This window comes from Carex rostrata, chromosome 18 (assembly GCF_964058835.1).
Source record: "Carex rostrata chromosome 18, lpCarRost1.2, whole genome shotgun sequence".
NCBI classification, from domain to species: Eukaryota; Viridiplantae; Streptophyta; class Magnoliopsida; order Poales; family Cyperaceae; genus Carex; species Carex rostrata.
Genome location: NC_135935.1, coordinates 1086508 through 1158596, shown reverse-complemented (window position 1 = coordinate 1158596; position 72089 = coordinate 1086508). Strand labels below are relative to the sequence as shown.

At 32.2% G+C, this 72089-nt stretch overlaps 2 protein-coding genes and 1 long non-coding RNA gene across 4 annotated transcripts; 2 read left to right on the top strand and 1 right to left on the bottom strand.

Annotated features, from left to right (window-relative positions):
* Positions 1-16451: 16451 nt before the first annotated feature.
* On the top strand, positions 16452-30232 carry LOC144569833 (putative LRR receptor-like serine/threonine-protein kinase At1g56130). 2 transcript variants are annotated; one of them, XM_078320308.1, is made up of 25 exons: positions 16452-16651; positions 21208-21394; positions 21989-22060; positions 22524-22595; positions 22696-22767; positions 22875-22946; positions 23058-23129; positions 23211-23285; positions 23740-23811; positions 23932-24006; positions 24104-24175; positions 24272-24343; positions 24442-24507; positions 25002-25070; positions 25327-25371; positions 25490-25554; positions 25643-25750; positions 26279-26553; positions 27026-27227; positions 27504-27668; positions 27803-27921; positions 28023-28233; positions 28619-28850; positions 29285-29435; positions 29696-30232. In XM_078320308.1, exons 1-25 carry the CDS (start codon positions 16546-16548, stop codon positions 29993-29995), a joined length of 3027 nt encoding a protein of 1008 aa, XP_078176434.1. In that variant the 5' UTR covers positions 16452-16545; the 3' UTR covers positions 29996-30232. The 2 variants fall into 2 exon arrangements, with proteins under 2 accessions (XP_078176434.1, XP_078176435.1); XM_078320309.1 differs by lacking the exon at positions 21989-22060.
* Positions 30233-48995: 18763 nt separating this feature from the next.
* On the bottom strand, positions 48996-50408 carry LOC144569834 (uncharacterized). Its single transcript, XR_013516158.1, has 2 exons — positions 49946-50408; positions 48996-49568 (listed from the first exon to the last, which is right to left on the bottom strand). It is a non-coding gene; the product is annotated as an uncharacterized LOC144569834 (long non-coding RNA).
* Positions 50409-53731: 3323 nt separating this feature from the next.
* On the top strand, positions 53732-67455 carry LOC144569832 (putative LRR receptor-like serine/threonine-protein kinase At1g56130). The gene is made up of 25 exons (XM_078320307.1): positions 53732-53980; positions 55542-55728; positions 57926-57997; positions 58359-58430; positions 58537-58608; positions 58704-58775; positions 58860-58931; positions 59013-59081; positions 60130-60201; positions 60308-60382; positions 60481-60552; positions 60658-60729; positions 60823-60888; positions 61015-61083; positions 61260-61304; positions 61428-61492; positions 62137-62247; positions 62504-62778; positions 64204-64405; positions 64578-64736; positions 64882-65000; positions 65101-65311; positions 65752-65983; positions 66360-66510; positions 66813-67455. Exons 1-25 carry the CDS (start codon positions 53863-53865, stop codon positions 67182-67184), a joined length of 3102 nt encoding a protein of 1033 aa, XP_078176433.1. The 5' UTR covers positions 53732-53862; the 3' UTR covers positions 67185-67455.
* The last annotated feature ends 4634 nt before the right edge of the window (positions 67456-72089 follow it).

Genomic DNA, 72089 nt, shown 5'->3' with positions numbered 1-72089 from the left:
CATGAGCGTACATCTGAATGCTATAAAAAAACTAACATATTTTAAAGAAAGCTTCTCATCGATTGTACTGTGAAAGCAAGCCCAATAGGTTTTGTGTACAACTCAAATTTAATCTTGTAACAAATTTAAAAGTATATCAATATCAAAACACCAATTTTGTTTGTACATGCTGATAAAGCTTGCAGTTATAGCATCTCTTTGAGTGCGGAGTTTCGCAATTCTAGAAGGTATGGGGAAGCAGATCACCTGCCCCCTCAGTCACTGCCGGGTGGGGCCAGGTTTAGGATTTAAAGGTTTATGATTTAGGATTTAGGGGGTCCACCAACAGTGACTCTCAGGGGTGCAGACGATTCAATCCCAAGGTATGGAGAGCTTTTCTTTTTCTTTACGCTGGTACATTATTATTATTATTTTTTTTTGAGTTGGAGGGGTGGGTGGGTGGGTGTGTGTTCCGGATCTCCTAAAGTAACCCAAATTTTAGATTTTAGATCGAGACCATCCGATTCGAATCTGTCGCTCGAGATTGTTTCGGGTTTCGGATTTCTTGCTCAGGATATGTCAAGGATTCGAATCAGACAGTCCCGATCTAAAACCCAACAATTGAAAACTATATAGAAAATCATGTAAAAATACATAAGACCCCATCCCCTTTTACTGGATCCGAATCCACCTGATTATGCCTACGGGCGTTTCAATGATAAAAAAAAAAAAAAAAAAAATCCACCTGATTATATTTTTCATCTTAGTCTGTTACTGGAGGGCATGTAAATGTAAGAACAGGTCCTTTGATTGATGTTTGGCAATTGGCATCAGGGAATAATCTGCAATTGGTATCGAGAACGGGCCCTTGATAGTCCGTTCGGGCCCAACCATTTTCAAAGTGTCTCATGATGGAAAATGACAACTTGCTAGAGAACGTGACCTAATTATAGAAATGACTCATGCACGGTGTAAGAGAGGATTCTATAACAATAAAAAGCTTATTAGGAATATGTTTTGTATTCAAGCTATGTTATGAGTTGAGTCAAATTCAATTAGATAAACATAAACATATTTCAGATCAAAATGATAAACACCTTTTTTTTGGCAAAAGGCCCGTAGGCTAAAAATATATAGCGGATAGTGACCTTAATGGTCAGCAATAGCAATTATAATTTAAAAAAAAAAAAAAATTCAATCAAGTAGTAATATCTTTAAAAATGCTATAGTAAAACTATTGCGAGAAAATGGAAACTTATTAATATTCGGATTAACATTATCAAAATAAAATTTTGTAATCGATCCTAAACCATTGCAAAAAAAAATTATGCATTTGTTTTCACAAATTGCAGAGGGCGAGTTTAACCAGCAACCAAAGCACTCTCATGAATTAAACCCATGGGCCATGCATTTGTAACAAGCTGTGGCCCAAATATCTAGAACCAATAGCTGCTGCACTCATAAATCAGAGTGCGTATCCTCTGTAGGGGTGTAAACGGAGCCGGATTATCTGACGGATATCCGTTTCGAATCCGAATTAAATGGATCTGGATAATTATCAAATATTCGGATTCGGATACAGATAGTAAGTATAAAACGGAGCGGATATCCAAACTATTTGGAACGTGAGAGGACCCGCTAAGAACCCCATTTGCTGAGGCGGACCCGGACCTGCTAGGTGGACCCATTTGTTTATCAAGACTTAGCATTAAACCACTACATCACTTTGTCTTTTGTTACCATTCTTTTATTTTTTATATATAATATATCAATAGATCATCTCCAATTTCTTCAACATTATAATTAATTTCTATATTTAATTCCTTTTATTAATATTTGTATCTTAAAAGTTAATATATCTCAATTATTTGACAATTATTCGTCTTGTGTTCATATTCGAATCCGTATATGTAAATTATCCGCTTTGTATCTGTATTCGTTTTAGGCGGATTTGGTTTTGAATTTTGATATCCATTTATTATCCGTATCCGTATTTGTATCCGCTCATTATCCGACGGATGCGGATATGGTATCAGCATTATCCACTCCGTTTTCACCCCTAATCCTCTGTGATATCTCATTTATATATATTGTGTGACCGACGTGTCAGGTGCCTATTCGGGGATAGCGCAGGGGCACTAATATTTGAGCTTTGAGATTCATGCAGAATGTATTTGAACGGTTGAGATTTTCCAAAATACCATGCAATATATGAGATATCTCAGACCCGAAATTTTTAAATATACCATTATTCAAAAAATAATAAACCAAAACACTATTTTTCTATGAAAATTATAAAAATGACATGGCCGCATCCCCTAGAAGCGATCACTGTTTTGGTGGCCGCATCTATAGAAATCGGCCACTATTTTGGGCCGCCTTTATGGGTTGCTGCCATGGTTACTTCTAGGGGATGCGGCCACCCCTGCCCGCTTCTAAGGGATGTGGCCACCCAAAATAGTGGCCGATCAATGGTGATCATTTCTAGGGGATGCGCACCTGATCTCCGTGTGAATCAGGGAACAACTTGCAAGTGATCATCTCCAGAATGTATGCACGCAGGTGCTGATCAATGGTGGCCTGTTATTTATTCTAATTAGAACATTTTTTAGATAAAAGAAAACTTAAATTTTTCATAAATAAATATGATAAAATTTATACACCTGATCGACGTACGGTGACATCTCAATAGGAGTAGGTATAGGGGTTGCACCTCGACTGGAAGAAGGTGTATCTCTTGTAGATGCCATGCTGTATTTTCTATTTTGGTTTTATTAGAATTTACAATTATTTTGGTCAATGACTAATTATTTCGGTCCATAACTAATTATTTTGGTCAATAACTAATTTTTTTTGGATAATTACTAATTTTTTGGACAATTACTAATTATTTCGGTCCATAACTAATTATTTTGGTCAATAACTAAGTTTGGTACATATCTAAACCCTAAATTCTAAATCCTACTCCTAATTCTACACCTACTCCTACTCTTATTCCTAATCTAAACTAAAAATTAAAATTAGAAAAGAAGAAAAAAATTACCTGATTCGAAGAGATTGAGAACCAAATAGAATTGTGACCAAAAATTAGAAAAGAAGAAGAAAATTACCTGATTCACTATGTGCCAAATCTTCATGTTTTGATTCATAGTCTATTATACAAAATATATTTGAAATTTCACCAAATTTCTACCAATAAGGGAGAATTTCAAATATATTTTAATTATAATATTTAAATATATAATTAAATTATTAAATCATTAAGTGAGATATAGCTTATGAGTGTAATTTAAATATATAATTTAAGTTAATTTAAAAAGAAATAATCTCAACCAAAAAATCTTTCTCGATTTAACTGGATATGATACTAACACCTTGTTTGGATGGAGAGTAGAGGAAGGGAGGGAATGGAAAGAAACAAAAACTTTCCGTTGAATCGTGTTTGGTTGTTAAAATTATGTCGGAGGTGAAGGGTATAGGAGGTGAAAGGTTTAACCTTGTATCATTATAATTAATAGAATCGGTTTTCCTTCCAAATTGGGGTGTAACGGATGGAAAGAAATTTTGTTACAAATATTTTTAGAAAAAATAACACAAATGCATAATCCTATATTTTATATATATAATTCTCATACAAGATTTTTTTCTCAAACCTACAACAGTCACCGAATTTCTCATTAACCTCCTAAATTTTAGTCAATCAAACAAAAAATAAGACGGAAAGGAAAGTTACATTTATTTTCTCTCATTAATCATCCAAACACGAAGAGGTTAAATATGTTAATCTTCCTTTCTATTCCATTCCATTCCCTTCTATTCTTAACCTCCTATTCCTTCCTCTACTCTCCATCCAAACATGGTGTAAAGAAACAAAATCTAAACATTAATGAAGCGAGAATATGTTATTTGAGAAAATCATTCCGTACATTTGTGTTAATGGCAAAAATAATTCTGTGAATATTAGCTTTCTTAAAATTTTACAGCCCAATGTAGTAGAAGCACAAAATGTTTACAAGTTACAACCATGGTCTTTCTGACTCTTCTGACCCATTTTTTCACGGCCACTAAATCAATTATATGCTCCTAATCAAATGATTGACTTTCCCTTTTCTATTTATACCTCCAATGTAATTAAAAAAAAATATATTATTTAGGATTATAAAGACCGAAGCAGTAAGACTATCTATTTTGCGAAGGCATGTTTTAAGTGGTATTAAGTAAAGTCATGTTTTAAAAAAAAATTAAGTAATTTGATTTTTTTTTTTTTTTTAGTTTTTTTAGTTGTTTGAATGTATAAATTCAATCAAAAGTGAAAACTATAGAATTTCTACATTAAAAAATTAGACATCTTTTAGTCGAAGTTTAAAACTAGAATTGTTGCATGTATTAACAAAAATAATTCGAAATAATTACGGAGAAACCCGTACGTAAGTGATCATTTTGACCTGGCTGGTTTAAAGTTGATGAAACAACATTTTCTTGCATCCCAAGTTCCTTTGACCAACACAGGCCTTCCTAAATGTCAATTTCCTACAAATCTTTCCCCACTAAGCATTAACTCGATAGTCTCTCCGTACTAACTCCTTGACCTACCTCCGTTTGACCAATTTAATGTCGTTGTGTAGTATCTCCATAATTCTATCATTCTACGAGAAAAGGTTTCTGTCCACTGGATTTTATCCATCATTTGTCCACAACCTTATCCACTCTCATCTAACTGTTTTACAGTATACAAGATTCAATTGAAAATTTCCAGTATACGAGATTCAATTTTACAATATATATTTTACAGTATGCAAGATTCAATTGAAAATTCTACTGTATACAAGATTCAATTGAAAATTCTACTGTATACAAGATTCAATTTTACAGTTCTGCTGATTCAATTTTACAGTATACAAGATTCAATTGTAAATTTTACTATGTAGAAGATTCAATTTTACAGTATACAAGATTCAATTGAAAATTTTACTGTATACAAGATTCAATTTTACAGTATACAAGATTCAATTTTACAGTATACAAGATTCAATTTTACAGTATACAAGATTCAACCCAGTGCGGACGCTAATAATTAACTCTAACTGCCAATAACCGCTAATAACTAACTCTAACTGCCAATAACTTCCTATAACTGTAATTTCCGAAAGTACAGTTTGAAAGTACATTTTTTTTTGTCCTGTTGTGCAAGTTGCAATTTTTTTCTAACTATCATGAGACCAATTCAAATAGTTGCTAGATGTTCTGTGATTAACTGATATATTTTATGTGATATATTGTATAATTATACAGTATGTAGAAGTAATTTTACAGTATTCGTACAAGTCAAAGCTGTGGACAAATGATGGACAAAAAGCTATGGACAATTAGACGCTTCCTTCTATGAAATAGTCCGCAGGTATTCTTATAAATTTAATTATATTAAAGTTTTACCTTTTCGTATCCATGAAATGGCGGTGAATACTACAAGAATATGTGAGTATAAATTATTATTTTCAAAGATATTACTATTACCAATGAAATTAAGTATCCGCAAAAATATTAATTAACACTGATAAACATTTTATCTTCACAGCTGGGAGTGAATCTATGAAGGTCCATAAACCACTTGTATATTTTTTAATTTGAAATTTTTTAGTATTAGTATTAATTGTTTCATGTGCCAACTCATGTTATCATGGAGTGCCTATATATTATTTGTTCAGAAATACCTTTGCTTTGGGTGCATGAAATTAACTGGAGAACATAAATCGTAAACAAAAAAATGAGAAAAGTGAAGAAATTTTTGACAGTGGAACTCATTAATTTATTACATATGACATTTAACTTTTCAGACAATTTCAATTCAATTGAACTCATCAAAAGTCCAAATGTGTTTTCTAGACCACAAACGTAATTAAATAACATTTATCAATTAGACTCAATAGTAAAGAGAGAGGCATTTCATAGATATATGTGATCTTCATGCCTACCTTTTAGTTCAAGTATTCACTATGTGCCAGATCTTATAATGATCTATGTTTTGATTCGGTTTCAAATATTTTCTTTGCTTCTTAATTGTTAATTTATTTAATCATGTATGTAGAGTATTATTTGTTGTTTAATATTGGAATTTACAATTTAACCTTTTTTTATATTTGTATGCTTTTATTGTATTATAAAAGTGGATTATACGAATATAAATATTGTACTGATAAGTTAATGAGTTTAAACCCGATTAGTAATTTAACTTTGACAAAAATTCTGAATTAATCATTGCTCACAACTACTCACCAGATTCTTGTAGTATTCCTAATAAGAGTATGAACAAATACTGATGCAAAATTTTAGTTCGAGCAATGTAATATTTCAGATATCAGTTTGAAAGCAATAGATCATTTCAGACTTCCAGTGCCTAACGCATTTCTTACTTTTTTTTTAAACAATCTAACAAATTTCTTACTGAATCAGTTGCAGTGCTTAAATCTCGTACTTTTTTTATGCTCGAATGATCTGAAGTTCTGAACAATTAAAAAAAAGTAAGTTCGATTTTGGAGTTGCAGATGAGTTTCTTTCTTTGTTTTTTGTTTTATTTTTTGAGATCAAATTGGATTGAGCTGATTAAATTACCGTGCCATTTGAGTTTCATTTTAAGAAGAATTACCAGTATATATATTCATTGAAACATTGTTTAATTTTCAACCAAAACACTCAAATTTTTATTTCTCCATATTATATTAAATATTTCTTATTTTCGTTTCCACTTCATATAAAGTATTGTTTAGTTCTATTTAATAGTTTAAATACTTGTTTTTTCCAATTTTTAAATGGAACGTTCATTTGACTTGTAGCACTCCATCCCTTTCTCTAATATTATGTCTAGCGCTAACCGTTTTGTGATGGCACTGCAGAGTAGGTCCGATACTTATGGAACTACTTTAGATTTAATGGGCTTCAAGACCATTTGATCCGCTTTAATATATGTGTGATTCACTTTAATATTTGTGTGCACTCGTGTTAATTTTCATGCACACAGATCTTAAAGCAAATCAGATGATTATAGAGTCCATTGAACCCAAAAGTAGGTTCCATGGACATTGGATCTACTTCTTTCTCTTGTATTGAAATTGTATTTTTGCATGTTTTTCTATGATTTCAAATTGTCCACTGAAGTTTCCGCATTTGGTGGAAGGTATAATTACAGATAAATAAACGGATTATTGCAAATTAAATGGATATGTCTATTTAAAAATAAGGCAGAATATGTATTTCAACTATCAAATAGAACTAGATAATTAATTAAATTAAAAGTTTCAAATTTAAAACACATAAGAGGAAGTAAGAAAGTATTTTAATTTAAAAAAGAGATGAAATTTTTTATTGATAAGAAGTCAATTTAAAATGTTTCAATAGCCGATTTTTTTATTTATATCCAAAAAATAAATAAAATTTAAAAAAATATCCAAATCCCGACTGAAATTTGAAAATTACCCAAACCGGTTATCCAATAACCGGATTTGGAACAAATGTCTGGTCAATGGATTTCCGAACTCAACAAATGTAACCGGTTAATCACTAACCGGAAAGTTGTTGTTTTTTTTTTAACAAAAATTTCTAATTTTTTTATTTTTTGTATTAAAATATTAGAAATGTTGAGTATATTTCTTTGAAAATAGATGGAATACAATATAATTTGATTTATTAGAAAGACTACAACAAATAACCCGGATCAATATTTTTCAGGTCGGATTTTCGTTGATGTAAGAAAAATTAATATATTTCTTTGTGTTATTGAAAAAAAAAATGTTTAGATTCTGAGTTATTGAACCCAGTTCAAAAGTCACTTCTAGGTAATCCAGAAAATATTGTGATCTTTCTAGGACATTTAATTTATAAAAAGTTGTATCTATTTTTGACAAAAAACAAAAACTTTAATTTATTTAATAATTATTTTTCAAAAAGAATTCTCAAAATAGACCAAGTTTCAATTCAGATTTGGAGAATCGATTTTGGATTACCGACAGTTCAAAACGATTCGATTAATCGACTTTGAATTAACTTTCTGCTATTATACTAAGCAAGATAACAAGTCTAGCATTCATATTTTATGAAAGGGTATATAGGTTAGTTGTCATTTTCATTATTTTATTTCATTTTATTTTTCTTTCCTTCATCTTCCTTTTTTTATTTTTTTAGTTGTTCTCTTAATTTCTTCCCCATCGTGATCCGCAGTTCTCATTTCGGAACACCAACATTCTATAATAAATCAAGATTAATATAAAATAAAAACACCCTAATTGAGAAAGGGATGTAACACAGTTGGCTAGGAAGAAAGTCCTACAAATTATTGGTTACTCAAAGATCGAGAGTTCAATTTTCCCTCACAACTTCTCAACCTTTGCTAAAGTTTTAAAAAAAAACCCTAATTTTTTTCAAAAATAAAATATAGTTTCAAATATTATATATTTATATATGAGTATATGACTACAGAACATCTATTCATAATTTTCTCAAGACAGGCTGAACTCACAAACTATGAGCAACTAAGCCACATGTATAAATCAAGGTTCTAAATAGCGTTTATCGCGTCATAGTGGGAAGCCTACAAAAAAAGCTATAACGAATAGCGTTGCTATAGCGAAAGTTATGCTACATACCGTTTTCTTTTCTTTTAAAAAAAAAAAATTATATTTGTACTAAATATCAACATTATCTAAGTCTCATAGAACAATAAATAATATCAAATTGATTAAAAAATTATAATATTTATATTGAACCAATACAAAGTCCAAATTGCGACTCAAAATATCCATAGTAAACTAATATCATAAACTATCAATCTTTTTATATTCAAAATATATTCAGCATCATGACATAATCTATCTTTTTTTCTATTTAAATGTCAAAATAACCTAGACATCATGACATAATTAACTATCTTAATATATTCAAAATATTCAAACTACTGTATAGTAAGTATCATTTTGTTATTTCAAGAAATATCTTAATATATTTAATCTAAACTTTTATTTAAAACCCATATAAATTGAAAAGAAAAAAAAAACTCATGTTGCATAGCGCGTTGTAGCTTCCATATTTTGATTTCGTTTGATGAATCTCTCATTAAATATTTAATAGTTTAATATAAAGCTTAGTACATCAATTGCAAAAAAAAATACGGTTAAAATCCAATCTGAGCCTTTATTTAAAGCTCATATAAATTGAAAAAAAAAACAGCAAATGTTGCATAGCGGGCGCTATTTGCGCTACACGCTATGCGCTATAGCGGACTGCTATAGCGTCCGTAGCTCAAATAGCGCATTATTATGCCATAGCTTACAGTTTAGGGTCCAAAAACGCTATAGCGCACTATTTAATTAGAACACTGGTATAAACAGATTGAATCGTTCAATGTAATAGAAGTTCAAAGAAAGTATGAAAGGAAAGAGAGAAATAAGAATGGATTTAACAATTAGTGTTGGATTGATACATTTCTAATTTGATTGCGACCTATATATATATATATAGATGGTTAACCTTGCCAGTCGGCAGTCACTATCCAGTAGACCAGTATCCCCCGTATACTTGTCAGAAGAAATTAATCGGACAAAGATTTATGCTTTATATTCGTCTCCATTCAAGAGTTAAACCAGAGATGTCTATAACTCCTTGATCAGGTTTGCAGATTACACTGCTGATCAGCACTTAACAATAGCTATAAATTAATATAATAATAAGATATCTTAACTGAATTCTGAACACAGAGAAATTAATAAGTTATGATAAAAAGTTCCTGACAAATAATAAAACCGTTGTGCCACTTCTATTACCACAATCATAATATTTTTTTCTTCTGTTTACTTATTTATTTTTAGATGATCTTTGTACTCGATTTTATACAGAGACAAGGGGTTTCAGGATCTAAATTTGGAATAATGAACTTCTCCTCTTGTCCATGCACGGACTGCAGAGGAAAAATTCCAGGAGCCAATTCCGCTGCTCTACAAATAGGAGAGCAGGATCCTATTATCTCAAATTCAACCGTTCATCTGTGTTGAAATTCGTGCAACAGAAAAATCAATGGTTAGATTTTGAATAACAGAGTTCTGTTCTCCTATTTGGAGAGCAGCGGAGTGGCATCTGAAAATTCCAAGAGAGCTCAAATTTTGGTTACCATGTGAATGCGCGCTTCGTTTCTGAATGTCAACCGTCAAATATTATTAATCAAAGGATTAAGAAAGTGAAATTAGAGATACACACCAGACTCCAAATCTTTCGATGCTGATAATTAAGGACAATGAAGCACTCTGGGGCTGTGTAGACTGGGGGTGTTCATTGGATCAGGTTTAAACGTTTTTTTTTTTTCGGTTAAATGAATTGGTTCGGGTTATTTTTTAAAACCGGTTTAATAGTTTGATTCAGTTTAAAAATTTTAAAAACCAGTTAAATGAATTTTTTAAACGTTTGAATTTTTTAAAATCTTGTTTGATTCATCCGTCTAAATCAAACGTTTAAAAAATTCAAAAATTGTAACATAATGTATATTGTTTGGTTTGATTTAATACCGGTTAAACCGAATCAAACACAATTTCAAATCCATCTTTATAAATTTTAAAATATTTTATTTTTATGATTTATATCTTATTTCGGTACAACTGAACAAATCGAAATTTGCTTTAGTTTGTTCGGTTCACTTCTTATTTTATTTTGGTTCGGTTCGATTTGGTTCATCTTCTATTTTAGTTCGGTTCAACTAAAACCAAATAAAACTTTGATTTGCCTATTATAATTTGGTTTGAACCGAACTGAACTGATGAACACCCCTACGGACCAGTGTTGTAAATAATGGTATACGCTCGTCGGACGGACAGAGTACCGCCAAGCGATTAATTGAAAAAAAATAAAAAATAATCAACCATAATAAAAATAATTAATCAACTAATTAGAAAAATCCTTAACAATTTGATCGCTGTCAATGACTAATTGACCAATTAACCAGCTTAAACGGCCTTTTTTAACAACACTGCAACGGACTAGTTAGTTGCATTTATTTGACTTCTATGATAACTTTTGAATTTTGGTTGATGAAAGCAAGCTACACAGACTGTAACATTGCAAAACAATATAATTATTTTATAGTTTTAGTTAATTAGGTAATTAAAAAATTTAAATAGTTGAAACTTTGCCTTTTATCTTATTTTTACTTCATTAAATTGTAGCATATAATTATTTTTAGTTAGATGGAGTTTCCAACAATACACTAAACAAAATAAAATCTTATAGAATAATCAATACTTTTAAAAGTTGGTGACTTTAATATCTAAAATTTGTTATTCTTATAATCATTTTCTTTTAAAAACCATTGAAACATAATTTTTGTTAAATTAATCTGCAATTTAATTCTAGAATCAGACACTAATAAACAAGAAGCATAATAAGTGTGGCAAATATTTAAAATAGGAAGATGTTTGAATGCATGTAATTCAAAACTGTAAGCGCATTGTTAAATAACCGGTTACTGAGTTTTGTAGTTCATTATGTATTGTTTCTGTTTGTTTGTTTTTGTTGGCAACGTAGGTTGATCAGACGTGGATGAATGCGAGAGTGTCATGATTCTCTTGTCGCATCCCTAGCTCGGTCGTAGGAGCATGACAATTTTACGCCGTAACCACAAATGACGTAATTATTCGCGTGACGTGACTTATTGTGTTTAATTATCGTTTTCAAATTTAAATTAGTTAAAAAAATAATAACAAAATGTATAAAAAATAAGAAATTTTTATAAAATAAATTATAATTAAGAAATAATGTTGAAAAAGTGGTCACGCAACGTTGTGTGATCGAGCCAATTTGTATGATGTGATATGATTAAGATGATAAAAAACAACTACGTCATATGATCGACACACGTACACAATATTATGACGTAACATAACGTTATGTGATGTGATGTAATTAATAACCTTGTGACTAATTTCTCTTGTCTATGTAATCCAGGACCATTAAAGATTTCACAAATCTGTCCCCCTCAAGGGAAAAGAAAAAACACGATCCCACTCATTAAAAAAAATTCACATCCTCCCCCAAACGGGAGCGGGGGGTGTCCGATGCCCATCGGACCAGGTCCCGTCCGATGGGCAGTCTCAAACGTTGGATTGCATCAATTTTCGCACTAGCTTGATTAACGAAGCACCCTCAATCTAACTGGATCTATCAATTGTAGGCCCGATTAGCTCATTAAACCCACTAAGATTCATCTCTCCCTTCCGTCTCTTCACCTCCTCCCTCTCTCTCTCTTGTTGTTGTCGCCTGCTCTCCCTCTCCCTCGCACTGCGCATGCTTTGCGGCGTGGCGTGCTTTTGCTTCCTTGATCCTTCGCATGCTCTCTCTCCCGCGTGCTTTGCGTGCGCTCTCTCCCATGGATTCAGAATCGCAACTACTGCATCACCCGCCACTCGACCGCTGTGATTTTTTCTCAAGGTTTGTTTCAATGTTAGATTCAATTTGTACTTACGAACTATAAATTCACTTCGAATTTATAGAGACCAACCATAATAAATAATTTGTCTTGGGCTGTTGACATATATTTTGATTTGGATGAGCGATGCTATGAAATTACTTCAATTTCAGTTCTGATTTATAGCATGAAGTAGTATCTCATATTCTATACAAAATACATATGAATTCTAACCTTGATACCAGCCATCAAAAGCATGAAGTTGGTATAAATAAAAATATAAAAGTGACAAACCAGCCAGAAATTCATGCTTAAAATCAAAATACATGTTTTAATTTTCTCTTCTCAAGGTTAGTTTTAATTTTGTCATCACTTCAATTTGGATCAGTGATACTATGAAATTTATTGTCATAGAACTGAGATAAGAAAAAACAGTTAAGAGCCTCGCATCAAATGTATTAAGAATCTCTTAGGTCGTTTTGATGGCTGGTCAAGTTAAGATAGTTTGAGAATGAGTTGGATACATAAGAACACAGCTCTGAAGTTAACCTTATTTACTTTGATTTTATTTAATTTTGTTGGCATACTTGATTGATTTTATTTAATTTTATTAGATCTTCTAGATTTCATGGTTTCCAAAGGGCATGAGCCTGATGTCGTGACCTACAACACTCTTATGGTTGGTCTGTGCAAGAAAAGTGAAATTGAGAAGGCAATGATGTCATGATTTTCAAAGGGCTTGATACTGATGCCATGACCTATTGCCCACTTATTGAGGAGCTGTGCAAGGATGGTGAAATTGGATAGGCATTGGAATTTTGACTTTATATGATTTCTAAAGGTCTTGAGCCTGATGTCTCGTTATGATGGGGTCGTGCAAGTGATGTGAAATGAAGAAGGCAATTGGAAAGGCAGGGTGATAAAACTGCCATGTTGAGAGTGGAGAAAATAAATTTTTTTTTTTTGTTTTGGTGGAAATGCCCTTGGGCGTTTTATTTCATCAGGGCAGAATTACACCCTGCTTAAGCAGGTTACCAAAGGTACAGAGCCAAAGAAAAAGGGAAAAACAAGTGTTAAAGAAAGGTGCTAAGCCCTCTTTCTTATCTCTATTGTAAGACACATAAAGATTAGTTCTCCTGCTCTATTTGCCACTGAAGAGGCGAGAAGATGGGATAAGTATGTCCTGTGTATGAGAACTGCAGAACACGCGCCCAGTTAGCCAGTTGATGGGCCTCAAGGTTTTCTTCCCGCGGTATGAACACACAGTGGTATGATTGTTTAGGTCGAATAATTTGTTGAGAGTGGAGAAAATAATTGTTATTATATTATTATTGAATGTTGTTCCTTGATTGAAGGTTATAGGAGAAAAAAATTAAGAAATTTGTCATTGTATTATTAAATTGAGTGTTGCTCCTTGATTGAAGATTGATTATTTGAATCGTGTATTGTCATTGTCCTCACCTATTGGAGTCCATTCAAGCCTATTGGATTTCTTTATATCTTGAATTTACATATTTTGGATAATTGTTGTATATAATTTTTGTGGTAATTAATTATATGAGGATATCAATTTTATTTTCTACAGCTTCATGTCACTGTATCACTATGTCACTTATTAGAAGTATTTCAATGTTACTTATTTTCTTGTGCTGTTTTGGACTACATGTTACTTAATATTTCTTGTGTTGTTGTTGTTTGTATTGCTGTCTTCTTGCATTACAAGAAACATGTTACTCTAGTATTGATGATGCCAATCTGTATTTAATTGGATGAATGACATAAAGATCGCCATAATCATCAAAAAAAATGATTTTATGTAAAAAAATAAGAAAAAGGGATGTTTTATCAAATAATAACTTAGGCACAATTTTGGAAACATAATGCTTTGTCTCTTAACTTGTTGTATATATAAATTTAACTTTGAACTAACAAAATGAACAATCTGAATTTAATCTATAATAAATTTCAGGTTGTACAGAGTCTGCATACTAAGACATGATATATTCCAGTGTACCAGTGTAAAAAAAAAAAAAAAAAATTTGGCCCTTTGAGGAATTTTGCATAGAACACACCAAACTACAATTATTTTTCAAACAAGTCCTGAAAATCCAAATTCAGTGTACCAGTGACCAGAATGCACTGGTAACTGCTAGTACTAGTGTCAGAACAACAAAACCAAGATTCAGATTCTCACAAATAATTACTAATTTAAACAAGGGTTATAGTTAGGTATATGTTTTGGCATGTAGCAAAATCTAATTTAAACAAGGGTACAAGGGTATGAATCAACTGCATTCAACTAGACGTAATCAATGGAACTAAAACCAACACATTGTTTAAAGGTTGGTAACTACTTTAAATCTATCCAGAGGGTCGAGTGAAGTATTTTAATTACTAATTTAAACAAGGAGAAGTGACCGCCAGAGGGTCGAGTGGCGGGTGAAGCAGTGGTTGCGATTCTGAATCCATGGGAGAGAGAGCACGCGAAGGAGCGAGGGAGCAAGAGCACGCCACTCGGAGGTATCAGAAAGAGCGAGGAACGCGGGAGAGAGAGAAGCGCGACGGAAAGAGCAGGCGAAATATGCGCAGTGCGAGGGAGAGAGAACGCAGGCGACACCGACAAGAGAAGGAGAGATGAAGAGACAAAAGGGAGAGAGAATCTTTTAGTGGGTTTAATGAGCTAATCGGGTCTACAATTGATAAAACCAGTTAGATTGAGGGTGATTCGTTAATCAAGTTAGTGCGAAAATTGATGCAATCCAACGTTTGATACTGCTCATCGGACGGGCCCTGGTCCGATGGGCATCGGACACCCCCCGCTCCCAGAAACAAATCATGCCTCCCTTAGAAGCTCCAAAAGCATAGCCCAACGTCATGTGTCCTTTTGCCATTAATTTCAAAAATCAAAATTCTACAAATAATTATTGTAAACACCAGTTTAATGATGCACAATCATAAAGTACATGGTATACGGAAATAGTACATTTATGCACAAATCATTGTATTGTATACAAAATAATAATATATAAGTCATGCAAAAATGTTTGACATGCACCAAACATGAAAGGTCTTCACTGTCTGATGCCAGTTTGCTAGTAATAGCAGGGTCACGACCACGAAATTGTGGGGCTCAGCTGCCAGTCGGTGCACCGGGCCATTCTCCATCATCCACTTGTACAATGGCAGGAAGAGGGCCTCACCAAGCAAGTCTGACACATCATCCAGCTTTGCATTGGCGATTGGGATGTCCGAGTTGTCGTGCGTGGAGAGATAGTTCGGGACAGCGAGGTGAGCTAGTCAGGGCTGACCCATGAACCACCAGTTCCTTTATTATTCTCGAGAGAAGCACTGGCAGCGAGGCTTCTGTGGGGTTTAAAATAGGCAGCAAGGTGATATCAGGCGTGCAACGCGAGCAGGGAAAGGGTAAAGCAAGAGCGTAGCCATGGCGCAGGGTGAAGCTTACGAAGAGGGAAGAAAGATGAAAGAATTCTTTAAGAGTAAAATTGTCAAATATTTATTTTATTAATATTAATATGAATTTTACAGTGAAAAAAATTTAGAATGGGTATATTAATAAAATAGCTATGTTTAGATGTCAAATAACTAATTTTCAAATTTTTGATGGGTGAATATCTAATTAAGCAAGTTATGATGGGGATATATCTAAATTTCTCTTAAAAGGATAACCTCTCCATTAACATCGTTCTCCTATAAAATATTTTTTTTTTTGAAAGTCATGAGCAAGCTGACAATTCCATTGATAAAAAGTTATTTACAAAATCACCCATATATAATTACAGTATTTATTTAATTACATGTTCCAGTTCCACACCACCTTAACTACCTACTTAATTGGTACCCCGCATACACACATAGCCGTATCCCTAGACACTCCAATTCCTAATGTCTTGTTTTGCTTGGTCCTGCAATTAACTGTTTTACTCTTCCCGTTGAACAGTCTTCTGTATATTGCGCTCCTTCCATAGAAATTCTTTCCCTCCGGCCCGTTCCCTTCCGCCCTCTAGTCCTCTCCATCCAAACTTATACAGCTTTATATACCTTTAAAGTTTAAACCACTTTGTATTAATCATACACATACAGGCGCTCAAAGAAAGAGATCAGGGAGAGAAATGTTGGGAATGCTGTACTCTCCATTTGCGCTGTTCCTAGTACTATGCCTCCTGATAATATCTAATGCTACACCAGCAACCGCTCAAGCTACGCCCCCAACTGAAGGTGTGTTGCATCTGTAAATCTATTACGTACTCTTGTATTCTAACTTTGTACTAAAAGAGGAACATATATAAATATTACGAAAAAGGGCAGCAATCAGGTGTACGTCTTTTGCAAAAATTGACATAAATTAAGATTATTACATGATTTTGCTTCATTATGTACTGAAAATCTTTCTTTAAGCAAGACCAACTAAATTTGGATTAGAATCTTTAATCATAGGTACTTAGACATTTAATAGCTTCTTCTAGAATAGCAATAGTTAACAAAATATTTTCCGACAAGAAAAAGATTTTCAAAATTTGATGGCTGGAGTTATCTTATCAAAAATTCTTCCTGTTTTTATTAATTTTTTTTTAAATAGAACCAAATTAAACTTAAACATTTCAACGAAATAAACACAGTGAATTTTGTTTTTATGAAAAACAGCTCCACCGATCACGTGGATTGGTGAAGGTAAAAAAGTATTTGTTCCACTGCATACAAAGTAAGCATAGTAAACTGCCTCCATGCCAATCCACATAATCGGTGAAACTATTTTTTATAAAAACTAAGTCCAATTTGCTTGTTTCGTTGAAATATTCAAGTTTGGTTCTATTTCAAAAAAAAAATCTTTTTTATTACTAGAAGCCCTATATAACTCTAATTGAGAAGTCTAAACCAGTTGAATTACTCTTCCTTAAATAATTTTTTTATAAGTGCACATACAATGATATACAAATGCAATATCGTCTTTGTTGTTATCATATCTCTTGTTTGAAAAGGATTTGATCTCTTTAATTAGTCACTCAATAATTCCCCTGATCAATTTTACAAGGAATATATACATAAAGCCAACTTAGTTTTTTTGTTTTGTTTTTTTCTCTTATTTTGAAGGGATCAGAGGGGCACGGGGAAGGGAAAGGGGCGGTGTGTTATTTTTTTTTTCCCTGTTTTAGACTAGACTTTCACTTTCCTTCATATTATTATAAAATTTATAGGGCTTTATAAACATTTTTTTAATACATCTTTGATCGATGTAGATTATTGGTTCCTATCTACAAAAATAGAAGAAAAATTAGTAATATCAAATATTTCAAAAGGAATTTTTACTATGATGAATTAATGATAATTATACAAAACTAGATGCAAAAACACTGTTTTTGAATGGTTACAAACAATAATTTTGTACTTATCTAAAAATAAAAAAAAAATGATTGTAAGTACATTTTAATATGAAGATCATGTCAAGTAGTCCGAATCAACAATTTAGACTTTAAAAACAAAAATAAAAAAGGGAGACAGAGGGACGAAAAACACAATAACCCTTCTCTTTTATAAATTCCATCTATATACTTTTGTAAGCAATTGTACCAATCGTGACACTTTTTTTTTTTTTTTTTTCAAAACAATTATCCATTGTTTACCAATGATTTCATCGTTTTGTAAGTTTATGCATGAAGTTTTTTTTCTAATGTAATTAGTTAGTTAAATCCGTGCACCAAGGGGAAAAATCGGATCTCCTAATTAAAATAACTCAGGTATTGCACAGGTATTGCACAGATATTGCAGAGGGGGGAATCCGTATCCTCTCAGGTATTGCACAGATATTGCAGATGATCACTTACTTTACGGTTTGAGATTAAATCTCAATCAGCTTGGGATTCGGGTCACTGTAGGGGGCTGTATTTTTGGGCTTTGAGATTCGTGCCAAGTTAAAAAGTACGGTTCAGATCTAGTAATTGTAAAAGATTCCCTTATTAGGTATTGGAGAGGATGTGAATTCGGGGCGGGGGAGGGTGGGCTCCCACAAATTATGGAGCATGAGTTCAGCGTGACATTCAGATTGCGTAGTATAAGACCGTTCCAAATTTTTGTACTTGTTAGTGGTGGAGAAACTATTTTTTATGTATTAATTATATCACATCGATCCCTTAATTTGAATTATGGATACATCATTAATTAGTTAGGTCCTCTTCTGTTACATCAGTTAGTAGGTAAGGGAAGTTGAAATTTTTATTTTGTCAAATTTACGGGACAATATTTTTACGACAACGACCGAGGATATTAAAAAATTTGACTTTGTTTTCTTCACCCCCAAGGACAAATGAATGCTCATATTTTTACTAAAATTCAATGGTTCCATCCCAAGAATTTTTTAATATAAACCAATTGACTTTATTTCCTTCACGACTTTGGTAGGTACTGATTCAGCTTTGATCTGAAATGTCTAATTTAAAATGAAGGTTTTACATTTATTTGAGTCAACCGAATAAAATCGTAACTACGGTGGAGGAAGTAGGAACTTAAACTTGTCTGCGGTTCATTTAACAGTGTTGAATAATACATAAGAAAATTACGAAAACACGTTCACACACAAACCTAAAATGACATGCGTTTTATTTATGGCATAACTCATTTGGAGAATCTTTTATTTTATAGAAATATATTAAAAGAAAAAAGAGTTAGGAAAATAGAAATATCAATATCATTAATTTCAATCCAAAACTTTGGATCGGACTCATTAGTTCCGATCCAAATTTTTTTATTTTTCATTTTGCACATCTTGAGGAGATACAAATCTGCTTCCACAGAAAAGCAACGTTGTTTAGATCAGAGCCAATAAAATCGAATGCTGCCATATCTTTCTTCTTCCTTCTCTGATCCAAACTCCTCTTTTTTTTTTCTTCCATGGTTTTCTCTCTATATAAAAAAAAAAAATTCACCATTTCTTAACCAAATTCAAATATTTTTGCTGGAATAAACTTAAACTAAGAGAAATAACCTAAAAATCCTTGTTTGATTTCACATAATTTCACTCTAATTTGGATCTAACTCATTGGTCTCGATCCAAACAATAATGAATCTTCTGTGGCAGTGGATCTTAGCGGATTCTCAAGATGTGGGAAATAAACAAAATATATTTGGATCAGGATCAATGATCGCAATATTTCTACGAGTCTTACAAGCCCCGCAATTCTTTCTATTTCTCTACCTCTTTATTTATTATTTTTTAAATAAAAAATTATCCTCAATTTACAAGATAATTAAAAATATATCTTTTTTCTTTTTTTTCTCAGGATAATTCTTATATTCATGCATGTAATATAAATATATTTCTATGTACCATTTTTGTTCTTCTTAAAAACCTTCCTATTTTTTTTTTTGTTTCTAATTAAAATCTGCTACAATTAGAAAAGTTAATAACATGTTAAAAGTAGAAACAAATTGCTAGATATTGAAAACATAATTTTATTTTATTTTTATTTGAAGTCCGTAGGCTTATTTAGGCTGAAAACAGAAATTTGATTCTTTGTTTATTTCAATATTTTATGTTCTCTTTTTTGCTTTATTTTATTTTGGTTTTGGAGTCTAATGTTTTCTTTTATAAAGAAGAACGAATTTTGACTGAATTATTTGCGAATTTTATGAATTTTATGAATTTTACGAACTATTCGTAATTTTTTTTTCTCCTTTGTGGAATTGAGATCTCTAGTCTAGATAATTTCGAATTATTCCCGAATTATACTTAAATTATTTTCAAATTACGAAACTTTGATCTGCCGAACCAAATCCAAATAATTAATTTGTCACCATGAGAGAAACAAAGAACACAAAAAAACTAGCTCATGAGGTACTACAAATGTAGGAAGAGATCCTAACAGCTCGATCAAAAACAAGATCTACATATTTCTCAGTTTTTTTTTTCTTTTTTCGGCGCTTTACCAGTACTTTATTTGTTACTCACAGGCCCTTTGTTTGCTTTATTTTGTTTTTCAACTTTGATTACTTTGATTTCAAAGCTTCAATATTTTGAGCTATTTTTTCTAGAGTGAGTCTATGATATTATGCATATTACAAGTTGGTTCGTAATCTAATTAATATTTTTATTTTTAAAATTCTAACGATCGTTCCGAACTGTTCAAAATAATTCTCATATGAATATGTACTTGTAGACCGAATTTTATATATATATTTTTTATATGAAAATTCTGGACCATCCGAAAACATTGTTTTTCTATCTACTTTTAAAAATAGTAAAAAAAATATAAATAATATAAAATTCGATTTGCAAGTACATATTCATATGAGATTGAGCATTATAATTTTGAAAATAAAAATATTGATTTGTGTTACGGACCAAATCGTGCTATGCATAGTACCATAGACTCACTCTTTTTTCTATGTTATATGAGTGTTACAAAATTATTATGGGCAGTAATCAATGAAATCAAATGAGGATATGATTCTTTTTTTTTTACAAGATCAACAAAAGTTATCAAATTGAATTTACGACACTCAAAAGTCCAAACAATTTCCATATATATAATCACTACCCTATCAAAAATATTAAAATTTTCCTTTTATGCTACACTGTTTATATGAGAATTACTTTGTCTATTTAATTTCTTAATTTATAGCGATATTTAATTAAAAACAAAAATAAGAAAGAATTTAAAGAGAATGAAATTGTATTTCTTAATAACTTAATTGTTGCCCTCAAAATACGCCACCCTACATGTAAACGCCGCAAAATACCTTATCTTTTATATTTTCTTTATTATTTTTATTCGCTACAGTGGCTGCGTTGAATGCCATATTGGGGAGGTGGGGAAAGAAGGCTAATTCCAATTGGAATATAAGTGGCGAACCGTGTAGCGGGTGGGCTATAGACTCCACAGATATCGACAACAACCCAAACTTCAACCCAGGAATCAAGTGTCGCTGCACCTACGACTCCAACAAAACATGCCACATTGTCAAGTTGTAAGTTTATCCAAATTATACATGTCTATTTAAATTAGGTCGAATATTTAGAAATCTAGATTCTAGAGTCTGCTTCATTTGAAATTGCTCATGTTCGAAATATGTTAATTAAGTAACTTGCAAAGTTTAGCTATCTGATTAATGAATCCTTATTACACCAACTTACGAGGTTGAATTCTGCTCATTGACTTTGGTCACGCTTTACACCAAAAATTTGGTCAAATTCTCTTTCATTTTCATTCAACGGATTAAAAATAGTTTAAAAATAAATTAATTGTAAGAATGTTGTCTTTTTATGATTTGAATGAATATTAAATTTTATACAGTTGTAAGAATCATTCGAGATTTCTGCAAATTTTAGAAAATAGAGCTAATATGCCGTTTGCAACATTTAGATTGGTCAGTTCAGATTATATTTGAAGTCAAGTAAATTGGGACTATTTTCTGAATTTCATTCCAAAAAACATATTTAATATTTTTGTTTTAGTGTTTATGCATTGTTTTGTTTTAACTTTTCTTAAGAATTGATTCAATTAATATATATTTGTTTCATATTTTACATTTTTCTTTTCTTTTCTCTTGGAATTAACACAGGAGAGTGTATGCGTTGAATGTGGTGGGAACTATACCAGATGAGCTTCAAGTTCTGACCTACCTTTCTGACTTGTAATAAAGTTTGCTAATTATCCTTTCTTTTTTTCTATTTCTCTTATAGTTGTAGTTGCTCTTCCCTTTCTGCTCCATATACTTGGTGTTTCTAGCATCAGAATGGGCATGGGACCCAAATCGGTCCAATGCCCGTTCAGAACCGTCCAATCATTAATGATTCACATAATCACATGCGCTTGATCCACACAAATACTTGATACAAATCGGATAGATCTGAACATACATCGGCCGATTTGGTCCGATACCCATTGGACGTGTCCCCGTTAGGATATATGGTGACCAACCAGAGACATATCTTTATGTCTGCAATCCCATTTGCTCCAAATTTGAATCTGTTTTTTTAAATTGAAAATGCAGAAAGTATATTTTAATATCTTAATCATGTTTAAATTATATCTGTATTTATATTGGTGTTTGTTTTGTATCATGTTGTAAGAATTCAGCTTTATTGACATTTCAGGAACTTGGGCCAAAATTATTTAACGGGTCCTATACCTGCATTCGTGGGGAACATGACTCCCATGCAATACATGTAAATGATACTTTTTAGATAAATTAAGAATGTATTTCTAAAAGAAGAATTTTAAACTTCTTTATATATAATCGTTTTCTCTTGACATCCCAAATACCAGAAACTTTGGCACCAATGCTTTGTCGGGTACAATTCCAAAGGAATTAGGCAACCTTCAAAACCTCATATCACTGTAAGATTTCTCTTTCCTAGTTGAGAAAAGAAACCACAAAAAAACTTTTAAGTCCCACAACTAAATAATTTATTTAATTCCATTAATTTTAATTTATCCTATTGCAGGGGAATGGGACCTAACAACTTCAGTGGCTCGGTACCAGACGAATTCGGGAACTTAACAAGTCTTCAACAACTGTTAAGTTTTTTTCATATATTTTTTTGTGATATCTTATATATTTTTTTCTAGTTACATGAAAGAAAGAAACACTATAATACAAATAATAACATAATTTCTATGTTTTGCAGCTATATGGCTAGTTCTGGTCTCAGCGGTGAATTACCAAAAACTCTAACTAATCTTAAGAACATGAAGATCCTGTAATTTCTCTAAAATATTTTTATTGTTTAAATTTTGTTATTTTTGATTGTATGATAATAAGTGTCATTTATCATTTCTAGGCGAGCATCAGATTGCACTTTTACTGGAAAAATACCTGACTACATTGGTACCAGCTGGACATCATTGCAAGAATTGTATGCTCTCTCTCTTTCTCTAACTCTGTGATAAGCAAAGAATTGCCATCATGTCTGGTTAAAAAAACAATTTTTTAAACATACAGAAAAATGGCAAAGTCCTAGATCTGAATTTGAACCTTAAGCTAACCCTATTATTTCTATAATTGAATAATGAAAACTTGACTGAATTGGACCTGAATGATGCGAAACCCACGTGGACATAAAATGTGATTCATCAGAAGTTCAAAGTAGATTGCACCTACACTTAAAACGTAACCTGAGAAATCTGACAGAGAATACTCAAGCTGAGACACTAAATTTCCCCCCCCATGAAATTAATTCAAAGCTTGTCAATGACCTTAACTATCTACCGCAGAAATGCAAGCTGTATTACTATATCTGTTCTTATTTTGGTACCTAAGATGTTTTGACAAAGCAAGTATTCTAACAAATTAAGTGTTCAAAATTTCAGGCGGTTTCAAGGAAATTCTTTTGAAGGGCCAATTCCATCAAGTCTTTCAAACCTGGTTCAGTTAACTAGTCTGTAAGTTTCTTGGAGGTTGAAGTTTTAATAAACAACAGTTTTTTTTTACAAGTCACTATTACAAATACAGTATGTTATTTACTTATCTGTGTGCGTGTGTGCATATGTGTTCGAATGAAGACGGATTGGGGACATAACAAGCGATGCTAGCTCAACGTTGGATTTTATCAGCAACATGACATCTTTGAGCACTTTGTATGTGTTTCAATTCAGTTCAATCTCTCTCAGCACATGCTATTAATATACTGTATAGAGTTCCTCCGGCATGCTAATCTCAAAGTTTACCTTGCAGAATCTTAAGGAACTGCAAGATATCAGATACTCTCCCGGTAGATTTCTCTAAATACCAAAAATTGCAGAAATTGTATGAATTCAAAAATTCTTTTAGTTCTTTTAACAAAACTGAAACCTTCAAGTTTTTTCTTGTGATTATTTATTTTGTACTTCATTTTTCTTACAGAGATTTGAGTTTTAACAATATAACCGGTGAGGTGCCACAGTCTCTTTTCAGTTTAAGCACTCTCAATTACTTGTAAGAGTTCTCTTTCCTGTTTAATTGGTTTAAATTTTCAAAAAGTTCTTATTTTATTTTTGTAGTTTTAATATATATGTTTATTTGTTTCGGCACAGATTTCTAGGAAACAATAGCATCAGTGGCGGCTTGCCATCTCAAAAAAGCCCTTCCCTCCTCAATATGTGTGCTCTTGTTTGCTTTTCTATTTTGCTTTGCTCTGTTTGCTTTAACGTGAAATAAAATATTTGGATACAATTCTAGCATATATCTAACTTTTGATAATACATATTTTTTTTATCAAAGATATTAGTTCATATTAAAAAACTAATCTTATAGATGTATTCTTATTGATTTAGATAGGATGTTTTGAGCCAATTGAAAAATCGATTGGTCATTCATCATAAAACCATTAAAATTTTGCTGTTAAATATTTTAAATTTTTTCACGAGAGAACAATTTTTTTTTTTTAAATCAGTTCAAATTTGATCTATACGCTATTTCAGAAATAAATAAAAAATACAAGTGAATATTCATGAAATTTAGATGTAATCCCCCCCCCCCCCCCCTATAATTTAAATTTCTCAAATTTGTCCTTCAAATATTTCAATTTTATTTCCGTCCCTGGACGTAACAACCTGTATAATAATTTAATTTTTCTTCTGTTTCTTCTTCGTAGAGATTTGTCGTACAATCAACTTTCAGGAACTTTCCCTTCTTGGGTTACTAGAAATGATAATTTGCAACTGTAAGTTTTCTCACATCTCCTAGGGTCCTTTCTTTTTTCATAGGATTTGTTTTAGAATTTCTATTACTGATGGTTCGATCCTCCAATAAAAAGTTTCATTATCCAAATTAAATTATTATTTCTGTCAGTTCCCTTAATTTTAATCACAAATAGCCATAGAATACAGCTCTATCTGTAATAGGACTGGTTATTTAGTTATTCAATTAAGTTTATTGAAAAGAAGTCTTCTTTTTTTTCTTCTTTTTTTTCTGTGAAGTAATTTGGTCGCGAACAACTTCATCATAGGGAGCTCCAATAGCAGGTATCTACAATACTATTTTTCTTTTTCCTAATTTTACATATGATGATTGATTGATTTTATTCATTTATTTGTTTCACTTTCCATATTTACTAAGTTCTTTAAAAATTATAAATTGTAGTATCCTGCCTTCTGGTTTAGAATGCCTTCAGCGAGATATACCCTGTCACAAGGGCTCTCCTATTTGTAACCCTCTCTCTCTCTCTCTCTACGTGTGATTATTATGCACATATCTCTTCTAAACCAGTAAACTTATGAGAAAGACACAATTCAGATTCATCTTTCGCAATAAGATGTGGCGGACCGACATCCTTGACTAAAGATGGGATCATGTACCAACCAGATAACGCCAACCTTGCAGCCGCTTCATATTATGTGACACGTATGTTCTCTATACCCATACATGGCCATTGTCTGATACCATACTAGCATTGCTCAGGGATATTTAGAGGGACATGGAGGGGCTGGAGCCTCCTCAGTCCCGATACCAAACGCTCTCAGTCATGTATGTGATATGCATTAAAAGGGGAGCAAGTACTTTATAGCCAATATATATCAAAAATAGTAATCAGTCCTCCCATAACTTGATCGTGCTTCGGGATGAGCTACTCATTCAAAAACTTTTAATAGTATGTAATGCAGCCCATCCAAAGATACAACTCTATCATTGCATGTGCCGGTACAAATCGAAACAAAGTACTGTCCTCACAAAAGACAATTCAGAAGTACATGGATAATAATACATTTCATAGCAAATTTATATACTTTGTACAAGGATTACAGTCTGGCCTTTCGGTCTCTTCAAGTACAGTAAAATTCATACAAACAGAAACAAACTGGCGAACTGTAAAATATTTGCAATTTTGTAATTATTTGTTCCTTCTTTTATTTGTTTGTTATTTATTTTCAGGTGCAACTCGATGGGGGGTAAGCAATGTGGGGGCATTTGCAGAAGCACCCAATACTACTTACATAATTGGAGTTCAACCTCAAGACCAAAATAAGCTAAAATCTGACTTATTTAAGAATTCACGAATGTCACCTTCTTCTTTGAGATATTATGGGTTCGGTCTTGAAAATGGAAACTATACCGTTAAGCTTCAATTTGCTGAGATTGCATACCCAAATCCACCCCCACCTGTTTGGCAGAGTGTAGGGAGAAGGATTTTTGATATCTATATCCAGGTTTGTGCAATCTAACTTTTTTAAAATATGATGTCGGTACCTTCCTGCATAGCAACAATGAAAAACTGAAATTACAGGTAATAATAGAAAAAATGGGAAATAATTGTTTGCTACTGGCATACTGGTATCATGACAGCTCATACCTCCCCGTACCATACTTCTGGTTTTGGTCTCTATTGTTTGTTTAGGTGTAGTTTTATTTTTTAATTCAGGCTGTAAATATTTTCTATTAGCATAAAACAAATTTATAATTAGCATTTATACAGACACTGTGTTGTTTGTCCTCTGTGCTTATACAAAGCTTAATTCTTTTTAGAGAGATTAGTACAAAACCCCATATCTGTAAAAAAGCAAGCCAGTTTTGGTAATTTGGGAATAGAGAAAGGACATGAAACTGTTCTTATATCTTATATACTTATACTTCCTTATTTTTGACCAATTTGTTTTATGCATTTTTAACTAATTGTTGTAGGGAGTTCTAAAAGAAAAAAATTTTGATATAAGAAGAGAGGCCGGTGGAAATTCCTTTGCAGCAGTTGTGAAAAACTATACTGTACCAGTTACAGATAATTTTATGGAAATTCATTTCTTTTGGGCTGGCAAAGGCACTTGTTGCGTGCCAACCCAAGGCTATTATGGTCCTGCCATCTCAGCTATAAGTGTTTCTCCTTTTGGTCTCTCTCTCTCTCTCTTTGTGTGTGTGTTTTTTTTTGTAAACCTTGCAGCAACTGCCAGTCCCTTTCTCTCTCTCTCTCTATCCTTCCTCCTTTCTTGTGGGAAATTGGATAAGATATTAGACACAGTCTACCGGTACAAACAAACTGGAATAATAACTAATATTTGGCTCGTTAGTTGATGAACAAAGAAAGTTTCAAACTTACCAAAGCAATTGTTATATAATTACTTGAGCTCCCACTTCTTTTTTACTCTGCAATTGTTAAACTTTTCAGACTTCATCCCTACCGTTTCGAACAGGGAACCAGGCTCAGGAAAGGGAAGAAGTAAAACGGGTATGATTCTAGGGGTTGTAACTGGGATAGCAGTCATAGGGCTTATTACAGTAATTTCAATTCTATTTTGGAGGCGCAAGAAGAAAATTGCAGAAATAAACAAAGGTACAATACTGCTATATTTTCATATCATATTTAGAAGGTCAATAAAATTGGCTGGGACATGGTTAGGTTTGTCGGATTTGATTTAAATCATATTTCTTTTCCTAGCTTGTAACCCTATTCTATTGTTTTGTCAGAATTATCGGGGATAATCAATAGACCTGATGTGTTTAGTTATGCCGAACTGAGAGATGCTACTGATGCATTTGATGTAGCTAATATCCTTGGACAAGGTGGATATGGCCCCGTTTACAAGGTACCTATCTCTTTGTTTTACAAATTTATTTTACAATGATACAATAACAGGTATAGTCTTTTCTCTAAGTTTTGAGTTTGTTTCCTAAAATCATTGTATAGGGAAAATTGTCAGATGGCCGTATTGTTGCAGTCAAGCAGTTATCAGTAACATCGCACCAAGGAAAAGAACAATTTGTAACAGAAATATCCACCATATCATCTGTGCAACAGAAAAACCTAGTAAAATTGTATGGATGCTGCATTGAAGGAAACAAACCCCTTTTGGTCTATGAATACTTGGAAAACAGAAGCCTAGATCAAGCCCTCTTCGGTATGTAACAGAACTTGTAATTTGCAACCAGCACTTGGCTCTCTATTAAAATCTCAATCGTACAATTCTGCCTGAATCTAATCTCTTCAACTACTCCTAATATGCAACTTAACCTAAGTAATCCTAAGGTTTACAATCAATCTCAAATTACCCAATTTTTCCTCCCTTGACCCTCATATTGAGTAATCTAGCATCAAGTAATCAAGCTTTTCTCATCTCTCACTTGTGCAATTAGAATTCAGTTTTGTCAAATTGGCCCGATCATTAGCTAAATTTGAAATTTTCCACTAGTTGTCTTCAATTATCTGGTTGTGGCATTCATTGATACCCACAATATTCCCAAGTAATATTTTTTATTTGACTCTATTTTTCTACTTAATTCCAGGGCAAAGTAGTTTGTACCTTGATTGGGCAACTCGGTTCGAAATATGTCTTGGCGTGGCACGTGGCCTGACTTATCTGCATGAGAAGTCCAATGTCAAAATTGTACATAGAGATATTAAAGCGAGTAATATACTACTAGATGCAGATCTTAACCCCAAAATATCTGATTTTGGTTTGGCTAAACTTTATGATGATAAGAAGACCCATATCAATACTAGAGTAGCTGGCACAATGTAAGTCTCTACTCTATCGTTGTACATATGGAAAACCAGCATATACTGTACCATTTCAAAATCAAAATGTTATATCATGACTCTCAATACAATCGTACAATATACCACTTTGTTGTTCGCATTTATCTCCTTATTCTTATCAACACATACACTCCTAGGAAGATGGAATTAGCTGACCCATACGTGTGCTTGACCGTACAACAATAAAAATAAATAAACACAGTGAGACTAGATTAGGAGTATTTATTTTATACAACCATCATTCATTCTTTCTCATACTTTCTTAATTTTTCTCTTGAACACTAAGAAGTAAAAACAAGCATAAATTTTACGGTTTTCAATGTAGAATTAGTACAACAGGCTGTGATATGATTTTTTCTGAAGAATCAATAATTGGATGAATTAATGTTTATTTCTTGCTTACTTTAAAACAGAGGATATCTAGCACCAGAGTATGCAATGATGGGCCATCTCACAGAAAAGACAGATGTCTTTGCATTTGGCGTGCTTGCACTGGAGGTTGTGGCAGGTCGTTCAAATTCAGATGAGAACCGAGATCCGAATCAAGTATACCTCCTTGACTGGGTATGCTCATATTCATATATAATTCTAGCTTTTCATAAACGAATGACCAGAAACAATTAGGCCCACAAATTTTGGTAAAACCAGCCCGGCCTACTGGGCCTAATTCCAGGCTGTCCAAAACAGAGCACAATATTTCACCTTTGCCAAAGAAATCTTATTTTAGCAGAACAGAACAAAAGGGAGAAACTAACAGCGCAAGGACAGTAACGAAATCAGAGATGTAAAATACAACAATACAAACTAAACTGTTAATCCTACAGGCATGGAACTTGTACGACAAAAATTCTGCACTCGAGTTATTAGACCCAAAGCTCACATCATATAATGAAGATCAAGCACTGAGACTGATAGGTGTCTCGCTACTGTGCACCCAAGGATCTCCCTCACAACGGCCATCCATGTCGCGCATCGTGTCAATTCTCAGTGGTCATGTGGAAGTCGGAAAAGTCACTTCTCGACCAAGCTATTTAACAGAATGGCAGTTTAGAGAAATTTCTGGGGCTCCCACATCAGCCGTGCATGCTGACTCCCCAGAGGCGAGACATTTGTTGGTCGATTAGCACGGTAGAAACCTGGTTACGAACTCATATGTATCTCTGTTAGCTAAATATATAGTTAATGTATGTGACACATTGGGGCAGGTTCAAAGCTTTTCCGTATTTTTTTTTGTTGGGATAAATAAAGGCATGGTATGACTTTTCTTCAACATTTTTCTTTCCTTTTTTTTTTCCTAAATGATATTTTGCACAAACAAAATTATTAAAATGACATAACATACATTATAAGTTTATGACCCTCTTTATGCATTATATGAAGGTTTTAGGAGAAATTTCATAGTAATGTTCTATGATGTCAATACTATATGTCAGTCAATTTTTATGATTTTTGATGCATGATTTCATGGTTTAAAGGCCATGCAAAGGCAGGGTAAACTTTAGAGCTACTGGTGTGTACACTCTATTACTAGTTTGGTCAATTTTTGAGATCTGATATCTTTTGATCTATTTGAACATTTTGTATGAAACTTTACAATCTTGTTCTATGATGTCAAGACTGCATGTCATTCAATTTTTATGATTTTTGAAACATTATTTCATGATTTAGAGGTTGTGCAAAGATAGATACACATTTAAAACTGTTGTTGTGTGCACACCTTTACTAATTTGGTCAATTTTTGAGACGTTATATCTCTTAACCTGTTTAGATATTTTGTATGAAACTTTGCAGTCTTGTTCTATGATTTCAAGACTGAATGTCAGTCAATTTTCATGATTTTTGGAGATGTTTTGCTATATTAACCAAATGTGCAAAGTTGGGCTCATATTAAAACTATGTATTTGAAGTAGTATGTTGTTTAATTTAGTTGTATTTGAAGATTATGTTGTATGATTTCATATTTATTTAAGAGTTATGCATTTCTCACTATATTTAGTTTTTTGTTGAATCTTATTGAATTATTAAGAGTTTACTATTTGGAGAGTATTTAGTTTGTTATTTCAAAGTTCTAAATTTTTACCACCGTTCCTGCTCAAAACAGTGTCAGTTTCTACTCAAAATATCATCGGGATAGAATTGTTAACTTCTCAAACTGAGAGCATGTAGAAATCAGTATGATGGACAGGTGTATTATGGTGTGGTGAATAATATATACGATTTCGATGGAATTGTTAAGTTAGAGGAAACGTTTTCGATGAAATTGTTAAGTTAGAGTTTCTTCCGTATTTATAGTGCAAAAAAAAAAACCGCAAATAATATACACGGTTTGGGACTCTAAATCGAAACCGCAAATAATATATGCAGTTTGGACATTTTTAAAAATTTGACTAAATCCTGATTATTTTTAATAAAATATTTTTAAAATTGAGTAAAAATAAAAATGTTGGGTCTAAAATTATGCGATACTATTGGAAGTCCTATTACACTCTAGTCGAGTTTCATCAACGATCTTGAAGCTTCTTTTCAAGTAATTATGACGTACATCTAATTTTAAAGTACATTTATTTGATATCTTCTCAACTGTACAAATTAAAATTATAGTTGCAATCTTTATCATCTAAATATGAGTGTCATTTATCCTTCCGTCAAGCAATTAAAAAATATATATATTTGAATTTTATTAACGACTTGGTATTTAATAACTAATAAAAAAAAAAATTGACCCAATTTTGATAGCGAGTTTAATGCCAACTACCGGCTTTATTAATAATAAATAAAAGTACTAACAATACGTCAATTGGCCCTTTATATTTTTAATATACTTTCTTGTTCTAGATCTATTTTTCTATTATTTTTAGTTCCTCTAAATTACCATATTCTTTTATTCTTATATATACATTCTTTATTCCCTCTATTGTCACTATTTTTCTAATCACCATATTATGTTAGAGAAAAGGTTCCCATCCACGGACTTTTGTCCACGGTCTGTCCACAACGTTATCCACTCCCGGTTCAACTGCTTTTTGTTAGTGTTGGTGTCCTAGACCCATATCATATATATGATATGTTTAGTTTATTAGTGAATGATTTTATCATTTTGTACCTTGAGTATTCATATTAGTGGATCATTTGAGTTGATAACTTAAATTGTAGAACTTCACAATGAATAAATTTGTTTACTCTTAAATGTTCCTTATCTTGGCAATCAGCAAAGGTACACTGGTTGACCATATAAGATAAGTGTGGTGATTAGATGATGACCATGTTCTATAGGTTATACGATAAGGAGTTATCGATCTAATCACACATGTGCATACATGGAGATGTATGGCACTGGACAGACCCAAGAATGAAATATCATATGGATTGTGTTATGTGTCATTGATATTTCATTGTGTCTAGAATTCTTTGGTTGAGATATTTATTTTTCTTACATAAGGGATGTGTATTGTTGGTACTGTCCAACGCTCTCTTTAACCAGGAGTTATAAAGGCAGTTACTGCAGTGCATATAACTTATGCGGAAGAACGATACGTATCAAGAAACCATTGTCCCTTATATGTTAATATAAGTGATGATATCTCTGGGCCCCTTGATAAAGTTTATATTATGTGCATGCAATATTATTATATGATAATCATATCATAATTAAACTTCAGGAAATCAAGAAAGAATAATTGGTAAGGATGACACATTTCTACCTTACGATTATTTGGATATCATGTGGCAAGGAATTGACACAACAACATTTTTTAATGTTACAGGGATCGTGATTTTGCATTGTGCTTTTTCATCCACGTCATTTGGGTAATCAATATACCATCGCTAGTTGTATCATTGATTTATGGAATTAAAATGTTTAATTCTATTGCCATAATGATGGGATCCCATAGGGTCACACCATATGAAAGATTAAAAGAAAATATATTAATAAAGCATATGTGATATGTATATAATATGTGCTATGTTAATTATAAGAAGTTATAATTAATTTGTACAAATTATATGTTATTAATATATGAACAATTTTAAGACATGGAGATGTTATAAAATAATCCTAGTAATATTTAAAGTATGTGTGACATATTTTAAATAGTTTTTGACACATGAGAGATGCATATAAATTAACATGGAATATTAATTTATATGTTGGCATCTTTTAATGTATGGGATTGTGGACTTAATTAAATATTAATATGATTAATATGTTTAAGTCCAAAGCCCAAATATATGCTGGGGAGAATTGATTAGTAATGGCATGATTTAAGGAATATTTAAATATGTCATTAAATCTAATCAATCTCATTAAAGAGCAAAGAAATTTCTGGACAGATTTTTTAGGTAACTTTGAACTGGAATTTGAAAGGGCAAATACTAATCATTTTGGACGCATGACCTATGTAATCTGTAGCCCTTGGAGTCTAGAATCCAATGGTGAAGATTTCAAGTCATTTGGAGTTACCTAGAAAAAGATATAAGGATTTTAGTACCGAAAGGTCAGAAATTCTGTGAAAGATATCTTGGCCGAAATTTGCTCTTTTCTCTTCTCTTCCAATTTTTCTCATTTGTTGAGATCTAGAAATCCTCTAATAAGTTTTCAGAAATTAAGAAGAGGGTTAAACTAGGATTAAGGTTCTATTTGTTAATCTCTTACTAGCCTTAGAGATACAAGTATTTCTTTAATCTCTCGGTGGATACCTAAGGAGGCTCGTCATTTGAGGGGCTAAAGCACAACCACCATTGAAGGAGGAAGGGAATAAGAACTTGCTAAGCAAGACAACTCTTCTTGATTTGATTTGGAGATCAAATCCAAGGTATTATGTTATTCCATTCTTGATTAGACTAATTAAGATTGTTTCTTGCACTTACAATAACTAAATCGTTTGTTTTGAGTCGAATAAATTTTTTATTTTATTCCTTGCCATCTAAGCATCAAAACTTTCACTTTTAACTACCTTCGGTCCCCACCTATTTAAACATGTCATCGCGCGACGGACGAAACCTTCCTTTTTTGAATTTCATTTCCATTTCCGATCAAATTTGCTCCGCATCTGGCGATTTCCTTCCGCTTTCGTCGCGACAGAATCCTAGAGGCGTGGATTTCATTCAAACGTAGTCGCAATTTCTTCCGGATTTCTCTTCCCTAGTTCGTCGCGAGTTCATTCAAATTGTTTAAACATGATCGCGACGGAACCTTCAGGAGTGGATTTCGATTGGATAGAAGTTGTCAAGTTGAAAAACATGGAGAAATTTAAATCTAGTGAGTTATTTCTTTATTTTTGTTGAATTTGTTGATTGATTTGATGCAGTAACGGATCTAGCATTGTTTTGAACTTTTATTTGAATTTGTTGTTTGATTTGATGCAGTAAGAGATCTCGTAATTATTTCTTTATTTCTGTTGAATTTCGATATGGAGGAGATATGAGGAGATGATCTGAGAGAGGTGACATGGATGAGAGATGATAGAGAGGCGATATGGAGTATTGATCTATTAATTTTACAGTATTCCCCCTGTTAATTTTACAGTATTCATCTTATAATTTTACAGTATTCATTTTGTGGAAATCTAGATAAAAGAGATGATAGAGAGGCGATATGGAGTATTGATCTGTTAATTTTATAGTATTCCCCCTGTTAATTTTACAGTATTCATCTTATAATTTTACAGTATTCATTTTATGGAAATCTAGATAAAAGAGATGATAGAGAGGCGATATGGAGTATTGATCTTGTAATTTTACAGTATTCATCTTGTAGAAATATGGAGGAAAGAGATGATAGAGAGGTGATATGGAGTATTGTTCTTGTCATTTTACAGTATTCACCCAGTTAATTTTACAATATTCATCTTGTAATTTTATAGTATTTATCTTGTGAAAATATGAAGGAAAGAGATGATAGAGAAGGGAAATGGAGTAGTGATCTTCTCATTTTACAGTACTCACCATTTTAATTTTACAGTATTCATATTGTGAAAATCTAAATGAAAGATATGATAGAGAGGCCATATGGAGTATTGATCTTGTCTTTTTACAGTATTCACCCGTTAATTTTACAGTATTCATCTTGTGATTTTACAGTATTCATCTTGTGAACAGTTACTAATGTTTAACAATGTGGTTGTGAATATTTGATGTATTGATGATTTATAGTTTGCATCTGTTAGTTTTACTGTTTATATTTTTAAATTTATAGCCTTTTAATGCTTACTATAACTAGTTATTTCAGTTTTTTAATGGCTGCTTTAACTATAACCTTAGTTCTATTTATTGGTTTAAAAAAGATACGACTTATTTGAAATGAATTGAATGAAAAATTCATAAAAATCTTTCTCAGGGATTTCATGTATTCTATGGCTCTTTCTGCAAAAATTGCCAATTATTTTCTTGGTCATTGAGATTCATGGATAATTCAGATTAATATTTAAAGATAGATCTTAACCTTTTTTTATCTGCTCAAACCAAAATGATTGAAGTTTTTCTTTTTGGAATTGTCTTAGGCCTAATTCCTATCACTTTAGCAGGATTATTCGTAACTGCATATTTACAGTACAGACGTGGTGATCAGTTGGACTTGAATTTTGCAGTGTGTTTATCTCAATTTTATAGTGTTTTAGGTTTCAGATTTACAGTTTTATAGTTTGCATCTGTTATGTTTTACAGTATGTGTAGTTTTAATATATAGGATATAGATGCATATATAAATATTAATAATTGAAGAAAGAAATTATGAATTTTTTTCAAAAAAATTAAAATTAATTTTAATTTTGAAAAATAAAATTTGATTCAAAAAAAATAATTTTGACGCCAAAAAATTAATTTTGTATAATTTCCGGGATTATTTTGAAAAACTGCAAGTTTGATAAGTGGTTCAATTTTAAGTTAGAGAAGTATATCAAGTGGTCCCGCATCAAGTACAGTTAGTTTGGCAAGTTGTGCAAGTTGCAAGTACACAAAGTGGTCCCGCTGAATGTTAGAAACTTAAAGTGTATTTTTTGTAAGATTTGTTATACAAGTTACAGTATTAAATTAGTAATTTTACAGGATTGATACAAGTCAAATGGCAGTTTTTCTGTGAACAAACTGTGGACAATTAGACACTTCCATTGCACAGGCTAATTTTTTTTTAAAAAAATACAGATATATTCTCAATTATTTAAATACAAGAAGTATCAAATTTGAGTCAATTTAGAAAATTTGCTTTGGTCATTCATCATAACGTCATAAATTAAAGCTCCACCATTATAATTTTAAATTCTTTGATGAAATAATAAACTTCTTTCAAATGACGCAAATTTGATATAGGCGCTATTTAAGAAATAAATAATGCATCTATAATTTTAATTTTCTAATTTAAATAATATTTTTGTCAAGATATAAAATAGAAGCGTACAAAAGTTGTATGTATGATATCATTATACAAAGGTAATTTATCTGACAAAATAATGCTATTTACAGTAAAAAAAAATATACACTCATAAATTTGTTAAAGACGGCTTCATCTAAACCAACATACAAGAATGTGACATTATCCACGCGAGATACTGTCGATATACCTTCGCGGATATTACCGTCGCTAATAAAAAAAAGTATCTTTCTGTCGGTATATCCTCGCAACTGGTCACTTTTTAATTTCGCGAATATTGTTCCATTCTTGTATATATAGAAATATATATAATGCCGATGGTATCTTTAATGTCACTATTAAACTTAACCTTCAAGAAAAAAAGTTTGGTGGAAGATCACTATATATGATGAATTCTGAAAATAAAACCTTGCAAAAAATTATTAATTGTGGACAATTTGATGCCTTTGACTTTGAAAAATCAAACAAATTTGAATGAAGAAAGGTTATTTTTAAAATGAAAATTACATGTCTATGAGACTTTCTTGTTGGGATCTCAATGAAAGTATTCATTGACTTAGAACTCTCTTAAGTCTTTGTGCATTGTACACATCAGTGAAGCATTGAGTTCAGTCAGATATTTATTTTTAAGTAGAAAATTTTATTTCATTGTATACCTAAAAAATTCTAAACAAAAATATAAATTTTGTCTCCGAGTACATCATCACATGTAAGATCATACGCAATTATTAGGATATGGATTGTTTGGATTTTGAAAATGAAAATATAGAACTATAATACGGATTGGTGTGCGCTATGGAGAGGCAGAGTTATATATATTGAATGGAGTCAGTTGACTTTATTTTCTTTTATCAAAATTATTTTGTATATATACATAATTTTTTTATATAATTTAAAGTAAAATGTTATGGATACTCAGGAACGGAACTAGAAAATAGAGATTGGGGAGGCTAAAAAATTAGATATAGTGCATTAATTTTAGTTTTATAAGGAGGACTAAAAGGTATTAATACATATGAGAATTACAAAATTTAATGGACTAAAGGATAAAATTTCCATTTATAGGGGGGCTTAGCTCCCTTTGCGCACTACTATGTTCCGCCCCTGTAGATACTGTAAAATTGATACTCATTCGATTCGCAGCATAAAAATTTATATGACTGATCCTTATTCATATTTGATTCTCATAATTTAAAATTAAGCCTGACTTCGACCTTGATGCTATGCATAGTATTATAGCATCACTCAAATATATATAGTCACTATTTATTCCGATTAAATTAGATCAAGTTGATAAGTTGATTGAATAGATTTTCATGGGTTTTGCTCATGTGCTTGGTATGTTTGGTTGCAATATTAGAATAGCTAGAATAGTAAAATTGATATTTGTCTTATTAAAATAATTTGTTCTAATTTTTTGTGAGAATAACTTGTTTTAATAAGACAAATAAATTTGATTCTCTATTCTAGCTATTCTAACTCAACCAAACACAAAATAGTTAGCTTGTTCCGAATAGCTTGTTTTAAAAAATAGTCCATTCTTATTGCAATTTATTCTAAAATCAGATTGTGTTCATTAGATACACGCACACTATAAATTCTCTTTGGCATGTGCCACTTGACTGTTATACAAAACATATTTAACCGTTGTTATAATGCACACTTTGTTGCTGCAAAAGATCATGATTATCCACTTTTTATTTTGAAAAAAAAAATTAGACAAAAATATTTTAAGACATGTGGTGAACCTATCGTTATATATAGAGAGCTATCAGTCTATCACCACAACCCAGTAAAATACAAAAGATGGAAGCATGGAAGCAAGTATACTGCCAAAATTACAAGCAGAAAAACAGGTAATGTGAAATGTACCGTCAATGAGTGACTAGGGCTGAAAACGGATCCGAATTATTCGTTTTGAAAACGGATCCGAATTATTTGTTTTGAATCCGTTTCAAATTCGATCCAAATCTGAATTTAGATAAACAGATATGGATAATTTTTGGATTCGGATCTGAATAATTATTAACTACAGAGACTTCTTTCGGATTCGGAAACGAATACCGTTATGATTCATTATTCGGATAGGATATCCGCAGAAATCTGGATCCATTTCTCAGTACATCTCAAATAAATTATCCGCTTCGTATCCGTATTCATAAATTATCCGTTCCGTATCAATTATCCGTTTCGTATCCGTATTCATGAATTATCCGTTTCGTATCCGTATCCGTATCCGTATCCGTTTAAGACGGATTTAGTTTTAAATTTTGATATATGTTTACTATCCGTATTTATATTTGTTCATTGAAAGACAAATACGAATATGGTATCAGTATTGTCCGCTCCGAATTTGCTCTGTTTATACTCCTATAAGGCTATAACAATGAGTCAAATGATATGAGGGTCAATAAAAATAAAATAAAAGCTAATCAAGTATAACAAGAAATAATTAATACGTCCAGAAATATTAAAGGTGATCATACTTAAAAGAAATTATGCGACGTCTACAGTACTACATTTTGCACAGCTTGAAATTTTTTAATTTGCTTTTAGCAATGTTCATTTGCATTTTCAAATACGAGGGAGGCTATGGTACTATGCATAGCACAGATTGGTATGTACTATGAATTAATTAATATTTTTGTTTTTAAAATTCTAACGGTCAATTCAAACCATTCAATATGGTCACTATATGAATATGTACTTGTAAATTCAATTTTATTATTTTTTATAATTCTTTTATTTTTTTTAAAATGGGTAGAAAATCACTGTTTTTGGAGGAGGGTCCAAAATTTTCAGATCAACTGATTTTCTACCTATCTAAAAAATAGTGAAAAAATTCTAAAATATTTAAAATATAAAGTCTATGTTGAACGGTTCGAATCGATCATATATTAGAACTTTCAAATTAAAAATTTAATATAGCTATGCATATGCATAGTACCATAGCCGCACTCTTCAAAAACCATTATGAGAAATATCTCCGAAGAAGGGATTGATTAATTAAACGAATCTAGAGTTAGGGATAAAAACGGAGCGGATAATGGTGAAATTATATTTATATCTCTTTTTTCATTTTTGGATACGGATACGCAGCTGATATCAGACGGATACGAATTCGGATTAGATTGAATATTTATTAAAATAATATAAAAATATTAAAGTTCGTAATATTTATCTAATTATAGTGGTGAATAACATAAATTTTTGATAATATATATTAAAATATATGATATATATCTACTATTTAGATACGGATAATTAAAATATAAAATTATATGAGTATCTTTATCTACACATATATCCAAATATCAAATATCTAAATCTAATTTTTTGAATACAAATCAAATAAGAATCGAACATTATCCGTACCATTTTCGCTCTCAGTCTAGACGAAATGTAGAACTTTTTTATCCCATTTGTATATATGTGACAACGAGAGTGTTATTTTCTCAAACAACTTGAAACCATAAAAGTCGCGGTACATTTGAATTGGAATGTTCGGAGACATTTCACAGTGTTTGGATGGAAGATAGTGAAACTGAAGAAAGAGAGGAAAAGTAAAAGTTTTATATAATCATTTTGTATGGTTCAAATTTTTAACAGTAGGTTAAGGCAAATATATATAGAGAGATAGATGGGCTATGGTGCATTGCAATGTATGGAGGGATTTGTGCATTGGACCATAAATCTAAAATTCAAAATTCAAATTTTTAACAGTAGGTTAAGGCACCATATATATATATATAAGTTTTATATAATCATTTTGTATGGTTCAAATTTTTAACAGTAGGTTAAGGCAAATATATATATATATATATATATATATATATATATATAGAGAGAGAGAGAGAGTTAGACTGGGGTGCTATGGATAGCATAGTGGCCTCCCGTGCTACGGCTCAATATTCAAGTTTTCAAAATCCAAACGGTCGATCCGAACCGTTCATCTTATTCTCCATATTAATATCTGCTTGAAGACCAAATTTTATAATTTTCTGAATTTTTTTACTATTTATTAAGCCACTTTGAAAATCGCTAATCCAACGGTTTTACTGTTTTGTGCAGCCACCGTTGGATCAACAATTTTGTAAAATACTTAATAAATAGTAACAAAATTCAGAAAAATGTAAAATTTGGTCTCCAAGCAGATATTAATATGGAGAATAAGATGAACGGTTCGGATCGACCGTTTGAATTTTGAAAACTCTAATATTGAGCCGTAGCATAGAGGCCTCTATGCTATCCATAGCACCCCAGCCTAACTCTATATATATATATATATAGGAATATATAGGAATATGCTATGCATAGCATAGAGCCCCTCCATGCAACGCCTTGGATTTCGACTTTTCAAAATCCTAACGGTCGATCCGAACCGTTCATCTTGTTCTCCATATTAATATGTGTTTGGGGACCAAATATTACATTTTTTGAAATTTTTTTACTATTTCTTTAGACCAAATTTTATGTAGCCGTTGGCGGATCGGACACCCAACGTGCTTAATAATATAATGGAGATATATTGTTACTTCAAATTAGAAGTTGTATGATTGAAGAAATTGAGAAAATTGTACAACAATTCTGAAGAAGAGTTAAAAAAAAAAAATTATTGAACAACGATTAAAGGGTTAAAAAATTTAGAATCGCACCACGGATCCTCACGCTTCCATTTCCAATATGTTTCTCAAATTAAAAAACAAAATTTTCATATGAAAATATATTTACATACTAAATTTTATATGTTCTAGAATTTTTTTAGGTAAAATATCACCACTTGTAAATGGTTAGAATTTTTAGATCAAATGATTTTCTATTTATTTAAAAAATAATAATAAAATTAAAAATATAAAATTTGATTTACACGTTCATTTTTATATAAAAATCATATTGAGTGGTTCAGTTCGATTGTTTGGACTAAAAGATAGAGATATTGATCATAGCCTCACTCTTAAAGTAGTGGTTTTGATACGTGTTTACTAATTGTCAAGAACCTAAAAATAGTAAAAAATTGTATATTAATCTGGACCCCCAATTGCTGGAAATAGTATTATTCATAATTCAAATAAATTTCAACTCAATTTTTAAGGCACTAGACAATATATTTTTCTTTAACTTGAAATCATAAGACTTCTGGATATGTCTTGGAAATCATTACATCTCTTTACGAGCTTTCTGGATTATGATCAAACACTGAAATTAGAGTTTCTTATCAAAAGTTCGGTTGTTTATAGTTTGAATTTTTATTTGCATTTTTTGTTGGTTTCCTTCGAGCTGCAAATTAATTTATACTGATTAAAAAATTGATTATCAATAAATTAGTTACAAAAAATAATTGCAAATAAATTATTATGTTTTGTTAATTTCACTCAACGAATGGAATATGATATCAGAAAACAAAATTAACAATAGTAATAAAAACTATAACAACATTATATATAAATAATATTAAAATTACTGAGAATAGTACAATACTAATACAAAAATATCAATAAAAATAAATAATTATTTTTTGTTAAAAAAACTTCTTCGTTCCACCTCATTTTCGTGCAGCCTTATCCCGAATTTTTTATTAATATCCAAATTTAATTTTAAATTTCAAAAACTAACCGCCTTAGCGTTGCAATTCGAAAAATACCCTTTCCGGGAAAAATTATAACGGAAACAGAGGTTATTTCCGGGAAAAAATTTTCCGGAACCATGCTATTTCCGGGAAAATTTTTTACGGAACCAGCCTGTTTCCGTGAAAAATTTTTACGGAAGGAGGCCTCACTACAAATGCATTGGTCCCGCTGGTCCTCCCATCCCCAATTCCCCATCACAACCCAGCTCTCCTCCGTATTTCAAGGTAATTTTTTTTTATTTAATTTATTTAATTTATTTAATTTATTTAATTTATTTAATTTATTTAATTTATTTAATTTATTTAATTTATTTAATTTATTTAATTTATTTAATTTATTTAATTTATTTAATTTATTTAATTTATTTAATTTATTTAATTTATTTAATTTATTTAATTTATTTAATTTATTTAATTTATTTAATTTATTTAATTTATTTAATTTATTTAATTTATTTAATTTATTTAATTTATTTAATTTATTTAATTTATTTAATTTATTTAATTTATTTAATTTATTTAATTTATTTAATTTTGAATGGTTTAGAATATTGTCTGATTAATTTAGAAAATGCCAAAATGATGTACAATAATTTAGAAAAATACCAAAATAGTGTAGAATAATTTGAAAAAATTTAAGGTGATTTACAATATTGTTCGAATTTTGTAGTATGGCAGACCCAGTACTTAAGCATAGATTTAGCCCCCTGTTGTGGATAGTTCACGGTAATCACAGGATATCTGAGGCGTCTAAGGAGGTAAACATTTACTTTTTTTTTTTTTCATAACTCTGTAAGTAATCAAATAAATATTGTAATTAATTTTTTCCTTATTGTAGAGTACAGAAATTTTATCCGTGAGACATTATCGGCACAAATGCGAGTATAATGAGAGGTACGCACCGTTTTTAATTCGAATGGGCTTATATCAGCTCGCGACATTGCCCGATATCGCCCTCGATGCGGCCCTCATTCATGGACTTGTCGAGCGGTGGCGTCCAGAGACGCACACTTTTCATCTTCCATTCGGAGAGATGACAGGTATTAACTAATTTAAATAATTTTTTTTTATTCGTTACTGACAAGTCAAATATATTACAGTTTCTCTAGAGGATGTGAGTTGTCTCTGGGGTTTGCCTATTACGGGGGAGCCGATAACGGGATTTACAGACTCGGCGAGTTTTCAAGGCCGACTGTATGAGTTGCTGGGGGTGAAAGATGATGAAGTGAAGGGGTTCATGAAGAAGAGGGGAACTAATACGTACGACATGCTTATCGCCAAAAAAGCTGTCCGTGAGCGCTTCAAAACATTACCAACAGATGCGAACGACGAACAATTGAAATGGTTAGTATTTTTTTATTTACAACCTTATTCGTATTTGATATTTTTAATAATGTACTCACATTTTAAAATTGACGGTTAGGTATGTTCGTGGATTTCTCCTCGACATGCTAGGGAATACCATGTTTGCTGACAGTAGCGGGGACGGAATACCGCTGTGGTATCTCGGCATGATTGAAAACTTGGACGAGCCGAGAAAGTGCAACTGGGGCGGAGCTGTTCTCGCTTATTTATATAGAAATCTATGCCTCGCATCCAGTCCTTCATGCAAAAGCATGCATGGTCCCACCATGCTTCTGCAACACTGGTCGTGGACCCGATTTCAAATTCACCGGCCGTTACCGGGATCTCAACCGAATTGGGGCGCAGAAACAGAAGATACATGTCCATCATTTGCTGACATGTGGAAAGGCCCACATAATTGGGAAAACTCGTCCCATGGTGCAACCTCCGGTCCAGGTATCCCTCGCGACCAGATTCAGAAACTGACGGATAACATGGTCAATTGGCAGCCATATGCATCTGTTTACCACAACCTTTCGAGAACAACCCGGGCGGACCAGGTACATTGTAATAAAGTCATATTCTTTCTTTCATTTATGTCATCACATTTATAATTTGTACCTAACATTGCAACTCTAAATTTGTCAGCCGTTCTACTTGTACCGCGGTCCTCTTATTTTTTATTGGATTGTTGAGCATCACAATCCTGATCGCTGCATGCGACAGTTCGGAAGATGGCAACAGATAGAGCCACCGCTTCCCCAGGATCCAGTCGAGCACCAAGAGCTGCACAAGTAATATTCGCAAATCAGATGTGGTTTACTTATTTTAAAGTACTTATTTACTTATTTATTGTACTAACCTTGTAAACAGGTTTAAATCGGGCTCAAAGAAAAATGCCAACTGGGCGCAAGTGCACCGTCGGCATGTAAACGATGCAACACATTATGCAGATCATGTGTATGAAGTAGGTCGTCCGTGGGATATAAATGACCTCCTAAGATATCGTAAATGGTACCAGGAGACCTGCATGGCATCCGTCTACCTGTTTGGCCAGCACGTGGTGGGGATGGATCGTAATGTTCCAGTTCCAAGAGACGAGCACTCCAAGTCTGGATACATTCCCAGCGGATCGACATTTGTTCGAAATGTAAACATTTCTAACTCTGAATTTTATGATTGGTTTATTATATATGATCTATTATACTCTAAATATACGTGCAGGCTTTGCGTGGGATAGGAGAGTTAGCACATGGCACACGGGCATTTTTCACGAAGGGTCTCCGTGCAATTGGCAAGGGCAAAATGAGACTAGGTTGGTGCCTCTGCAGAGATAATGGTTATGGAGACCGTGCTATTGCCATGCTGGAGGATGCGGGGGTTCCACGTAATTGGGAGGAAATTCCATCCGACGATTCTTATCCTTTGGGAACGGAGCCGATGCCACCAGGCCCTGTATTTGAAGGCCCAGATCCAGTGACGGGCTGGTTATATGATGGCATAAAGAAAACCGGTCGATCTGACTGTCAGAGCTCCGTAAGGAATCCGAAAAGCAAAAAGTTCCTAAAACAATTCTAAATCATTTCAGATTTAATCAAAATTATTTCAGAATTAATAAAATTATTTTAGAATTAAAAAAACTTTTAAATTTATTCAGCACCATTTTTTATTTTTTTCAATTAATATGACAATATTCATAATTTAAATAATTTCAAATTAAATAGTTACATATTTAAATAATTACAAATTAAATACTTCTAAATTTAAATTACAAATAAATGAAATTTAAATTAGAAATAAATGAAATTGAAATTATAAATTAATGAAATTAAAATTATAAATTACTTAAATTTAAAATATAAATAAATTAAATTATAAATAATAAATTAATTAAATTTAAACTTACTGTGAGAGAGAGAGCGGATGATATGAAAGCGAACCGTAAACACACTGCGAATTTATAACAAAATTTAATGCATTTCCGTGAAAAAAAATTCCGGAAATTCGGCCTGTTTCCGTAAAAAATTTTTCCGGAAACAAACGTTTTCCGAATAAAATATTTCCGGATTTCACCTGTTTCCGGAAAAAATTTTTACGGAAATGGGGCCTGTTTCCGTTATAATTTTTCCCGGAAAGGGTATTTTTCGAATTGCATTGCTAAGGCGGTTAGTTTTTGAAATTTAAAATTAAATTTGGATATTAATAAAAAATTCGGAGCCTTATCCGTAGCGTTTATGGCAGGGGGTGGACTACTAAATTTTAGATCGTTCCTGATCTGAATCAAAAAATTAATTCAGTCCTTTCTATCTTTAAAAAAAAACACTTAATTTATTTCGGACATTTTAATTTTTAATATTCTAAAAATAAATAAAAAACTCTAAAATCTAGGCATCTCGGACACAGGCTACCGATTATTTTATTAATAGAAAACACAAATAAAAAAATATTGATAATAGGATAAAATTTCATGAATTTTGAAATATAGGAAGAAGTTATGGTTTATAATATTCATGGCATTGTAATTGGACGTTACAAACTATAACGTTCAGTAAATCTGATTGCTAATAACCGTTAAAAAAAAACACTGTAGTTGAACATTATGATGAAATTAACTAAACGTTATAGTTTACAACATCCAGTTACAATACCTAAATGTTATAAACTATAACCTTCTTTTTATTTTTCAAAATTTCGCAAAAATATACTCATTATTGATATATATTTTTTTTTCATCTTTGAATAAAAAAAATCACATATACTAGTCAACTGTATATGTTCTGTCCGTCCGGTTGAATTCGTATCCTCTGCATTAACTCAAAACGGAATCTTTTGAGTTAATGCATATATACCGTCCGATTAACTTTATGATTCGTGTGAATAAAATCCGTACTAATATTAAAGAATTTAGGTGGAAACTGGATGGACCATCTACAGTCGATATGTATTAACTCAAAAGAGCATTTAATGCAGAGGATGCGGACGCCGTCCGGTCTTGAATCTTGATCTTATATGTACGGACTCTCAATAATTAATTTCAGTTTTCCAGATGAGCCCAGCCTGTCACTGTAGTCCAACTGGGAAAAGGACAGATTTGGTTGCTGTCGTTTCTTGTTAGCTAGTTGCGGCTTTTTTGACGGAGACAGAGTTGACCTGACTCTGCGCCTTCCGTCAACCAAATATTTTACAAAACGAATCCATATCCTCTGAGATAACATAATATGAGTCCGAATCTGCTCTAATTTCGAAAGGAATTACATAATTCTAAAATTTTCATGTTAACTGTTCAAATTTTTGTGTTTGCAGATCTCGAAAATGTTCTAAAAAAATAAGTTTTTATGTATGCATCTTGAAAAGACCAATAGTTGAAATCTAAATTACATAATTCTATAATTTCTCGAGAATTATAGCATATTTATTTTCAACATAATTTGTTATATGGATCATTGGTCAAGAGCAGATTCAGAGTTTTTGTTAGAGGACCAAAAAAAAATATAGAATCAGATTTAAACTCTTTAACTTATTAAATACTCAATAAAAAAAATAATGCTTTGACTCATTTTTTAATGCTCTTACCTATAATTTTTAATGCTCTAAATTTATAATTCTAATTACCAATCATAATTTAAAAAATTTATTTTAATTTTAATTCTAATTTAACTTGAATTGCAAAAGCAAACATTTAGAAGAGGCGAAACCTTTTTTTAGATGTGGCAAAGTTAGGGACTGATAGATCTCCACAAAACTCAAAATCCAGGGAGGAGGCCAGCTGCCCTCCTGGGACCATGTGGATCCACCCTTGATCACGACCGACTAATCAAAATCAGTACCAATTTGATTCGAAATAGAATGCATGGAACCACTTTAATAGTCATGCGAATTCTAATTGAACATCCAGATCCAATCATAAATATTAGGTTACCTTAGGTGACACAAATTCAGCGTGATGGGTTATTGGCTAGGATAGATATCAAAAGGTTTAGCAATAAATATAGATTGATGAAAGATCAATAGATCATGGATAAAAACAAATTGAGATATAGCTACGGAGGGAACCGAATCCTCTGCCCACTTATGGGCAGGAAAATCCTGCCCCCAAGTATAAGATTAAATCTGAACCGTTAAATATTAGTCAAGATTCGTGTTGGAGATTACACTAGATAGCGACTCTGTTAGTTAACTGAAGGAGCGTTAACTCCCATTCGCTTTCCCCCTGTTCGATTCTACCTCTCTCTTTTGTTGGAGAAAACCCTAGCGAATCTATTCCGGCAGCTTTCGTCCTCTCTATCACGTCCCTGGCGAGCACGGGTCGATTTCAACTCGGTTCTATGTCACGAAGAAGGAGAAAGAAGAACTGGGCAGCGGGGGCAGGCAAAATGTGTCACGGTCAGGATAATAATTGAAATCGACCCGTGCTCGCCAGGGACGTGACACTCTCTCACGACCAAGGCTTGCTTGGCAACACCACAGCAGCTCCCTCTCTATTAATTCCCTCTTCCTCAGTTCAAGGAAAAGCGAAAGAGATTCAATTTTGCAATCAGGAGAAAAACAGAGAAGAGCAGGGAGAAACAATGGTGAAAGTTGCCACCTTCTTCAGGATGAGCTTCAGCTAATATTGTTAATCGGTCAAGCATGTTGCCTTGAGTTGAACTGATTTGGTTACATGCCTGCGTAAGTGATTAATCATTATTGATTAATTTGTGTTAAAAGTGTCTTTTGGTGCATTGATCCATAGGATTTTTCTTGAACGAAATTATTGAGTCATATTATTGTGTTAAGCTGGTACGTGCACATGAGGAGTTTGATGAATTTTCTCAAAGAGTAAATTGTCAGTTTATAAGGCCTACCATACCCTGGCTTAGTTTAAAAGGGATTGTAAAAGACCAAGATAAGCTTGATTTAATTAGCAAGATAAGTTTGATTTAACTCGATTTGTGGCTCAGTAACTTTATGTGCCGGATTTTGATTAGCAAGTCCTCTGACTAATATTGCTCCAATTTGTTGGTATATTTCCATAATTACCCTTGTCGATATCTTAAGCAGTTGTTATACTTCCCGACTGAGCCTATGATAATTGTTTTGCGGGTGAAAAAGAATGTATACTTCACAAAATAGCTTGTTTATATCTTTATTTGTTTCAGTTTCAAAAGCTTCATCTTCTTTTTTAACTACAGGTTACTATTATCTTTATGATGTTGATTACGCTGATCTGCACCTTGAAAGAGACTTCAGATGATGAAATAGGCCGAGTAAATGATTTGGAAAGCTAACTAAGCATTGGTAATGGTAGTAGTACTGATACCAGCACTGTTAGTGTTACTTCTATTGAAGAATGGTTGAGTTCAGAGTTAAGAGGACAGATTGTGAATATTGAAGAGCTTATGCTGGCTTAATCTTTCTTTGAATCCGATGGAGAGTTGGAATGATAATTTTTTTTAATTGAATTTGCCAATGTTTGATAAACATGGTTAATCATATGTTTGCTACTTGAAATATGAAGAATAGAAAACTTTGAATTATGAGAATCAAGCTGTGTCACTGTTTGTTTAAATGGAAGCACAAAACTATACTTGGGAATTAGTTTGTACCAAGCAAAGGATGGCACATCAGTTAGTGCTTTTGAACATTCATGTTTTAATATTTACTGTACTTTTGAATTATCAGCAAATGTTGAACTTTTGTGGCTCATCTCTACAATAAATTATCTTTACATTTGCTACTTTAGACTGAATTTTGGGAGATTATATAGCACAAACACTTGAATCTGAATAGGTGAAATAACAAACAATCATGACAAAAGTGCATAAAATTTACAATAATCTAACAAAATGTTATTAATATATACAATTAATCAAACTAGAAGGCATATTGGCCAAATTGATAACAATGAAAGAACTTCTATATCATAAATAATATACATGATACACTATCGAAGACAGGTGATTAAAACTAGTGACGAACATCAAGAAAAAGGACAATTTCATGGATGTCCTTTATACGTGCAAATATAACCAAGTCCATAAATTTGCAAATCACTTGAGCACATTAAGAAAAAGGACAATTTCATAGATATGTCATTTGTATGTGCAAATATAACTAAGTCCATAAATTTGCAAATCATTTGAGCACGACCACCAACTTTTTTACTAGAAAGCTTGCTCTTAGTGATGGTTCCAAAACCAAGTACCAGTTGGCACAACAAGAAAATTCCTCCTCAAAATGGGCTTATTTGACGAGCCAATTGTAATTGCCACTCTGGCACTAGGCATCTCGGTGTGGGTCCCACGAAATTGGTTCCAACAGAATTATTTATTGTAGCAACCACATCTTCCACCAATTCATCTCTTTCATCTCTCAGCGGATCCTAAAATAAGTGATGTTATTCTCAAATAAAACTTGTTTAAAAAAAAAAAATAGAATGACGAGTACTGACTGAGACCTGCCTGAACACACAAAATCCTATAAAAAATAGAACTGAAATCCTTGTATATCTCAACTTTATGCAATTCAAAGCCCCCTCTTACTCTTCTGCAATAAATTTATCATATTTTAATAATTGTAGACAATTTTATCTCAATTATGAATGATGTTCTCTTTTTCCAAGTCAAAATCGGACAACCAACGTTGTATACTTAGATGTCAGTTAGAAAATTTACATATAAAGAAAAAGACAGTGCAATTTAAAAAAATAATAATAAAAAGAAAGAAAACTCATATTTATTAGAAATTAACAAGTCGTACCTGTAGAAACAAATTGATGTGTGTTTTTTCTTCATATAGGACTAACCTAACTTGAACACCAGCATTTTCCAGTACCTTTGCAAAAATTTAAAAGCATGCCAAAAATAAAATAATTAAATTGAAGATCCCAGTGAGTATACCCCCTAATATGATTTTTTTAACCAACGAATCTCTTTCGTTTCCTTGAATTGAGGGAGAGGGAGCCGCTGTGGTGCTGCCAAGCAAGCGTTGATCGAGAGAGAGGACGAAAGCTGCCGGAACAGATTCGCTAGGGTTTTCTCCAACCAAAGAGAGAGGTAGAAGCGAAGAGGGGGGAAGGCGAATGGGAGTTAACGCTCCTTCAGTTAACTAACAGAGTCGCTATCCAGTGTATCTCTCAACACGAATCTTGACTAGTATTTAACGCTTCATATTTAATCTTACACTTGGGGGGCAGGATTTTCCTGCCCATAGGGGGGCAGAGGATTCGGTTCCGCTACGAGTTGTTCTACGTGCTAAGCCTTCTCATAACAAAGTACCGGGCTTGTTTGTTTATATCAATTTTTTTAATTTATATTGCCAAAAAAAATATTGATTCCGTTTATTAATCTATAATTTTATCCGTAGATGTGATTGGTTCAGGAGCAGACCTTTGAGAGAGAGAGAGAGAGACATCCGTTTCTTCTGAATTTTGAATGTTAGTAAATATCTATTGGTCTCAATCAACTTTGCTCTTTGTGAAAATATTTTTGCTTTCCTCTTGGATATTTAATTTATAATTCAAATTAAATTTAAAGTTAAAATTAAAATATTTTTTATAAATTATTTAATAATTAGAGTTACAAATTATAACATCAAAAATTATAAGTTAGAGTATTCAAAAGTACAAATTAAAGTATTATTTTTTTATTGAATATTCAATTAATTAATTAATTTAAATCTAATTAGCTATTTAAATATAATTCAATATTTTTTACGCTTCCAAAAAATTCTAATTCCGCCCCATATTTATCAGCGACAATATGAATCCAAATAAGCACAACTTGAGAGCATTGGTTTATGTGTGAACGTGATACCTTTTAGAATTCCAAGACTATTAATTACATAGCTCCACTTGACAGTCTCTGTCAAGATTAAAAATATATATATATTAATTACAGAGCTACCAATTTGTGGACATGGATGGATGTGGCTAGGGGTGATTAATGAGCGAGCATGAGCGAGTTAGGGTATGCTCATGCTCGCTCATTAAGTAAATGAGCGAGTTGTTAATGAGCGAGTTTAAATGAGCGGATAAATGAGCGAGTTGTAAATGAGCGAGCTTTTAATGAGCGAGTTATGAGCGGCTCACGAGTTATGACTTATGACTCATAACAAAATTATATAGTGTGCCCACGCATAACAAAATTTGTTAAAAGTCATCATAACAAAATCCAACAAATTGTCATAATTCATTTAAATGAGCGAGTTGTTATGACTATTACTTGTTTTGGGATTTAGGCGGAGGTTTTGGTTCTGCCGATTTACAAAAAAAAATGAATATGAAACTATGAATATTAGTATATTACACACGATTAAATGTTACATTGTGCTCACTATATTACACAGGATCAAATATGAAACTATGCTCACTATTTATCAATCTTAATGAGGCAAGGTTGATGTTACACAGAATTACATAGGATTAAATGTGGCAAGGATTAGATGTGGCAAATGCTTAATGAGCGAGTTATGAGCGAGTTGGGTCATGCTCATGCTCGCTCATTAAGTAAATGAGCGAGTTGTAAATGAGCGAGTTTAAATGAGCGGATAAATGAGCGAGTTTAGGCGAGCTTTTAATGAGCGAGTTATGAGCGGCTCACGAGTTATGAGCGATTTACTCACCCCTAGATGTGGCCCTGTATATGTTACTGACTTCTGATGCCCAAATCATTATTTATTTTGGGGTCTGATATATTAACGAGGGTTCACATTTCTTTATTTTCATACTTTCGTCATATTTAAAATTTAAATTTCATATAATAAAGTTTTGAAATTTTTATTAATAAAATAAAATAGTTAAATGTGATCACTATTACATTTTTATATATTTGTAAGAAATTATGACTTTTTGATTTTGTTTTGATCTTAATTGATAATTAGAGAAATCAACGTCCATAAATAATCCATAAGTATATTTTTACAAAACTTTCATGACAATCAAAACAAAGTTCAAATTATAATAATTTTTGTGTGTAGAATAAAATGATGTAAGATCATATGTAACCATTTAATTAAATATTTTAGTTTTAAAGTTTTAGGTTATTCAAGTTTTAGAAAATCTAAGGAGACATTATGGATGCCCCAAAAGTGAGGCATTTAAATCCTACTCTATATTAATTAGCACAAAGTAACAAACTCTTTTGACAGTTGGAACACTATCAAAAATTAATTTCACTAAAATTTGATATACATTAGAATATTTACATGTTTTCTTATAACTTAGTTCAGTAATATATAAAGTTGGTATAATTTCAAAAGTTAATTTTGGATTTTTTTTTTTCAATTGTATTAAATTTTCAATCAGTAGAAAGTGAACAAATTTAATTCTTGACATATATATCATTGCAAACACATCTATAATTTATTTTATAAATACTCGGATAATTTCCAATAGTTATACTGAAGTTTTCGCTTGAAAAAGTATATTGAAGTCTACATTTAATACTAACAACAGTTAAGGGATTATGATCATATTTAATATTATCCTTCATTTATTATAAACTCATGGTTATAAATTATCATTATCATTAAAAGGTCCAGCTTTGACTTTTAAATGATCCTTGATTTCAACAAATACACTGTAGACTAATTCATATGTTATCTTAAATAAGTATAATGTTTATCATTTTTGTGATGTAACTTGCATGTGTTTTACAAACAAAGAATAGTATTTTATTAATTTCAGCCAAAGTTATTTTGATTTGATGGTTTTAAGTGCACAATTACTAGAGCACTATATCAGGATTTAGTATAACTATTGTTATTTTCCGAGTATCACCTCGGGAAATAAATATATTACTTGAAGAAAATGTTAATTTTTTAAAATTTAGTAATTTCTATAGAAAAATTGTTTTACGTTCAGAAACTTTAGAATACGAACAATTTTTTTTTAAAACATTAAGACATATGTTTATATTCAACAGCACGATTAATTGTGCAACAATTCAACAGAAAAAAACGACATATATACTTTTAGTAATTATACTGCATCTTAGAAATATTAAAGACATACTTAATGAGGAGAGAAATAGAATATAATAGCTGTCTTTTGAAAGGAAGAAAAATCAAATAAAGCATACTGATGATTTGTCGTAGCTAATTTTTTTAAAAATTAAACATATCGAGGATCAATTTCCTTCTCTATTTAGGCCATCCGAGTTCGACAGTAACTTGCCACACGATGGGACCTGCCAGTACAAGCTGCACCGAATCTGAATCCCTTGGGTGTGGGTCTGGTTATCCACAATCCAACGATCTCATCACGAAGAGAACCATATGTTTGACCCGTTAATTTCTCCCTTTTTATTTCGGAAGAAAAATAAATTTAAAATTTGCTCAATCGCTCTCTCCAGTCTCCTCCGAATTCGCATCCTCTGAGATATCTCATATTTTGCGTGACTTTTTGGAAAATCTCAACTGCTGCAATACGTTCTGCGCGAATCTCAAAGCTCAAATAATACTGGCCCCTGCGTCACCCCTGAATAGGCACCGGACACGTCAGTCACGCAAAATATGAGATATCTCAGAGGATACGCACTCGTCTCCTCCTCGCCTTAATAAAGAGGCCGACCGATACTAGTGCCCGTTTATACACAAGCAGTGCACACGCACGCACACACACAGACATATCACATATAGAGAGAGACGGAGACGGAGAAAGAGAGAGAGAGAGAGAGATGGTGGTGCCGAACTCGCCATTGATGAGATACTTTGGTGTGATACTAGTACTATGCTTCTTAATCCTATCTAGTGCTGGAACAGCAACTGCTCAAGCTACCACAAACAAAACTGAAGGTATGCACCATGTACTGATCCATCTGCAGTACCTTTATATTCTAAGTGTGTTTTTCCTCTTGTCATAGTTCCTTTTTGTTTCTTTCATTGAAAACCATCTATCTATACTTCCAATTAAAGAGTCTCTGCCAATTTAATCGCTCTTGCTTAAAGAACCCCCTCTGTCATTTTTTTGGCCTATGCGCTTGTATGCCTTTTCCTATTATTTTTAAAGATTTCGCTGATCAACATTTAAGGGGAAATCCTAAATTGTAAAGCCTGCCCGGGCTGCCCCTGTTTTGCTATTCAGATAAGCTTTCTCTTTTTTATTTGTTTAAGAGATACTTTGCAACAACTTTCCTGAATTCCTGCTCCCGACATACAATATCCGTGTGTTCTTTCTATTAATTACTGTAGGAATAAAGAATGATCCCTTTTGTACAATATTTAATTAATTATGCAAGTAAATTAACCAATTTGATACTGAAATTCGTTTATGTCCTTTGCATGTAAAAGAAACCTTAATTTGATACATATAAAGCCCATAAAAGACCTCATTATTTTTCCTTTCAGAGAGATCTTTCAAAATTCCGTCACTACTATAGAATGTTATGCTAATTTAATTTCTACCTACCATTTGTTGGTTTAAATCGCTTTTATTTAATTTGCAAGGTTATTCATGAACTCATTTATTTATTTATTTATTGCTCTCCGTACTCCCGCAGAGCATTTTCATTGTAAGGTTGCGTTTGACTTTCTATTTTGAAAGCAATATTGCAGCTTCCAACTCATTTATTATTGTTTGTATTTATTAGTGCTGGGTCCTACGGACTATAAGTCAACAAATCGTGCGGTTGGCTTTTTGGAAAAAAAAAAAGCCTTTTAATTTTGTACTCATTAAAATATTGTGTTTATCTTTAATTTATTTAATCACGAATACGTCATCTAGTGCTGTAATCTTACTGTTGACAAAATATTTAATATTAAGGCCATGTTTGGTCGTGGAGTAAGAGGTGGAGTAAACTCCTTACTCCACGCTTAGGTCATGTTTGGTTGTGGAGTAAAGTTAAACCGGATTAAATTTCTTACTTCAAACTAAATCGGAGTAAATTAATCATGTTTGGTGGAGTAAGCTAAACAGCCTCTCTAGGTGGTGTAAGTCGCTTAGGTCATGTTTGGTGGAGTAAGCTAAGCAGGCGACTCCACATGGTTTTAGACTACCATGCGTGTTTGTGGAAATAATGTATAGACTAAGTAATTGTTCTACTTTTGTTTCAGTGTTAATTATTTTTATTTTTTAAATAATTATCACCCTAATCATCCATCTCACATTCCAACATAATATATAAGGATTGTTTGGTCTTTTGAATTAAATTTTAATATTACATACCATATTTTTTATTTTACACACTTTATCTAATTACTATGTGTACTATTGAGGATGAGTCAATATAATAGGGGTGCAAACAAGTGGCATGCTCTAACATAAAAAGGTTAATACTCGAAGTCTGCTACTAGAGTACTAGTAGAGTTAGAAACTTTGCAAAACATTGCCAATTTATGCATTTATTTTTTCGTGCAGTGGTGGCATTGAATACCATACTAGCAAGGTGGGGAAAGAGTGCAAATTCACATTGGAACATAAGTGGCGAACCGTGTAGCGGATGGGCTATAGACTCCACGGACCTTGACAACAATCCAGACTTCAACCCAGGAATCAAGTGTGACTGCTCTTACAACTCCAACAGAACTTGTCACATTGTCAAGTTGTAAGTTTATCTGACTGAACTGAGCTCTCACATACTTTTCGAAGCATGGATTTATTTCAATTTTCCATTTTCAATATTTGAACAGTTAATTGAACTGGTTAATTTTAATTTATATATTGAAATCTTGCAAGAAATTAAATTATATATATATATAGAGAGAGAGAGGTAGAGGAGTTGACTATTCTACTTTCATAAGCATATGTGAGCATATGCTTATAACTCGTTTTTGCATTTTCAATGTCCTAATGGTCGATTTGAAGCGCTTAACATGTTCTCCATGTTAATATGAGCTTGGAGACCAAATTATATATTTTTTGGAACTTTTTTACTATTTTTTCAGAAATTTTCAAAACATTCATAAAAAATATAAAAAATGAAAAACCCTGTTTTGAAAATTCTGAAAAAATAGTAAAGAAATTCCAAAAAATGTAAAATTTGGTCTCCAAACACATATTAATATGGAGAACATGTTGAGTGCTTCGGATCAACCATTTGAATATTGAAAACGCAGAAACGAGTTATAAGCATATGCTCTCATATGCTTATGGAAGTAGAATAGCCAACCTCTATATACACACACACTAGTATCATTGCAATGTATAGACCCTCTTGTACTATAAATCGTTAGATTTAAAGTCCAAACAGCCGATCCAAATCGTTGAACATAATCTTCATATTAATGTGTTTGGAGACCAAATTTTACATTTTTGGAATTTTGTTTACTATTTATTTAGATTTATTGAAAACTGTTGTTTTTCAAATAAATCTGGATCATAGAAAAAAAACAATTTTCAATAAATCTAAAAAAAATAGTAAAAAAATATAAAATTTGGTATGCAAACACAAATTAATATGGAGATCAAGTTAAATGGTATGGATCAGCTGTTTGAACTTTGAATCCAACGATTTATAGTCCAATGTACAAAAAAACCTATACATTGTAATGCAACCATAACCCAACTCTCTCTCTCTCTATATATATATTTACTGTTCTTTGGATGCGGGGAAAACCATATTTATTGAATTAAAATTATGAATTTTCTCGCTCCCAAAAAATAGTAAATAAATCTAAAAAATGGAAAAGTTGGTCCCCTACAATATTTTAAGAGTGATGCTATGGTACTATGCATAGCACAGATTAGTCCGTACTACGGATTAATATTTTCTTTTTTAGAGTCCACCTAGTTGATTTGAACCGTTCAACATGATCTCTATATGAAAATTAACTTGTAGATCAAATTTTACATTTTTCAGAATTTTTTTTTTTTTTAGATAGATAGAAAATCACTTGATCTAAAGATTCTAGACCATTCAAAAGCAGTGATTTTCTACCTATCTAAAAAATAAATAAAAAAGTCTGAAAAGTATAAATTTGAATTACAAGTAAATTTTCATATGGAGATCATGTTGAACGGTTCAGATCGACTATTAGGACTCTAAAAATGATAATATGGATCCATATGATGGACCAATCTGTGCTATGCATAGTACCATAGCCTCACTCATATTTTAATATGTAGATCATATTGAACGGTTCAAATCAGCCGCTTGAATTCCAAAATGGAGATTTGGAGTCAAAACATGGATTTGCAAAGCATTTGGGCCCACAACTGACTGAGTGTATATTTTTGGATATGTATTTTTTTAACCAGAGTCAAAACTTATTATGATCTTCGTTACGCTTGTTATATTTTGGTAACATAGAAAAACTAAAATATACCAGATTCTTAGAAGGAGAAACGAAAGTATTTTTTTTTTTCTCAACTAGTGTATGTATGTTCCTCATTTTACTAACACAGAAATTCTATAGCCATATGGGTTTGGATTGGAGAGGCCAGTAGATTTGGTGGCACTTTTCATTAGGATGGGTCAGACAAAGATTAACCGAAACCTTACACAAACTGTCTTATTTCCAGTAGCATTGGTCAGGCTTTGATCTCATCAGATCAATCTAAAAGATCAATCGAAATTGGTTTTTCCTGATCACACAAAATATATTGCATTTGACTGGCAGTCTGACACAGAGGATCTATGATACTCTCATATTATATCATTTTATGGCAACTGTATATATATTAAATTTTTGTAACTGTAATTTCATTTTAATTTTTTTTGTAATCTTTTGTTTATGCACTAGATGCTTATTTATTTGTTTAATGACTTTTACTTTTTGGGCTTGCTTTTTGAATTAACACAGGAGGGTGTATGCATTGGATGTGGTGGGAAGTATACCAGATGAGCTCCAAAACCTTACTTATCTTTCTAACTTGTAATAATTTAACTCACAAGCCCCTAGTTTTTCCCCATCTCATTCTTTACAACACAAAAATTGTACCGTGAAACATGTCTTTGTACCTAATATCTATTTTCTTTAATTACCTCAAAGAGTGAAAAACAACCAAAATATTTTCTACTTTCAACTATCTACCAATGCTCGATACTATACCACATAGAATTAAGTCAATAATGTACAATATTTTGACACCCTACTGGCCAAGCTTTTATAACTGGATTGTTTCTTGGAAGAATACCGAAGAGCATATCTGATCATTGTAAATTATTCTAATTGTTTATTTTCTTAGATATTATTTTTTTTTTATGTAAGACTTCAACTTCACTGATTGTTTCAGGCAATTGGCACAAAACTATCTAACAGGTCCTATACCTGCATTCATTGGGAACATGACTCCAATGCAATACTTGTAATGTCATCTTCCTTGATAAATGGTAAATTATAAAAAAAAATTTAATATATTATATACATTATGTTAACATTATATAGTTTCCTATTGATATTAAAAAAATTAGGTCTATTGGCATCAATGCATTATCGGGTCCAATTCCAAAGGAATTGGGAAATCTTGGAAACCTCATATCGCTGTAAGGTTTCTCTTTCCTTATTCCTTATATAGAACTCCAAGAATGTAATAGATCTCCAAAACTAACTTTTGATGTCCGGTTACTTTATATTGCAGGGGATTGGGAATAAACAACTTCAGCGGGTCAATACCTGATGAATTTGGGAACTTGACGAAGCTTGAACAACTGTTATCTTTTTTTACTTTCATTTTAAAAATATTAAAAACTGAAACAAAAGTAATGAACTAACAATGTATTTTCTTGTTTTGCAGTTATATTGACAGTTTGGGTCTCAGCGGTGAATTGCCAAAAACACTATCCAATCTTAAAAACATGAAAATACTGTAATTTTTATCAAGTCTTTTTCCTGTAATTCATGTTTAATTATATTGATTGTGAGTTAATAATTTATTTTATATGGCCAGGTGGGCATCAGACAATTTCACTGGTAAACTGCCTGACTATATTGGTACCTGGACAGGTTTGCAAGAACTGTATGTTCTCTCTCTCTATCCCTCTCTCCCTCTCTCTCCCTCTATCTCTCTGTCTTTGTGCTTGTGTGTGTGTGTGCCATCAGTATCCTTCCAAGGGGACATGTGAAGTAAAAGCAAAGCAGAGGTTATATCAGTTTTAAATCATTGGTGTTTGGCAAGTAACATGTAGTAATGTACTGTCTTTTTTAAGGTTAAAAAATACCCGTCTGTATTACGTTAGAAAGGTGAAGTAGCGAGGGTGAAAAGTTAGATATATGGTGCTTCAAGTTTAAAGAACCTACCAAGCTCTTTTAATTATACTGATGTATAACCCTACTTTAAAGCACCTTTTCCTGTTTGGCAAATTGGGGTTATATATATATATGTATGTATATTAAGCAGAGGCTGTAGTCTTGGTGATGAAAACATAATTAGGTTATAAGTGCTACTGAAAGCATAAATCCAATTCTGAACATGACTCAATAATTTCTAGAATTTAATGATGTATACAAGACAAAACCTGAACCCTGGATGTTTTGGAACAGGCATAAAGTGGCTAATATGACTGACCAAAACTTAAAATGGATTCTACCAGTGCCAAATATTACCTGATTATCACTCCAAAACAATACCAGTTGAAACAACCAAACTTTGCATGTGGAAAGGACTCGAGTTAAGGCTGAGATGCCTTATGACTCAAATGAACCTGAAAAGTGGAATAAATCTGAAACCCATCAGTAGGTACAGGTTGACCTTGAACTTGAAAAACCCCAAATTAAGAAGAAAAAAAAAAGAAAAGGAATAAACAAGAAACCAGATCCAAGATAATTTAGACCTGCAGAGACTGGTATCCAAACATCAGTGAACCAGTTTTGACCGAAGATTAGTGAAATTTGACCTGCTGGTTGCCACCTCTACATGCCAAGCAGTTTTGTGAGTGCACCCAAATTAGCTGGACAATTACGGGCCATAAGTGTGCGACGCAATAAACCAAGGGATCATTTCTCAAAGTTTCTATCTGTGTGTGTCATTGTGATCGTTTCAACAACCATGAGCATTAAATTTTCAGGAGATTTCAAGGAAATTCTTTTCAAGGGCCAATTCCATCTAATTTTGGAAATCTTGTCACGTTAACGGGCCTGTAAGTTTCTCCTAGTTCCGAGTTTGTTGAATATTAGTTTTCCTTAAAATAAATATCTTAAATTGTAAACTTTTATTTGTGTGCTTCTGTATATATATGAGTGAAGACGGATTGGGGACATAACAAACGGCACTAGCTCTACGTTGGCTTTTGTCAGCAACTTGACATCCTTGAGCACTTTGTATGCCTAATTTTAAATTCAATCCAAGCTGCATTTCAGGATTTCATTTCTTTATATGCAGCTCCTTCAGTATATTTATATTGACGTTTACATTGTAGAATCTTAAGGAATTGCAAGATATCAGATACTCTCCCGACAGACTTCTCTAAGCTCAAAAGTCTACAATTTTTGTATGATTGTCAACAACTATGTTTATTCTTCTAATGCAGGTAATATTTTTACTATTTTTTCCTGCAGTTGTGTTAATTTTATGTTTTATTTTCATGTTTCTGTAGAGATTTGAGTTTCAACAATATAACTGGAGAGGTGCCGCAGTCTCTTTTCAGTTTAAACTCTCTGCAATACTTGTGAGGAATCCTCTTCCTGTTTATTTTTATAACTTCCAAGTAGATTTATTCTTTCATTGATTTTGATCGCTCATGCTATGTATTTTGAGTCAGATTTCTCGGGAATAATAGCCTTAGTGGCAGCTTGCCATCTCAGAAAAGCACTTCACTCCTCAACATGTACGCTATTTTGGTTTTGCATTTTTCTTTTATTTATTTTTTCTTTTGGCTTTATTAGGAAATAAAAGTACTTAGATTGTTGATGTAAACTATAGTTTCAAGATTTCCCATTGCTTTTGTTCATAGAGATTTGTCATACAACCTGCTCTCAGGAGCCTTTCCTTCTTGGGTTGGCTCAAATGGCAATTTACAACTGTAAGTAATGTTATATCTGAAAAGGCTTCTTTATTTTTTTATTAATATTATCCAAGGAATTCTATTACTTACATTGAGCCCTATAATGAAACAAATCATGAACTCAATAGAACCTTAGGTCCGTCATTCAACACTGCTTATTAAAAACTTGGCTTTATTTTATAATTTTCTTCCAGGAACTTGGTGGCGAACAACTTTGTCATACAGAGCTCCAATAGCAGGTGCTTGGAATGTTTTTTCTTTTCAAGTTTTCCATATGATAAATCGATTCTGTTGATTTCTACTACTGACTATTTATAGTTGGGTTTCGATATTTACCATTTTTTTCATAATTACAATTACAGTTTATTGCCTTCTGGTTTAGATTGCCTTCAGCGAGATATTCCCTGTCACAAGGGCTCTCCTATTTGTAACCCTCTCTTTCTTCCTCTCTCTCTCTCTCTCTCTCTCTCTCTTTTTGAAAAACTTGGCAGTGGCTGCCAAGGGTGTATTGAACTGTAAATCTTTGTCTCTCTAGTTCTCTCCTTCTTTTTTTTTTTTTTTTGCATGAGTTGGCAGCTTCTGCCAGAGTTGTTAAGAGTCCCTCGCATGCTAAAAAAATAAAAATAAAAATAAAAATCACATGCTCACATTTTAGTTTTGAATAAATTACGCAATATAATTTAATCCTTAAGATCTTCATTTTGTGCCAAATTGATCTTACCTTTAAAGAGAATAATGCTGGTGTAGTAGCACGAACATTGCAAATAATATAAACACTGATGTTATTATTCACAGCATCAAGCATCAGTTTAATTGATGCCAATATTGACATAAATGTTATCATAAATAGTTTAAAACAATATTCATATGCTTCCTCACTTTGAAAATTATCATGACATAGTTTATAATGTGGATTTTCATCTAAATTTTAAACTCATGATAGCAGGACTACAGTGCAAAATAATTTTTTTAAAGATCAATATGATACTTTTTAAAACTTACAGACCAAAATGGTAAACAATGCATACTTTAAAACTAAGTAAATATTTACAGAAATAAACTAAATTACAGATTCATCCTTCGCAATAAGGTGTGGCGGAGCTACTTCATTGACTGCTCAAGATACAACAGTGTACCAATCGGATAAAGCCAACCTGTCAGCCGCTTCTTATTATGTTACAGGTATGTGCTCCATACCCATATGCTGCCATTCTCTGTTTCCAACATGGTCCTATACATTAAGGAATCAGGTACAGTTCTAATCAAGACGTCCCATAACATAATTCAAATACTTAATGGTAATATAAAAGTCATAGTTTTTATAATTGAATTGCAGGAATAACATTCTTGCCTGTTGGCACCTTCAGTTATGTACCACCATGCACTAAGATTTTAACAAATACATTCTTTTTTTTTTTCGTTTTTCTTCTTTTTCCAGGAGCAACCCGATGGGGGGTGAGCAACGTTGGTTCATTTCTTGGTGCGTCCAGTAACAATTACATAATTGGAAGTCTCTCCCAATTCCAAAATACACTTGATTCTGAATTATTTCAGAATGCACGAATGTCACCTTCTTCTTTGAGATACTATGGTTTCGGACTTGAAAATGGAAACTACACTGTTAAGCTCCAATTTGCTGAGATTGCATACCCAGACCCACCTCCACGTACTTGGAAGAGTACAGGGAGAAGGGTTTTTGATATCTTTATCCAGGTTTCTGCAATACCATATTTTTTTTCCCAAACATTACTGTACCACCTGGTACTAGTTTATACTTGATACCTGCCTGCCTGTATGGTAATGCAAAAGAAATTATGTAACAGCAGTTAAACAGCAAAAAAAGAAGTTGGGGGAGGGGATGGGTCTTCTTCTAGTAAATACTGCCATCATCATGATAGTACACGCCTCCTGGTACCAGTGCAACATACATTTACATTGTTCCACTTCTGTGTGATGGAGGTTTTATGGTTCAATTGGTTGTTTTAAGTACTAGCCTTTGATCTAGTGGCAAAGGCAACATCCTCCGTGTGTGAGGTCGCAGGTTCAAAATCTGAATGAGGGATCCTTAGTGGATATTAAAATAGTTGGGTGGCTTGATCCCAAATTTACTCAAAAAAAAAAAAAATATATATATATATATATAGTGCTTGGCTACTATGCTTATATAAGCATATCCCCACATATGCTTATAACTCATTTTTGCGTTTCCAATGTCCAAATAGTTGATCCGAACCGTTCATCTTGTTCTCCATATTAATATGTGCTTGGAGACCAAATTTTACATTTTTCTGAATTTTTATTAAGCCACTTTGAAAATCGCTGATCCGATAGTCCAAAATTTTTTACTGTTCACAGCAAAACAGCAATTTTAAAAAATGCTTAATAAATAGTAAACAAATTCCAAAAAATGTAAAATTTGGTCTCCAAGCACATTTCAATATGGATTAAACATCTAACGGTTCGGATCGGTCGTTTGGACATTGGAAACGCAAAAATGAGTTATAAGCATATGTGGGGATATGCTTATATAAGCATAGTAGCCAACCCCTCTCTCTCTCTATATATATATATATAAAGGCTGACTTGGGTGAGCCATGGAGTAAAATGCATTTGTACTCCAAAATTTTATATTTTTTGAAATTTTTTTACTATTTATTAAGTCACTTTGAAAATGGCTGTTTTACTGTGAACAGTAAAAAACAGTAAAAATTTCTGGACCGCCGGATCAGTGACTTTCAAAGTGGCTTAATAAATAGTAAAAAAATTCCCAAAAATGTAAAATTTTGTCTCCAAGCACATTTCAATATGGAGATCGTGTTTAGCGGTTCGGATCGTTTGTTTGGATTTTTCAAAATGAAAATATAGCGCCATGGAGTAAAAACTTGTTTTACTCCATTGGTCATTTTAGCCCAACTCATATATATATATATTGGGTGTTTCAAGTGTTTACTGTTACCTGAAATTATAGTTTGAATAACAAAACCTGCAGAAGTAGCCTTGCTTGTACCAATACAGAGACTAATTTAGACGTACCAGTATGAGCATCCAATTCTGGCAAACCATTCAGTTTTGGTTACTCTAGAAATTCTTCCTCGGTTGATCATATATTTTTACACAATTTATCACTAATTTTTGTAGGGAGCTTTGAAAGAAAAGGACTTTGATATTAAAAAAAAAGCTGGTGGAAGATCCTTTGTAGCAGTAGTAACAAACTACACTGTGCCGGTAACAAATAACTTCATTGAGATACATTTCTTTTGGGCTGGCAAAGGCACTTGTTGCGTACCGACTCAAGCCTATTATGGTCCTGCCATCTCAGCTATTAGTGTTTCTCCTTACGGTACCATCTCCCTTTCTCTCTCTCTCTCTCTTTTGAAACCTTGGAAGGGGGTGCTACTCTCTCTCTCTTTCTCCTGTCTGCGTGCACCTTTATGATCCTTTAAACTGTCAAAGCAATATTAACATAATTTGTGTTCCCATTTTTCTTAACGTTCCAATTATTTAACATTCAGACTTCAAGCCTACGGTGTCAAATAGAGAACCAAGTTCAAGTAAGAGCAAAACAGGTCTCATTGTAGGAGTTGTTGTAGGAGTGACAGCTTTAGGATTAATAGCAGTACTCGCAGTTTTATATTGGAGACATAAGAAGAAGATGTCAGAATTAGACGAAGGTACATTACTATATTCTCACGTTTACGTTTGAATTATTCAACTAGATATTATGGATGACCAACATTGGGTCAGATGTGGGTTTGTTCAGTGGGACTTTATTTTAGTTTATTCGATTTTCAGTTCCCCTTTCTTTTATTCTGTCAGATTATTTGTCGATAGTCGATAGACCAGATATCTTTAGCTATAATGAGCTGAGAACTGCTACTGAAGCATTTAATGCTAGTAATATTCTTGGAGAAGGCGGATATGGCACTGTTTATAAGGTATTTATCCTTTGCTTTATACAATTTGTTTTGTACTTATGAGAAAGCGGGAAAAATCTTATTATTTATGTTGTCCATCTTTTTTTGTATCTTTTTGTAGGGAAAACTGTCTGATGGCCGTATTGTGGCAGTGAAGCAATTATCAGTTACGTCACACCAAGGAAAGCGACAATTCTTGACAGAAATAGCCACCATATCAGCTGTGCAACACAAAAACCTAGTTAAATTGTATGGTTGTTGCATTGAAGGAAATACTCCACTTTTGGTCTATGAATACTTGGAGAATGGAAGTCTTGATCAAGCCCTCTTTGGTGCGTATAATTGCTTTTATAAATTCCAGCCAGTATTGACACTCAAAATTTCACAATTATTCATGAGCTAATTCTCCTTAGCTAGCAGTTGGTGGGAGTATGCACCCTAAACTCAGTATTGTAATTAACCTTCATTAATCCAATATCCCTCTATTAGACTATTATTCCTTATTTCTATCTATTTTTTCCTCCATTACCCCTCATTTAACATCAATTGCACCAAACTTACCATGTTTTGAAGCTCTGCAACTAAATCTCAGATGAACACAATTGTTCCATAAGAATTTTTCAATTATTCAACAAACCTCTTAGCCTAATTTTACCTCTGCTTGACTGCTTACCTTCAATTATCTAATTGGGCCTCGGCTTTGTATCCATTTATTATACTCTATTCCTCAATGAGAAGTGTTCCTAATATTTTTTTCTTAAATTAATTTCAGGGAAGCGTATTTTGTTCCTTGATTGGGCGACCCGTTTTGAGATATGTCTTGGTGTGGCGAAAGGCCTAGCATATCTGCATGAGGAATCTAGTGTGAGAATTGTTCATAGAGATATTAAAGCAAGTAATATACTAATAGATGGTGATCTCAGCCCCAAAATCTCTGATTTTGGGTTGGCCAAGCTTTATGATGACAAGAAAACGCATATCAGCACAAGAGTGGCTGGTACAATGTAAGTCTGTTCCTTAGACTTGTCCTGTTACACTTCTAAAAATTATCCATCCTTTAAGAATCAGATTCTCCGTGGGCTCAAATGCAATCAATAAATATTTTACTTTCTGCTTGCATCTTCCCCATAACAAATAAATAAATGATAAATCCGTATTCTGTGTATTGACTGATCACTCATTAGTTCTTTCTCATATTGTATTTGCTCTTGGAAATTAAGAAATCAGAAATCCAAAAAGCAAGAGTAACTATATAAATAATATAGTTTTTCATATAGATTGGAGCAACAAACAGTAAATATGATAAAGATCCTTAATAATTTAATGACTGAAGGTAATGATATGTATTTTTGTTATCCCTGTTATTTTAAAATTACACAGAGGTTACCTTGCACCAGAATACGCAATGAGAGGCCATTTGACAGAAAAGGCGGATGTGTTTGCATTTGGTATGGTTGTCATGGAGGTTGTAGCAGGTCGCCCAAATTCAGACTCGACACTAACACCGGATGAAATATATCTCCTTGAATGGGTACTGCACATTTATAATCCCAGCTTTTCATAAAATATAAATAACTAAGAATAGCAAACTTGTGTAGGACCATCCCTGCCCTGACACTACTTAGCTTTGTACCTGCCTGTCCGGAACTCAAACCAAAAACAGATAAAAACTCAAATATGTTGTTTATAGGAAAGATAGGATCCTTCTTAGTATGGGTTCAGTAGTTTTACTGACACTCAAGTGTACTGGGCTTTGTACCAGTACTGGCATAATAGTAACAGTAATGACATCTGACATTGGGCGATATGTAAAGGCTAACACTCTATCCCCAGGCTTGGAGCTTATATGAGCAGGATCACGCAATTGAGATATTGGACCCGAAACTGGCTTCGTATGATACGGATCAAGCTTTGAGGCTGATAGGGGTCTCTCTATTGTGCACCCAGGCATCTCCTCTGCAACGCCCATCCATGTCCCGTGTTGTGTCAATGCTGACTGGCGATTTGGAAGTCAACAAAGTTAGTTCTAGACCAAGTTACCTAACTGATTGGCAGTTTAAAGAAATAACGGGTAATAATTTCTCAACTGAAGAAATTTCTGGTCGGGTCACACAAAGCACTGGAAGCAGAGGTGTGCCTGCTGACGGCATACCGTCACATTCGTCAGAAATATCGTTGGATTCATCCTTTCCTGAGGGAAGGTGAGACAACCGTCAATCTCTCTACTTCATGTGGTGAAAAGGATGCCTAAGAGCGCATATACATTTTATTTTTGGTAATATACATGTATAGTGTTGCATATTATTTTACGTGGCTTCAAATTTTCTGTCTTATCTTTTTAAAAAAATAATAATAATAAATGTTTGAAATGACTTTGTTTGTATTTTTTAGAGTGATTCTTGACATTTTGTAAGATTCATTCATTAATTTTGACATATAGTGATGATTATACAAATTCTTAAATCGTTTTTTTATGTATGACACATCAACAAAAGTTTCGACGGAGCTCCAGCTCCTTCGGGAGCAAATGGGATCCGATGGGCATCGGTCGATGTCTAGTCTCGACTGTTTGATCCGGTCAAGATTTGCACTGTCCATTTAGATTCACGTGACGGTTCGTAATTTTGATGTTCCGCACAATTTTTCAACATGGATCAAATGGTTTAGATCAGACATCAAACCGAATTTGATTTGATGCTCATTGAATATTTTATTTTTGGGAGGAGATTGCTTATTTTGTTGGATCACAGTAATTATTCTTGCACTTTCATTTTCGCATTTATTCTGTATTAACTTCTATAACTACTATGGGGATCATACACGTTTTTAGAGGTGGTTTTTTTTTCATTCGATCTCGCCCACATTTCTGATGATCTATAAGGAATTTTGCGAATCTAAAACCACGAACGTCTTCTCGCAATTTTCTCTTTCAAATGAGATCTATGATGATGTACTTTCAGACTCGTCGTCATACAAGTATTTATACCTATATTTACAAGTATTTTTTAAATATGACACTAATTGACATATGAAAGTATTACAAGTATTTATACCTATATACTAGAATATATATACATATGTAAAAAAATACTTGAATAATCACCTCATATACATTTATCATGATGAATATTTTTTATTTAAATATGAGCAACCTTTATCGTGATGGCAAGGTGTTGTCCTTATTTAACGTTAACGTGAATCCTCTAATCAAAAGTTAGCATTTGAGATTATAAATATAAATTAATTAGTGAGAACCATAGTACAACCTTAATGCAACATCCTTAAATTAGTGGGAATCATAATACAATCTTCTTAAATTGTAGCTGCTAGGATAGAAGGTGGATAGGAGTGTGAGAATAAATATAATTATTCTATTTTTTAATACGCCAGGATTTCTGTTTGGCTACAACTGCGAGGATCTTTATCAAAGAAAAAGGAATAAATTGTCATATGAAATTAGTGTCATATGATTCTCAATGATTCTCCTCAATGATGGTCTCCTCAATAATTCTCAATAATTCTCCTCAATGATGATCTCCTCAATAATTCTCAATAATTCTCCTCAATGATTCTCCTACAATCGCGAGGATCTTTATTCATCCCCCCTGTATTACGTCTTTGGATTTATATCGCAGTGCCATCGAACTCTCTTATATTATGCCTCTCTAGCAGTTTCCTGAGAAATGAAAAAAGAAAGAAAGAGACAAGGCCTTTTAAAGGGTGCATTGTGTTTTGTCTCCGGGGCATAAAAATAAATATTTTTTTTGAGGGAAGGTCATTTGTGATGATGATCTTTTGATGGCTCGACCATTCTTGAGAGAATGAAAATTGGTGAACACAAGCTGATTTTTTCAGTTATAATATTTTAATTCAAAATGAAAGTTTTAGAATTCAAAATTTTTATTCAATGAGGATGAGGAAAACTATACCTGCCAATTGGCGTTCTTAAATATTAATAGTAGGATTAAAAAATGATTAGGTGGAAAGCCTCGCGATATTTCGACTCATTCATATAGCGAGAATAGTGCTATTCTGATCCATTCAAACATACTCAGGAACAGCGAGAATAGCGCTGTTCTCGCTATTCCTACAAAAACATGAAATAACAAACTACTCTCTCAAATGTTCAATCGCTGTTATCGCTATTCTAAATGTTCAATTCAAACAACATTCCGAATAGCTTTGAGTTAGCGCTATTATTAAATAGTAGTTATTTTAACTATTCTTAACCTACTATTCTCAACAGTAGCTATTCTAGCTATTCTCTAGTGCATTGAATATTTCTGTATTGTATATATAACTTCAAAATAATGCTACGTTAGATTTCTTATCTGCCATGTGCTATCTCTATCGTTTTCGCTTGAATATTTCTATGATAGTATTATATTTCTTACTGCACAGGACAATAAGAAATAATGAAGCCATGTGACTTTAGACAAATTGACCGAATACGCAAGGTTCTGTTTGTATACTAAAAAAAATATATTTAGTGGCCATGCGCAACTCTATACTGTGCATGACTCTCTTAGTTATATATTGATTGGAGTTGTGTGGGTGGTATCATTTGAATTTCTCAAAAATTGATAACAAGATTAGAATTTTCAAATATATATTAAGATGATAACTAAAAAAATTTCGGTTTATTTGATCATTTTGTAGGTATATTTGTGTATATATAGTTGGATAGTTAAGACATGTTATAACATTGTGCATAAACAAGTAGTTCACAAAATTTAAATAAACGTTTATTCTTAGAAAAATAGAAAATCTATAAAATGGAACGAAGATACCGAGCAACATTCTATGAATATATTTAATTGATCGTCCGATTGAGTAACAAAATAATATTAAAAATGTGTCTTTTTACGTCATCTAAATCAACAAAAATTATTTATTTCTTGTTTGAAACCCAACATGAACATCAAATAAATAGAGGTTATATTACCTCTTAGATTATGTTTTTTTATTACAAAATACAAATGTTAATCGATGACAATTTTATGTCAAAATAAAATAAAGAAAATATAATTAAAGATAGAGATAACAAATAAAAATTTAACTTATGCTATCGATAGTTTCTTATTCTTTCGACAATTAATATCTATTTAACTAGATACTTAAATAATCTTGTACTTCAATATACTTAAAGATATGGATTAAATTGATAGAAAAATATTTTCAGAAATAAATTAATATATAATTTGAGAAATAAATTGTTGGCTATTTAGAACATGGAAGATCAATGACAGTACAAAACAATTAAATGTTTCCAACAAAATTAGAAGTTCCTTTGAATACATGTACAATAAACAAAAAATAAAAGTTGGCTAATGTAAGGGATGTAAAATTGTGTATTTCTTTCCACATCAGTTCAGTCACTAAATCGAACGATACTAAAAATTCTTTGGACCCATGATCGGTTCAAAGAGCATCGGACCTACTCCTGAAAAATTAATAAAAGTCGCTTTTTCTAGGTTATTCAGTCAAAATCAAATAGCTACAAATAATTGTAACATATACAAATTTGTTTGGTCTACACTATTTATTTTGTGTCATGATCAGTATCAACTCATAATGAACATCAATTATATTATTCTTTCATGAATTACATGTTCGAAAATTAAACCTCAAGTAACATATATATCATTCATGTATTAAATTTAGCACAATTCTATATTTGCTGTGGTGTTCTATTCGAAAAAAATAGATGAGTATCAAAATAATTATGAAATATTTTCAATATTGAGCTCATTTTTTTTTTTAGAAGATGAGACAGCATTTTAAAAATAAAAAAGGAAGCTGATATGAGTACCCGCGCTACAGTACTCGCATCTAAACTGCCATATATAACTGTTTGTGGGGACCAAACTGTCATAACTGCACTTCAGATCTGTAACTTTTTTTTTAATATTAATAGTTAAATCTTGAAGTATGTAGTCCAAAGAACACAAGTATTTATATCTATATAGTAAACAATGTAAATGATAAATTAATTATTTTTAAATAATCGTACCAGCACCTTTTTTTTGAAATTTCTGACATCGTACCCACACCTAAACTGCCATAATTGCTTGTGGGGACCACAACTGTTCTAGATTTGTAACTTTATTTTAAAATATTAATAGTCAAATCTTGAAGTATATAGTTCAAAGAACACAAGTATTTATATCTATATAGTAAACAATGTAAATGATAAATTAATTATTTTTAAATAATTGTACCCGCAACTTTTTTTGAAATTTCTGACATCGTACCCGCATCTAAACTGTCATAATTGCTTGTGGGGACCACAATCGTCCCAGATCTATAACTTTTTTTAATATTAATAGTCAAATCTTGAAGTATATAGTTCAAAGAACACAAGTATTTATATCTATATAGTAAACAATGTTGTAATTTTTACATAACTGCTTGTGGGGACCTAAACTGCCATAATCTTGTAATTGGATCCCTCCTCTTTTTACATATGACACTGAAAGTATCAATATCTAAGTATTGAAAACATTTATATCTATGCACTGAAGTATTTATTTTTATGAGATCAACTATTTTTGTTAGAGAAATGTTGACGCAGAATTAGTGCCGAGGCTTTGAAAGGGTGTTGCTAGGATTTTAGAATAATAATTAGTTGAGACTATATAATATCTTTTTAGAATAATAATTAGTGGGGACCATAATACATTATTCCTCTAAATGCAGTTACTGTAGCGCGGTACTGTACAGATACTGTAGCGAGGTACTGTACAGATACTGTAGCGCGGGTACTGTAGCAGAAATAATTATTCAATAAAAAAATAAATCATACCGAACCGATAATTTGTGGGGTGATTTCAGATTTGTCACATGGCCCAATTATAAGCCTTTTTATTGGACAAATTATTTTCCTTTCCAAAAATTAAAATGTACAATATTTCTTTTTTAAGCACACACCTTTCAAATTAATTCTTCACTATGCAAAATGATACCACACTTATTGAACAGTGCGTTAATTCTGTAGCCTCAATGAAAACGTACACTAACTTGCTATGAAGAATTAATTGATTTCGAATAGATGCTAATTCGCTTTCTTATTGTATGCATATTATACAGTGCAGTCTTCTCATCATATAT

What these genes read in the sequence shown, in the direction of transcription:
- LOC144569833 (XM_078320308.1), top strand. Translation starts at nt 16,546, where the DNA reads ATGTTGGGAATGCTGTACTCTCCATTTGCGCTGTTCCTAGTACTATGC. An exon ending in TGGACATCATTGCAAGAATT is followed by an intron (nt 23,286 to 23,739) that starts GTATGCTCTCTC and finishes TCAAAATTTCAG; the next exon opens with GCGGTTTCAAGGAAATTCTT. An exon ending in CTGGTTCAGTTAACTAGTCT is followed by an intron (nt 23,812 to 23,931) that starts GTAAGTTTCTTG and finishes GTTCGAATGAAG; the next exon opens with ACGGATTGGGGACATAACAA.
- LOC144569832 (XM_078320307.1), top strand. Translation starts at nt 53,863, where the DNA reads ATGGTGGTGCCGAACTCGCCATTGATGAGATACTTTGGTGTGATACTA. An exon ending in CGCTTCTTATTATGTTACAG is followed by an intron (nt 62,248 to 62,503) that starts GTATGTGCTCCA and finishes TTCTTTTTCCAG; the next exon opens with GAGCAACCCGATGGGGGGTG. An exon ending in TTTTTGATATCTTTATCCAG is followed by an intron (nt 62,779 to 64,203) that starts GTTTCTGCAATA and finishes TAATTTTTGTAG; the next exon opens with GGAGCTTTGAAAGAAAAGGA.